General features: G+C 35.3%; 3 protein-coding genes and 1 long non-coding RNA gene across 5 annotated transcripts; all 4 read right to left on the bottom strand.

Annotated features, from left to right (window-relative positions):
* Window positions 1-31,511: 31,511 nt before the first annotated feature.
* On the bottom strand, window positions 31,512-34,626 carry LOC145641873 (uncharacterized). 2 transcript variants are annotated; one of them, XM_081692887.1, is made up of 5 exons: window positions 34,478-34,626; window positions 34,131-34,398; window positions 33,848-34,026; window positions 33,647-33,767; window positions 31,512-32,558 (listed from the first exon to the last, which is right to left on the bottom strand). In XM_081692887.1, exons 4-5 carry the CDS (start codon window positions 33,725-33,727, stop codon window positions 32,097-32,099), a joined length of 543 nt encoding a protein of 180 aa, XP_081549013.1. In that variant the 5' UTR covers window positions 33,728-33,767; window positions 33,848-34,026; window positions 34,131-34,398; window positions 34,478-34,626; the 3' UTR covers window positions 31,512-32,096. The 2 variants fall into 2 exon arrangements, with proteins under 2 accessions (XP_081549013.1, XP_081549014.1); XM_081692888.1 differs by having other exon boundaries at window positions 33,848-33,941.
* A 344-nt stretch (window positions 34,627-34,970) lies between these two features.
* On the bottom strand, window positions 34,971-38,093 carry LOC145641874 (uncharacterized). The gene is made up of 4 exons (XR_014115578.1): window positions 37,690-38,093; window positions 37,242-37,605; window positions 36,136-36,305; window positions 34,971-35,159 (listed from the first exon to the last, which is right to left on the bottom strand). It is a non-coding gene; the product is annotated as an uncharacterized LOC145641874 (long non-coding RNA).
* Window positions 38,094-38,118: 25 nt separating this feature from the next.
* LOC145641872 (1,4-alpha-glucan-branching enzyme-like) lies at window positions 38,119-48,913 on the bottom strand. The gene is made up of 5 exons (XM_081692885.1): window positions 48,526-48,913; window positions 44,539-44,631; window positions 38,624-38,834; window positions 38,316-38,385; window positions 38,119-38,215 (listed from the first exon to the last, which is right to left on the bottom strand). Exons 3-5 carry the CDS (start codon window positions 38,832-38,834, stop codon window positions 38,149-38,151), a joined length of 348 nt encoding a protein of 115 aa, XP_081549011.1. The 5' UTR covers window positions 44,539-44,631; window positions 48,526-48,913; the 3' UTR covers window positions 38,119-38,148.
* LOC145643060 (uncharacterized) lies at window positions 40,408-42,460 on the bottom strand. The gene is made up of 3 exons (XM_081694220.1): window positions 41,764-42,460; window positions 41,308-41,588; window positions 40,408-41,226 (listed from the first exon to the last, which is right to left on the bottom strand). The coding sequence occupies exons 1-3, from the start codon at window positions 42,458-42,460 to the stop codon at window positions 40,408-40,410; spliced, it is 1,797 nt and encodes a 598-aa protein (XP_081550346.1).
* Window positions 48,914-72,089: the final 23,176 nt, after the last annotated feature.

Genomic DNA, 72,089 nt, shown 5'->3' with positions numbered 1-72,089 from the left:
ATAAAACTCCTTTTTTTGAAAATCCTATTTATATCCGAATTGAAAGACGTTCAAAGATAGACAGATATTATTTTCGTGCATCACATTTTTTATCCAAATTTTATATGGTTGGATAGCCCTTGAAATTATCTTTCCAATGATATATTATAATATCAATTCCGAGCTATAACGAAAAATATATGAATTAAATAAAAAACTCTATCCAAAACTGACACCGTCCCACTATTTCGGCCATATCTTTTATTATAAAAAATATTTTAAACTGATTCTAACTGGGTTAGAAAGTATACTTCAAGAGCTTTCCAACGATATCTTATTTATCTTATTCCGATTTCTGGATCAAAAGATATGATAAAAACAAAAACCGTAAAAACTGCTGTCTATCGCAAGAGTTTTATCCGATTCGAATTCTTATCTTGTTTTTTCGACCCTTCTTTTTTCTCTATAAATAGAGGTCATATCTCCCCTTTTTTCAATCATAAACAAGCTTGATCATTAAATAATTCTCTTCTCCCTCTTTAGCCTAAACACTAGCCTCCCCATTCTTTCACTATTCCTTCCTTTAAGCACTCAAAGGAGTCCATACTTAACCCGAGGTTCCGTCCTTAAACCAAGGCGTGAAAGGTATATTTAAGTGAGGGTTTGGACCAAATCAAATCTATATTTATTTAATTTAATGTTCATTTACTTTATATTTTTTATTGAAGTTACTAACAGTTTATTCATGATGTAGCAATTTAAAGGAACGCGCAGAATGTGAGTAATTAATTAATTTAATTACTCTTATTTTATTTTTAATATTGCTAGTATCATGATTAGGGTTGTTATTATTATTATTTTTTGATTTGGCTAACACTATTATTGTTAAATTACTTCCAATATTAATGTTTATTCTATTTTTATTTTTGATCACCATATTGCATGTTAAAGGGAATATGTAATTGAAAATCACGCCTAATAAGATAATTTGGACGACCGGCTTAGGATCCTTTTTAATCTTGTTATTAAATCAAGTGATCACAAATATTTTAGAATAATGTGTTGCATTAATATAAAACCAATTTAGCTTAAAAATAGTTTGGAGCAAATTGAATTTTATTTGTATGCCTTTGAGATCGCATGAATCATTTTTCACTATAAGAATCGAGTAGAGGCCAATACGGGCGAATGTGACTCCATGACTCACTTCGTACCATCATCCCCAATCCTCCTTTCGTGGTTCCGAACCATATGGAGTTAGTAATCTCATGGATTATGAATGGGGTGTAACCTTCACGGGTCAATCGTTGTTGCCTATTGTTGTCCCTTATCGTGGTTGCCTTTTTATGATCCGTGAACGGTTTACAAGTTCCTTAAAAACTTGTTGGCGGCTCCCTACTTTCCTTGTCCCTAATCGTATATGTCAATTCCCACTTCCTATGAGTGCCAAGCATATTCACCACATGCTTTAACGCAGGCTCACTTCGAGCGACGCCTACACTCATCCGGACGAGCTGGCTCTAGAAGGCATCTATGCATCGTGCCATCGTCGAGACCACCTCGCGTGAGAACTGTCAAAGAAGTAAGTCAGTAAACATGCATAACATATATGAAAAAAAAAGTTGCAAATAAACAAGCTTACCCGAGTCTGGTGACGAGGAATCGAACGCTCTACAAAGCGCTTGCCCTCAAGAGCCAGAGGAATCATCTCCTCAATCGGCCCATATGTCCCCTGATAGTGGATGGACATACGGGGTGGCACGAACTCAGCAGGATCACCCTGACAAAGCAAAACAAAATCAGTAAAGCATTACTTGGGGGCTACTTAACCTAAGGTAAAAGCTGAAAATCATACCGCCACATCCTCAGCAGGTACAGGAACTGGAGCTAACAATGGCAGTAGCTCCTCCTCATAGCACCGCCTAGGGATCGTGTAAGATCGCCAAGGGGTACCAGCTCCCTCTAACATGCTCACCAACCTCGCGGCATTAAACATATGACGCGGTGGAGGAGCAGGAACGACAAAGGTATATGTGGAATGATGAATAGCAACACTTTCTCCAAGATACTCAACCGCTCCATAAGTCCCCAACAAATAGCGACGCTCAGTAGAATACTACGCGGCTAGCATAGGGACTTTCAAGTCGACCCACGTTTGGTACAGCACATCAGGCTCCTGCGAAGAACGCCTATCAGACAAGAATCTATCTAAGGCATCACAAAATGTTCAAATATGTAAAGAACCATACCGAGATGATCCAATCTCGGATGTAAGCAGTGGATATCCCCACATGGCGGCTGCCCCAGGAAGCACTAACTGGAAACCTGCACGGTGACGGTCTCGCCGGCGCAGCTGAAGGGAAGTAGTCGTAGAACCAGATCTACAAAAAGCAAAAGTTATCAGCAAGTGCTAACTAAAATGTAGAGCTAAACTTTACAGGAAATAAAGTATACCTCTATGACCCTCCAAAAGCCGAATAGAGCAACGTTCCCCGCGAAGGACCGATGTCGACACGAGTCCCGCAACGCTCGGATGAAATCAACATAGGCCAAGCTGGCTCAGTCGTAAGTCCCGATCCGGTGTAGATCACGGACAACAGGAAGGTAGTAAAGCAACGCCCTACTACCCTTGTCAGGGGAGAACGTCCCTGACAGCAAGATAGGTGCAAAGATGCGCAACCACTGCTCTCGGGTAGTCGCACCATCATCAAAAGCCGCCGCTAGAGCCGAGCGGCGAATCCCCCTAGCATTGTACTGAGTCGACTCTACCTCAGCTCGAGCCCGAACAGCAATTGGACCCAACAACTCCTCGACCTCGGGAGAAAAGACGCTAATCTCGCTGTAGAATGGTAGCGCCACGGAGCTAAACTCCAGTCCCGTAATGAGACTAAAGTCGGTTGGAGTGACCATCATCTCACCCCAAGGGAAGTGGAAAGTGTTGGTGGTGTCCCAAAAGAACTCCACCAGAGCACGGACTACATGGTGACCCCCGCTAGAGGCAATCATGGCCTTTGAGGTCTCAAACAGTGTAGTTAGTCCGCAAGATTCCCATAGAAGTCTCGTCTCGTCGTCTTTGGCGATGTACATCTTGTACGGGTCGCCCAAACCGTCACAATCGGAACCGTGACAACGTGTCCTCCCAACTGTGACGCCCCATCTCACCTTCTCAAAGATATGATGGACGGGAGAGAAGTATAAGGTCCACTCATCCCACTCAGGGAGTCGGCCGAGCGAAGTGGACGGATCAGCGTCGTCCTCTACAGGTTCATGCTCCCGTCAAACGTCTCGGGACCGTGAACCAGAGCCTCGCTGTCTAGCCATGCTACATTATGCAGAATCATTATAAATTAAGGTGCTATGGTATCTAAGGTTCGCCTAGCCGAATGATACTATGTTCGCAAAAAACAGAGTACGTAGTACTAAAACTAAGCACAAATTCGAATTAAGCATACACAACATTTTTCAAGCAACCAAACAATTTCTTGCAATACTATAGTAATTATTGTGACAAATTGGACAAGAATTGCTAGCAAAAAATCAAGAACAAGCCACATTGTCTTCCCGACCTAAAGTGGTTCAACAATGGTGATTTGTTCGTTTTATTCACCAAATTGAGTCAAACAAGTCTCAAATTACTCCCAAGGTAATATATAAATATAATCAAGCAATTTCATGGCATAAAATTTGATAAACAAAGAGAATTAAGCAATTCTAATTTCGAATTTTTAAGAAATTCGTGAAAAAATGCATGCGAAATTCATTGAAACCGGCGTGAGTTTCGAGGAAACTTACATAGATCGGGAAAATGGATGGAATAAGCTTTGATTTGCAACAAATTTGAGTGAATTTGGTTGAGAAACGAGCAAGAACGAGTGAATTGAAGTTCTGAGAATTCTCGAAGCCGAAACGCGAACAACAACAGCAAAAATGAAGAAGAGAAGGGTATTTAAGGAAAACCCGACTCTAGCGCCAAGCGTCAGACCTTGGCGTCAGTCGATAAATCTTAGCGCCTGGCGCTAGTACCAGCGTCTGGCGCTAGCGTTATTTCAGCGACGCTAGACTGTTTAGCCACTCATACGGTTGTTCCAACCTTGTGCAATATATTTTAGGCTCCTTGGTACGCCAGTTAGCCCCTCTAAGCAATTTGACACGGTTTTAGTAATCAGATTGATTACAATTACATAAAGTGATCGACCTGATGAAAGATCGTCTCACTTAGCTTAAAGCGCCTAAGCATTGGCTCATCACAAAAGGCACCGACATACTGGTTCATACAGCAAGGCGCCGACATACTGGTTCATTCAGCGAAAGGCATCGACATACAGGTTCAAAAGCATCCGAATTGCCAACGGGCAGGTGTAGACACCTAAAAATGTCTCCCCAAAACCAAACCCGATGATGAACAACCTTTCACCGCCATTATTGGTCGGGTTGAGTATTTAATCTTGGAGTGCTTAAATCCATATTTTCATTTTATAAACCAACCCAATTCCTAGCCCATTTACCCCAACCATAACTTGTTTTCCTCTTTTCGTGCCTTTAAACCCAAAATAATTCATTTCGTGTCCTTTAAAATCATTCATTTCGTGTCCTTTTTATAAAACATTTAATCCAGTTTATTTTGGTCCATAATCTGGGTCCAATGATTGAATAGTTGTATGGGTCTTGAAAAGAGCTTTCCAACGATATATTATAAGCCCAAATCCGAGTTATAACGAATAAGTTATGGCCAAAATATTAAACCGAGCCCAAACGAGAACCTAAGCCTACCTTACCTACGACCCAATGATCATGTGGAGGGTCCAAATTATTTAATCCAATTCCTAAACCAATTAGGATTAATTAGAAGCTTCTATAAGTTTCTAAAAGATCTTAATTATCCTTTTTGAAAAGATAAGATTAAAGAGTTTGAAATTGAATAAAACTCATTTTTTTGAAAATCCTAATTTTATTCGAATTGAAAGACGTTCAAAGATAGACATATATTATTTTCGTAATTCATAATTTTTATCCAAATTTTATATGGTTGGATATCCCTTGAAATTATATTTCCAATGATATATTATAATATCAATTCCGAGCTATAACGGAAAAGATATGAATAAAATGTCAAACTCTATCCAAAACTGACACCGTCTCACTATTCCGGCCATATCTTTTATTCTACAAAATATTTTAATCTGATTTTGATTGGGTTAGAAAATATACTTCAACAGCTTTCTAACAATATCTTATTCATCTTATTCCGATTTCTGGATCAAAAGATATGATAAAAACAAAAACCGCAAAAACTGTTGTCTATCGCAAGAGTTTTAATCCGATTCGAACTCGATCTTTTCTTGATTCTTCGACCCTGTTTTTTCCCTATAAATAGAGGTCATATCAATCCTTTTTCAAACATCAACAAGCTTTATCACAAAATAATTCTCTTCTCCCTCTTTAGCCTATATACTAGCCACCCTATTCTCTCAAAATACTTCCCCTAATTAAGCACTCATAGGAGTTCAGTTCATACAATACCCAAAGTTCTATACTTAAACCAAGGCGTGAAAGGTATAATTAACTAAGGGATTGGACCAAATTAAATCTACATTTATTTGATTTAATTTTAATTTGATTTATATTTTAATTGAAGTTACTAGCAGTTTATTCATGATGTAGCAATTTAAAGGAAACACGGAAAGTGAGTAATTAATCACTTAATTACTCTTATTTTTATTCTTGTTGCTAGTATCATGATTAGGTTTATTATTATTTGGTTTGACTAACGTTATTATTGTTAAATTTCTTCCAATATTAATGTTTATTCTATTATTGTTATGATCACCATATTGCATGTTTAAAGGGAATATGTAATTGAAAACCACGCCTAATAAGATAATTTGGACAACCGGTTTAGGTTCCTTTTTAATCTTGTTGTTTAATTCAAGTGATCACAAATATTTTAGAATTATATGTTGCATTAATATTCAACCAATTTAGCTTAATAATAGATTGGAGCAAATTGAATATTTTATTTGTATGCCTTTGAGATCGCAAGAATCACTTTTCACTATAAGAATCGAGTAGAGGCCAATACGGGCGAATGTGACTCCATGACTCACTTCGTACCATTATCCCCGATCCTCCTTTCGTGGTTCCGAACCATATGGAGTTAGTAATCTCATGGATTATGAATGGGGTGTAACCTTCACGGGTCAATCGTTGTTGCCTATCGTTGTCCCTTTATCGTGGTTGCCTTTTATGATCCGTGAACGGTTAACAAGTTCCTTAAAAACTTGTTGGTGGCTCCCTACTTTCCTTGTCCCTAATCGTGTCCCTTATCGTATTATGTCAATTCCCACTTCCTATGAGTGCCAAGCATATATCACCACATGCTTTTAACGTAGGCGCACTTCGAGCGACGCCTACAACAGGCATAACGGAAGCAAAGTTCAAGCGAGCTTTTAAAGATCGACAAGCGTAGGTCTTCGGTAATTTTCTTTGGAATAATATCATAACAGAAGAGGATAGCTTCAAGCGAGGATATCTTTGGCAGCATTCCCTAGCTTGCGGAGAGTTGTCACAAACAACTGGAGGTGATTTCAAGCGAAGTTGTCTTCGATCGTGTTCCCTGGCTTGCGGAAGATGGTCACAAAGTGCTGGAGGTCGATTTAAGCAAAGCAATCTTTGATGGGGTTCTCTAGCTTGCAGAAGTCTATCATGGCGGAATTGGAGGCAGTTACAAGCGTAGCAGTCTTCAGGCGGCATTCTCTAGCTTGTAGGAGGTCGTCAAGAGTACAGAAATACAAGGATACAGTAGCAAAGCGGTTACCTTCAGAGACGTGTGCCCGACGGTGCAAGATACGGATTTCTTAACTCTTTTATCTGTTTAACTAACGCTAGTTTGCTGGTATCGGCGTTACAAGAGTGATTTAGGATCGCAGAACGTTCTGAATCATTCTCCGTCCCTATCAGTACTTTGACTTTTTTTTGAAACCTGAGTTTCTCCAAACTCAGTCAAAGTGGGGGCTTCTGTAGACACCCATTCGTTTCTCCCCAAAACAAGCCCGGTGATGAGTACCTTTCACTTCGGATCATAATCGAATGAAGTGAAAGTGTGGAAAGTCTAGTGTTGCGGATAGTTTTAATTTCTTTTCTCTTTTCTCTGTTTTTGAAAATCTATTTTAAGAAAACAGTCAATACAGTTTGGTTGGTCTATGATATGGGTCCAATAGTAGTATAGTTGGATAGGGCTTGAAAAGAGCTTTCCAACGATATATTATAAGCCCAATTCCGATGAATATTGAGGAAGTTATGGCCAAATTACTAAACTGGGCCCGGTTTGAGCCTTATGTGCGGCCCAATGATCTAGAGGAGGGCCTAATATGGATTTATCATTCCTAATGAAATTAGGATTGGTTTTGGTCTTCTAGATTCTTCTAGAAAGTTATTTTCATTCCTAATTCAATTAGCATTGATAAATTGACTTTTGTTGACTTTTTAGAGTTTTAATCAGAATAAAAGAATGTTTTTGAGGAAAATACGATTTTATCCTCTTGTACGGTTAATTTCTATCCGATTTTAGAAAACGCGTCAATAATTTAATTAGTGCCAAACGCCAGCATTAGCGTCTAACGCTAAGCTTGGCGCTTGGCGCTAACCTCGTTTTTGCGCGTCAGAACTCTGGTTCGATTTTTTTATCTTTTTGGCTGATTTTCTCTATAAATAGCCTTCTAAAAACTCCGTTTTCATTCACCAACTCTCATAAAGAAATTCTTGATTCTCTCTCTCTTTCTAAGCCTAGCTTTTTACAAACACAATTCCTCATACACAAGACCAAGATACAGCTAGCATAGTTCGAAGTTGCCTTCGCCCTAGACGTGAAAGGTTTTATTTTCTGAGGGTTTGATCCCAAATCTCTTTTTCAATTATTTGATTTAATTATTTGTTTATTATTTTCCTTTAAGTTACTAACGTGTGCATTTTGTTAATTGAAAGAGATACGAGGCATCCAAGTAAGTACTTTAATGGTTTTTATTGATGTTATTATGTAGAAATCATGCTTAGGTTGTTGTTATGATTCCTAATGTTATGTTAGGGCGTTTTGATCTTCCTAGTATCATGTCTAGGGTAACTTTAATATCAAGTATGATTAAAAGTATGATGCTTCCTCTGTTCTTCCTAATATTTATGATTGTTAGTATCATGTTAGGGTTAAAGCTTTGATCTTTATTGTTTAGTGACATGCTAGGTTTTGTTATTAATCTTGTTAGTATCATGCCTAGGATCTTGCTATTATTATTATTATGCTTTAACATGATTATTGATTATAATAATTTTTGATGATTATTATATTGCTTGATACATTATTTATTGTTATTGCTTTATCACGCCTTTTATGCATGTTTAAAGGGAATTGGTACTTGTAATCACGCTTAATAAGATAATTAATAATCTTTTTTAGGGTTAATTTGATTATAATTCAAGTGATCGCCAATAATAGTTTATTTGTGCATTAATATTCAATCAACATAGATAAACAGGTTTAGGGTTAATCCTATTGATTGCATGTTAGTCAGAAAGCGCACATGAATACGATCAGAATAAAGTAGAGGCCTATTATTAGGGCAGGTTCAATCTCTTTTAGGTTGGATTTGTACCTTCATCCCCGAACTACCAGTCATGGTTCAAGACCTATTGGAGTTAATGATCTCTTGGATCGTTAAGGGGTGTAACCTTCACCCTATGAACGGTTTACAAGTTCCTAAAACTTGTTGGCGACTCTTTTGCTCTATCTTCTTTCCCTTTGGACGCCACCGTACTTTAGTGTATGATCACAGTGGGGTTCAAGCTAGGGGTAACGCTTGAAATATTCCCTACAACAGGCTACTGCTGAATTTGTCTATAGTTAGTGCTTTAATCAGAAACAATTATAATACATTGCTGATGATGTTGCTTTGATATGTCAGTTACTTTTGCAGTGGCTGAATTTATATTGTTTGTAAAAATACAATTGCAAAAATACAATAGCGATCTATGTTATAGTAAAATTGGTTTGGTAACATCAATGTTTGAATTTGACTATTGACCTTGTATTAATTTTGCAGTTTTTACTTTGACAAATTCTAAAGGAGTTCTTGTATTTTGTGTTTTGATTCATAAGCATATAAGCTTGAAATTGACTGAGCAATTATCACAGTGTATACCTTGGTCATGGCATTTTATTCTACTTGGCATTATATTTAGATTTCAACTTAATAGTTAATATATGTTACTTGAATAGTAAAGTTTTCTATTATCTACTTTCAATGCATTCAATTTATAGTCAATATGAAAGTTTTATTCTTGATGTAGTTATACCTGTGATTAATATATAGTTAATAGGCTGTTTTAAATGTGGTCAATATTTATCAATATCATCTTCAAATGGAATTACTGTCAGTGAGATGTTTTCAATACTCAATTTACTGACTGATGTAATATATATGTGCAGAATTATTTACTTTTGTATTAGTTTTTTTTTTTTATACAGTTTGTATTGTAATGTGCAAGTAATTGAAGGAAAGTTCTGTGATAAGGTGTTTCAAAGTGTTGATTATTTGATATTTTTTTTAGTGAGATATTTACAAAATTGAATAATAATTCATTGACATTAAAATTGGTTGAAATTTCCTAGATTTTGTTTCTATAAATGTTAAATAATAGCTTTATTTTATTTGATATATATGCTTGCATTATAATTATGAATTAATTCTTTCATTACATGAATTATGATTCTATACACAAATTTGCCTTCTCATTTGCTGTTTTTCAAAGATGAACATCGTAAAGAGCTAGTATGGAAAAAATGATTTGGTTAAGATGTTTTTGTTTCTTGTTTTTGGATATTTGTCAAGGATAATTTTTGTTTTTGCTAGGTGTTTTTAATTTTTGGATATAGATTTCAATTGAATTTTTTTGATGTACTTTGTAGGAGTTACCGGAGAGCTGGACTTCTATTCTAACTGGTGTATTTAGTCCAGTGGAAGTCATTCGTGGCAGCAATAGTCGTGTATGGATTGTTCAGCATAGTAAGGAGTTTATGTTATTAGACTTTGGCTGGGAAGGATTTATCAATGATAATCGAATTCGTGAAGGTGAAATCCTTATCATATATTATGGTGGGAATAGGAGATTTTATGTAAGAATATTTTCATCGTCGATGGTGGAAAGGTTTGGTTCTCTTGAACCTCTATAGAGGTCTATGTCAAATGGTGGAATTGGTTCTTCTAATGCTGATTTCCTTGCTGACCTAGTGTAGGGAATATTTCAAGCTTTACCCTAGCTTGAACCCCACTGTGATCATACACTAAAGCATGGTGGTGTCCAAACAGAAGGAAGCTAGAGCAAAAGAGTCGCCAACAAGTTTTAGGAACTTGTAAACCGTTCACAGGGTGAAGGTTACACCCCTTAACGATCCAGGAGATCGTCAACTCCAATAGGTCTGGAACCATGACTGGTGGTTCGGGGATGAAGGTACAAATCCAACCTAAAAGAGATTAACCTGCCCTAAAAATAGGCCTCTACTTTATTCTGATCGTATTCATGTGCGCTTTCTGACTAAAACAAGATTATTAATTATCTTATTAAGGATGATTACAAGTACCAATTCCCTTTAAACATGCATAAAAGGTGTGATCCAGCAATAACAATAAATATATATCAAGCAACATAATTATCATAAATAATAGTCAAAATTATAATCATAATTATCATAATCATGTTAAAGCATAATATTAATAGCAAAATCCTAGGCATGATACTCACAAGATTAATAACAAACCCTAGCATGTCACTAAGCAATAAAGATCAAAGCTTTAACCTTAACATAATACTAACATGAATATTAGGTAAGAAAATAAAAGGCATCGCAGGAACCATGATTGATATAAGCAAATCACCCTAAATATCATACTAAAGAAAGCATCCTAACATGATACTAGGAACATCCTAAACATGATACTAGGAATCAATAAAACATACTAACATGATACTAGGAATCAAAATAACAAGCTAAGCATTATTTCTATATCATAAAATCAATAAATCAATTAAAGCACTTACTTGGATACCACGTACCTCTTTCTAATAACAAAATACAAACGTTAGTTACTTCAAGGAAAATAATAATTAAAATAATTAAATTAAATAATTGAAATAGAGATTTAGGACCAAACCCTCAGAAATTAAACCTTTCACGTCTAGGGCGAAGGCAACTTCGAATTTGGCTAGGTGTTTCCAGGTCTTGTGAATGTAGAATTTTGTATAAAAAAAGGGTTGGTTTAGAAAAGAGAGATAGAAATCTTCTAGCTTTAAGAGAGAAAAGAATTAGAAAACTAAGAAATTGATGATTGTAGATGATTGAAAACGGAGTTTTTAAGAGGCTATTTATAGAGAAAATCAGCCAAAAAGATAGAAAATCGAACCAGAGTTATGACGCGAAAAAGAGATAGCGCCAGACGCTAACGCTAACGCCAGGCACCAAGCTTAGCGCCAGGCGCTAATGCTAGCGTTAGACGCTAATCAGGATTTCGACGCGTTTTCTAAAATCAGATAGAATTTAACCGTACAGGAGGATAAAATCGTATTTTCCTCAAAAACACTTTTTTATTTTGATTAAAATTCCAAAAAGTCAACAAAAGTCAACAAAAGTCAATTTATCAATGCTAATTGAATTAGGAATGAAAAGAACATTCTAGAAAAATCTAGATGACTAAAACCATTCCTAATTGCATTATGAATGATAAATCCATATTAGGCCCTCCTCTAGATCATAGGGCCGCATATAAGGTTCAAGCCGGGCCCAGTTTAGTAATTTGGCCATAACTTCCTCATTATTCATCGAAATTGGGCTTATAATATATCGTTGGAAAGCTTTTTTCAAGCCCTATCCAACTACACTATTAATGGACCCATATCATGGACCAATAAAACTGGATTGGCTGTTTACCTAAAAATAGGTTTTCAAAAACAGAGAGAAAAGAAAAGAAATTAAAACTATCCACAACACTAGACTTTCCACACTTTCACTTCATTTGATTATGATTCGACGTGAAAGGTACTCATCACCGGGTTTGGTTTTGGGGAGACACATTTGGGTGTCTACAGAAGCCCCCACTTTGACTGAGTTTGGAGAAACGCAAGTTTCGAAAACAAAAGTCAAAGTATCGATAGGGACGAAGAATGATTCAGAACGTTCTGCGATCCTAAATCACTCTTGTAATGCCGATACCTGCAAAACTAGCATTAGTTAAAATAGATAAGAGAGTTAAGAAACGTGTATCTAGCACCGTCGAGCACACGTCTCTGAAAGTAACTGATTTGTTACTGCATTTGTCGTTGTGACAACCTTCCACAATCTGTGGAACGCCATCTTGCTGTTTTAATGTTCACTCGTCTCTGAACAATGGAGCCTTTTTTATATGTCCACGCGCCTCTGAACAAAGAGCTTCTTTTTAATATGTCCACGCGTCTCTGAACAATGATCTTTGGAATGATATGTCCACGCGTCTCTGAACAAAGAGCTTTTGAATGATATGTCCACGCGTCTCTAAACAAAGAGCTTTTGAATGATATGTCCACGCGTCTCTGAACAAAGAGCTTGATAATAGGATGCCCACGCGTCTCTGAACAAAAGAGCTTGAAAGAAATGTCCACGCGTCTCTGAACAAAAGAGCTTTGATAATATGTCCACGCGTCTCTGAACAAAAGAGCTTTGATGATATATCCACGCGTCTCTGAACAATAGAGCTTTTGATGATATGTCCACGCGTCTCTGAATAATAGAGCTTTAATACTTGAATGTTTGTTAAGATAATATTCCGAAGAAAACTTCCGAAGACAAACGCTTGTCGATCTTTAAAGCTCGCTTGAACTTTGCTTCCGCTATGCTAGTACGTCGGCACTTTTGCTTCTTGTGTACCATCATGTCGGTGTCTCTGCTTTTTATGAACCAGTATGTCGGTGTCTCTGCTGTTTATGAACCAGTACGTCGGTGTCTTGCGATGAGTTAATGTTTTAGGCGCTTTAAGCTAAGTGAGACGATCTTTCGTCAGGTCGATCACTTATTACGATTGTAATCAAGCCGACTACTTAATCATGTCAAATTGCTTATAGGAGCTAACTGGCGTACCAAGGAACCCAAAATTGCTGAAAGAGGTTAAAATAACTGCTCTGAGTGGTTGAGCATTCTGTCACCGCTGCAATGCCTCTAGCGCCGCGATTTGGCTTTGTCGCAAGACGTTGAAATCTAGCACTAGGCGCTGAAATCTGTTGCTAGACGCTAGATGTTGTCGTCTGGCGCTGGAGTAGGGTCTTCCTTATCCTACTCTTGATTCCGCTGGGATACACCTATATTTATCTTTGACTATAGGACTTTGCTAATTTCTTTAATTATTTTAGGGTTGACCTAAGGTTTAATGTCGCTTGACTCATTGACTTGACACGACTTAAGGTATAAACTTGACTCGCTGTGATTGACTCGAGGTTGAATCGATTCGAAGTGAAATGACACGTGTGACTCATGACCCGTGTGTGCATTGTATTATGATTGTGCGACTCGAAAATGCAAAAAAGCAAAAAATTTCTGTCATTTTTGTGGAGGGTACCGACTTTCTCCCGAAAAAGAATGACACGAAAAAAGAAAGAAGGGAAGTTTTTGAAGGTGCATGTTGAATGAGCTTAATCAAATGTTGTTTCTCACAGTACAAGGATTGTAACATCTTAGACTATCCTAGTTGACTCGATAATGAAAGTATTTAGGTAACTTAGGCGCGGAGGCTAGGCACTTCATACTTCGTGATGCGATAACGATTATGATTGATGAGTGATTTTGATATGAAAATACATGATTCAACTTTGTGTTAAGATTTCATGACAAAGGGTTCCTAAGGGAAAGTATATTTGGCCATGTATCTGTGCAGTGTGTAAAAGTGACACTAAAGTTAGGCCGCAAGAGCTAAGTGTGTGGAAATATATTATATTTAGAAGAGTCAAATAATGGTGACTCTTAGGCTAGGTAGGTTAACAATGTAGGGATCAAGCCCCCAAGTCTAGCTCTAAATGAATAGGGATGAGCATTAGAGATCCCTTGATATGATCATGGTGTGAATGTGATTATGAATGCATTTTTATTACGGCCGCACCTCGATGTGAGGTTGCCTACGTATCCGTTAGGAATCAGGCCGAACGTAGCTTTAGCCGAACCTCGCACAAGTGTGTGTATACCTCAAAAAGGTCTTTTTAAGGGTTGTAACGTGGTTAGGATAAAGGTTGGAGAAGAAGGGGATAAAGGCCCAAGACCCTCGATAAGCCCCCAAGGTGTGCAACCTTGCTATTGAGTATTTGTATTTTCATGCTTAAGGTTTTCTACTCCTTTTTAGCTCTTTCTTTTGCTTTAGCATTTATTTCATTTTTATAAGTGTGGGCGATCCCGATCATGTGGTCTATCACTCACTTGGCATTCATGTTTCTCAGGCACGGTACCGAGCACTCGATAAGAGATGCAATCTGAGACGTGTTCATATCAAAGACATTGGAACACTTGCCCTTTTGTACACTTTTATTTATTTATTTTGCTTATTTTTTACTATTTTGATCTTTTGAAGTCACTAAAGCTTTTTATGATATTGAAAATTGCATAAGTTGCACACCATCCCATCCGAAGATTAGGTAGATATGGGTTGAAAAATGAAAGGTCTATCGTTAGACGAGGCTCAAAGTGGTTTATCAAAAAAGGATTGCATATTTGAAGGGTGAAAGGTGATATGATGTGGCTACAAGGGGTGCCTCAAATCATTGGTATACCTTGTGCTTTTTTTTTTTTTTTTTTTTTTTTTTTTTTTTTTTTTGCAATGCGATGCGATGATCATATGCAAGGAAATAAATGCACATTTTATTTAAAAAGTGAAGGGTAAAAATCAAACTCTAAGAAATAAAACCAAGGAGGATGAAGGGTACGGTGCTTATGCTAGACTTATTGGGGAAAGGGTTTGAAAAAAAGAAGAAGAAAACATGAAATCTTGGTGAGAAGCTTGCCTTATGCATTTGTTTCATCATTATTCTCATTTTTTTTTTTTTTTTTTTTGTCAATCACATGACTCAAACTCGATTCAACATGCATGGATGGAAGAAGGTAGGAAGAATGAAGGTTGTGATATGGAGAAAGCATGTAGAGAATGGAAAGATAATGTAGATGGAGAGATATGAAAAAAATTAGGAATAGAATGTACCCCCAACTCAAATGACGGAAAAAAAAAAAACCGACTCATGCATGAACCTAAGACAAGGTCATGGTGTGAAAAGAGTATGTACAAAATGTGTGCTAAGAATAGTGAGTTTAGGTGAAATGTTAAGACCTGTGTCATGGCCATGTGGCTAGACTATGTGACTAGACTCAAACAAAGACTAAGTTAAGACCTCACGTATATGCATGAAACTGGACAGACTGTGGTATTTTAGTCATAACTTTTTATCTGTGACTCTTATTGGGATGAAACCAGCGCCAAATTAAAGATTAAACTCGGGACTACAGATCCATTGTTTGTACGACTTGTAGTTCTTCCTAGAACTCCAGCTATGACCAAAACAAGTTGACGTGTGTGAAGTATACGAGAATAAAAATCCGAGTTGACTTAAAGGAACTATGAATCGATTTTAGGTATATTTCTTAGCTCAAATTAATTAATTAATTAAGAAAAGTCTTTTAGTCATAAATTAATTTATTTGATCTTAGAACAAGTCAAACAAACGGTTAGGAAAAAACACATAGTGTATTGTAGACACCCATTTGTGTCTCCCCAAAACCAAACCCAGTGATGAGTACCTTTCGCATCGAATCATAATCAAATGAAACGAAAGTGTGGAAAGGTCTAGTGTTGCGGAAAGTTTTTATTTCTTTTCTCTTCTCTCTGTTTTTGAAAACTTATTTTAAGAAAACAGCCAATCCAGTTTGGTTGGTACATGATATGGGTCCAATAGTAGAGTAGTTGGATGGGGCTTGCAAAGACCTTTCCAACGATATATTATAAGCCCAATTCCGATGAATATTGAGGAAGTTATGGCCAATTTACTAAACTGGGCCCGGTTTGAGCTTTATGTACGGCCCAATGATCTTGGGGAGGGCCTAATATGATTTATCATTCCTAATGCAATTAGGAATGGTTTTAGTATTCTAGATTCTTCTAGAAGGTTCTTTTCATTCCTAATTCCTAATTCAATTAGCATTGATAAATTGACTATTGTTGACTTTTCAGAGTTTTAATCAAAATCAAATAGCATTTTCGAGGAAATTATATTATTTTATCCTCCAGTACGGTAAACTTATCGGATTTTCGAAAACGCGTTTGAATCAGGCTTGGCGCCTAACCCCAGGCCTTGGCGCCTGGAACCAGGCCTGGCGCCTGGCGCTAGTGTTTGGGCCAGGCGCCTGGCGCTAGTGTTGGTGCCTGGCGCCAGCTAGCCAGGGTTGGCGCCAGCCCTGTTTTCTGAGCGTCAGACTCTGTTTTGTTAAATTGTTTTTTTTGGCTAATTTTCTCTATAAATATCGTATTAAAAACTCCGTTTTCATTCATCAACTAGACCTATTCTTACTGATCATTCACCAATTATCATCATCTATATTCATTTACCGATTGATTTCATTCATCTCTCTTTCTTTCTTTCTTTCTTACTTTGCTTTTCATACAAAATTCCGCATTCGCAAGATCTAGAAACACCTAGCCATATTCGAAGTTGCCTTCGCCCTAGATGTGAAAGGTTTTAATTTCTGAGGGTTTGGTCCCAAATCTCTTTTTCAATTATTTAATTTAATTGTTTTGTTTATTATTTTCCTTGAAGTTACTAACGTGTGTATTTTGTTATTAGAAAGAGGTACGAGGCATCAAAGTAAGTACTTTAATGGTTTTAATTGATTTATGATGTAGACATCATGTTTACATTGTTATTATGATATTCCTAGTATCATGTCTAGGGTATTTTTTAATATTAAATATGATTGTTGCGATGCTTCCTATGTTCTTCCTAATATTTATGATTGTTAGTATCATGTTAGGGTTAAAGCTTTGATTTTTATTGCTTAGTGACATGCTAGGGTTTGTTATTAATCTTGTTAGTTTCATGCCTAGGATCTTGCTATTATTATGCTTTAATAATAATATTAACATGAACATGATTATGATTATAATTGTTATAATTTATGATGATCTTATTATTATTATTATGATTAACATGATTATTATTTTAATATGATTTTTATTATGATTATAATTTTATTGTCATGATATTTATTATTATTTATTATGTTGCTTGATATTTATTGTTATTGCTTGATCACACCTTTTTATTGCATGTTTAAAGGGAATTGGTACTTGTAATCACGCTTAATAAGATAATTAATAATCTTGTTAGGGTTAATTGTGATTATAATTCAAGTGATCGCCAATAATAGTTTATTTGTGCATTAAATTCAACCAACATAGATAAACAGGTTTAGGGTTAATCTATTGATTGCACGTTAATTAAAAAGCGCACATGAATAAGATCAGAATAAAGAAGAGGCCTATTATTAGGGCAGGTTCAATCTCTTTTAGGTTGGATTTGTATCTTCATCCCCGAACCTTTATTTGGCTCATGACCTTATGGAGTTGACGATCTCTTGGATCGTTAAGGGGTGTAACCTTCACCTCGTGAACGGTTTACAAGTTCCTTAAAAACTTGTTGGCGACTCTTTTGCTCTATCTTCTTCCCTTTTGGACGCCTTCGTACTTTAGTGTATGATCACAGTGGGGTTCAAGCTAGTGGGATTTTAAAGGCTTGAAATTATTCCCTACAAGTATGCACAACCAATAATGCACAATTAGTCAAGTAGGCACAATATGATGCAATGAGTTTGCAACCTAACCATGGCTCTAGTTCTCTAAAGTTCAGGATATGGGTTAGTCAATAGAGGGTCCATGGTTAATTATCCGGATGCACCGCGCAGAAGCCTAACCGTGAAGGGTTGGCGCGAGTGGAAGGGACACCACGAATTTAGAAAAACTCGCTTCCATGGTTTGGTGAATTCAACATTCTCGAATGTACCCTTTGTTGCTCAGAGCGTTCAATCAAGTAGATGGAGCATGAATTCCCAGAGGGTTATGTCCATATGTAGAACATATATGGGATTCAGAAAAGTGAGAAAAACTCAATCAGGGAGTAGGATCGAGCAAACAATGCTAAAAACTGGTGAAAATTCGAACGCATATTTCTAGCTCGGTATTGGAAGAACTTGGCGCCAGCAAACAGAGGCCAGCGCCACTTTTTGGCTTTAGCGCCTGGCGACAGAAGCTGTCACCTGGCGCTAACGTCAAAATGTTGGCGCTAATCTTTGTTCGCTGACGCTAGTTCCTGCATGCCTCAGTAGCTTTCTGTGCTCAATAAAATTTTCCAGTTTCGCGCAGCATTTTTTCGATCATAGTTGTGAAAGATATTCCTCAAATCTCCTACGTGTAAAAATCCTATGTCTTTAACTCATTACGGATTATCTTTTCAATGAGATCTTTTTTATGCATATGATAATAATGTTAATCAAAATTACGCACATGAAATACTTAGAACTTTTGAAGTCTCATCCACTCATGCTAAATCATTGCAAAAATAAATTTCAGGAATTAAAATAGAAATCCTTCCCAGTGGAGTCGCCAAAAAACTGTAGGGAATAATTCAAGCATTACCCCTAGCTTGAACCCCACTGTGATCATACACTAAATCATGGTGGCGTCCAAAGGGAAGGCAGCTAGAGCATAAGAGTCGCCAAAAAGTTTTAGGAACTTGTAAACCGTACCGTTCACAGGGTGAAGGTTACACCCCTTAACGATTCAGGAGATCGTCAACTCCAATAGGTCTGGAACCATGAATGGTAGTTCGGGGATGAAGGTACAAATCCAACCTAAAAGAGATTGAACTTGCCCTAATAATAGGCCTCTACTTTATTCTGATCGAATTCATGTGCGCTTTCTGACTAACATGAAATCAATAAGTTTACCCTAAACCTGTTTATCTATGTTGGTTGAATATTAATGCACAAATAAATCTATTATTGGCGATCACTTGAATTATAATCAAATTAACCCTAAACAAGATTATTAATTATCTTATTAAGCATGATTACAAGTACTAATTCCCTTTAAACATGCATAAAAGGTGTGATCAAGCAATAACAATAAATATATATCAAGCAACATAATTATCATAAATAATAGTCAAAATTATAATCATAATTATCATAATCATGTTAAAGCATAATATTAATAGAAAAATCCTAGACGTGATACTACTAAGATTAATAACAAACCCTAGCATGTCACTAAGAAATAAAGATCAAAGATTTAACCCTAACATGATACTAACATGAATATTAGGTAAGAAAATAAAAGGCATCGCAGGAATCATGATTGATATAAGCAAATCACCCTAAATATCATACTAAAGAAAGCATCCTAACATGATACTAGGAACATCCTAAACATGATACTAGGAATCAATAAAACATCCTAACATGATACTAGGAATAAAAATAACAATCTAAGCATGATTTCTATATCATAAATCAATAAATCAATTAAAGCACTTGCTTGGATGCCTCGTACCTCTTTCTAATAATAAAATACAAACGTTAGTAACTTCAAGGAAAATAATAATTAAAAGAATTAAATTAAATAATTGAAATAGAGATTTGGGACCAAACCCTCAGAAATTAAACCTTTCACGTCTAGGGCGAAGGCAACTTCGAATTTGGCTAGGTGTTTCCAGGTCTTGTGAATGCGGTATTTTGTATAAAAAAAAAGGGTTGGTTTAGAAAAGAGAGAGAGAAAGCTTCTAGCTTTAAGAGAGAAAAGAATTAGAAAACTAAGAAATTGATGATTGTAGATGATTGAAAACGGAGTTTTTAAGAGGCTATTTATAGAGAAAATCAGCCAAAAAGATATAAAATCGAACCAGAGTTCTGATGCGAAAAAACAGAGTTAGCGCCAGGCGCTAATGCTGGCGTTAGGCGCTAATCTGGATTTTGACGCGTTTTCTAATATCAGATAGAATTTAACCGTACAGGAGGATAAAATCGTATTTTCCTCAAAAACACTTTTTTATTTTGATTAAAATTCCAAAAAGTCAACAAAAGTCAATTTATCAATGCTAATTGAATTAGGAATGAAAAGAACCTTCTAGAAGAATCTAGAAGACTAAAACAATTCCTAATTGCATTAGGAATGATAAATCCATATTAGGCCCTCCTCTAGATCATTGGGCCGCATATAAGGTTCAAGCCGGGCCCAGTTTAGTAATTTGGCCAAAACTTCCTCATTATTCATCGGAATTGGGCTTATAATATATCGTTGGAAAGCTTTTTTAAAGCCCTATCCAACTACACTATTAATGGACCCATATCATGGACCAACCAACCTGGATTGGCTGTTTTCCTAAAAATAGGTTTTAAAAACAGAGAGAAAAGAAATTAAAATTATCCACAACACTAGACTTTCCACACTTTCACTTCATTCGATTATGATTCGACGCGAAAGGTACTCATCACCGGGTTTGGTTTTGGGGAGACACATTTGGGTGTCTACAGAAGCCCGCACTTTGACTGAGTTTGGAGAAACGCAAGTTTCGAAAACAAAAGTCAAAGTATCGATAGGGACAGAGAATGATTCAGAACGTTCTGCGATCCTAAATCACTCTTGTAACGCCGATACCTGCAAAACTAGCATTAGTTAAAACAGATAAGAGAGTTAAGAAACGCGTATCTTGCACCGTCGAGCACACGTCTTTGAAAGTAACCGATTTGTTGCTGCATTTGTCGGTATGACAACCTTCCACAATCTGTGGAACGCCATCTTGTTGTTTTAATGTTCACTCGTCTCTGAACAATGGAGCTTTTTTGATATGTCCACGCGCCTTTTAACAAAGAGCTTCTTTTTAATATGTCCACGCGTCTCTGAACAAAGAGCTTTTGAATGATATGTCCACGCGTCTCTAAACAAAGAGCTTTGGAATGATATGTCCACGCGTCTCTGAATAAAGAGCTTTTGAATGATATGTCCACGCGTCTTTGAACAAAGAGCTTTTGAATGATATGTCCACTCGTCTCTGAACAAAGAGCTTGATAATAGGATGCCCACGCGTCTCTGAACAAAAGAGCTTTAAAGAAATGTCCACGCGTCTCTGAACAAAAGAGCTTTGATGATATGTCCACGCGTCTCTGAACAAAAGAGCTTTGATGATATATCCACGCGTCTCTGAACAATAGAGCTTTTGATGATATGTCAACGCGTCTCTAAACAATAGAGCTTTAATACTTGAATGTTTTTTGCGATAATATTCCGAATAAAACTTCCGAAGACCAACGCTTGTCGATATTTAAAGCTAGCTTGAACTTTGCTTCCGCTATGCCTGTACGTCGGCGCTTTTGCTTCTTGTGAACCAGTATGTCGGTGTCTTTGCTGTTTATGAACCAGTACGTCGTAGTCTTGTGATGAACCAATGTTTTAGGCGCATTAAGCTAAGTGAGACGATATTTTTTCAGGTCGATCACTTATTACGATTGTAATCAAGCCGACTACTTAATCATGTCAAATTGCTTATAGGGGCTAACTGGCGTACCAAGGAACCCAAAATTGCTAAAAGAGGTTAAAATAACTACTCTGAGTGGTTGAGCGTTCTGTCGCCGCTGCAATGCCTCTGGGGCCGCGATTTGGCTCTGTCGCCAGGCGCTGAAATCTAGTGCCAGGCACTGAAATCTGTTGCTAGACGCTAGACGTTATCGTCTGACGCTGGAGTAGGGTCTTCCTTATCCTGCTCTTGCTTCCGCTGGGATGCACGTGTATTTATCTTTGACTATAGGACTTTGTCAATTTCTTTAATTATTTTAGGGTTGACCTAAGGTTTAATGTCGCTTGACTCATTGACTTGACACGACTTAAGGTATAAACTTGACTCGCTGTGATTGACTCGATTCGAAGTAAAATGACACATGTGACTCATGACCCGTGTGTGCATTATATTATGATTGTGCGACTCGAAAATGCAAAAAAGCAAAAACTTTCCGTCATTTTTGTGGAGGGTACCGACTTTCTCCCGAAAAGAATGACACGAAAAAAGAAAGAAGCGAAGTTTTTGAAGGTGCATGTTGAATGAGCTTAATCAAATGTTGTTTCTCACAGTACAAGGATTGTAATATCTTAGACTATCCTAGTTGACTCGATAATGAAAGTATTTAGGTAATTTAGGCGCGGAGCCTAAGCACTTCATACTTCGTGATGTGATAACGATTATAATTGATGAGTGATTTTGATATGAAAATACATGATTCAACGTTGTGTTAAGATTTCATGACAAAGGGTTCCTAAGGGAAAGTATATTTGGCCATGTATCTATGCAGTGTGTGAAAGTGACACTAAAGTTAGGCCGCAAGAGCTAAGTGTGTGGAAATATATTATATTTAGAAGAGTCAAATAATGGTGACTCTTAGGCTAGGTAGGTCAACAATGTAGGGATCAAGCCCCCAAGTCTAGCTCTAAATGAATAGGGATGAGCATTAGAGATCCCTTGATATGATCATGGTGTGAATGTGATTATGAATGCATTTTTATTACGGCCGCACCTCGATGTGAGGTTGCCTACGTATCCGTTAGGAATCAGGCCGAACGTAGCTTTAGCCGAACCTCGCACAAGTGTGTGTATACCTCAAAAAGGTCTTTTTAAGGGTTGTAACGTGGTTAGGATAAAGGTTGGAGAAGAAGGGGATAAAGGCCCAAGACCCTCGATAAGCCCCCAAGGTGTGCAACCTTGCTATTGAGTATTTGTATTTTCATGCTTAAGGTTTTCTACTCCTTTTTAGCTCTTTCTTTTGCTTTAGCATTTATTTCATTTTTATAAGTGTGGGCGATCCCGATCATGCGGTCTATCACTCACTTGGCATTCATGTTTATCAGGCACGGTACCGAGCACTCGATAAGAGATGCAATCTGAGACGTGTTCATATCAAAGACATTGGAACACTTGCCCTTTTGTACACTTTTATTTATTTTTTTGCTTATTTTTTACTATTTTAATCTTTTGAAGTCACTCAAGCTTTTTATGATATTGAAAATTGCATAAGTTGCACACCATCCCATCTGAAGATTAGGTAGATATGGGTTGAAAAATGAAAGGTCTATCGTTAGACGAGGCTCAAAGTGGTTTATCAAAAAAGGATTGCATATTTGAAGGGTGAAAGGTGATATGATGTGGCTACAAGGGGTGCCTCAAATCATTGGTATACCTTGTGCTTTTTTTTTTTTTTTTTTTTTTTTTTTTTTTTTTTTTTTGCAATGCTATGATCATATGCAAGGAAATAAATGCACATTTTATTTAAAAAGTGAAGGGTAAAAATCAAAATCTAAGAAATAAAACCAAGGAGGATGAAGGGTGCCTATGCTAGACTTATGAGGGAAAGGGTTTGAAAAAAAGAAGAAGAAAACATGAAATCTTGGTGAGAAGCTTGCCTTATGCATTTGTTTCATCATTACTCTCATTTTTTTTTTTTTTTGTCAAGCACATGTCTCAAACTCGATTCAACATGCATGGATGGAAGAAGGTAGGAAGAATGAAGGTTGTGAGATGGAGAGATATGAAAAAATTAGGAATAGAATGTACCCCCAACTCAAATGAAGGAAAAAAACCGACTCATGCATGAACCTAAGACAAGGTCATGGTGTGAAAAGAGTATGTACAAAATGTGTGCTAAGAATAGTGAGTTTAGGTGAAATGTTAAGACTTGTGTCATAGCCATGTGGCTAGACTATGTGACTAGACTCGAACAAAGACTAAGTTAAGACCTCACGTATATGCATGAAACTGGACAGACTGTGGTATTTTAGTCATAACTTTTTATCTGTGACTCTTATTGGGATGAAACCAGCGCCAAATTAAAGATAAAACTCGGGGCTACAGATCTATTGTTTGTACGACTCGTAGGTCTTCCTAGAACTCCGACTATGACTCGATTTTAGATATATTTTTTAGCTCAAATTAATTAATTAATTAAGAAAAGTCTTTCAGTCATAAATGAATTTATTTGATCTTAGAACAAGTCAAACAAACGGTTAGGAAAAAAACACATAGAGTATGCACAACCAATAATGCACAATTAGTCAAGTAGGCACAATATGATGCAATGAGTTTGCAACCTAACCATGGCTCTAGTTCTCTAAAGTTCAGGATATGGGTTAGTCAATAGAGGGTCCATGGTTAATTATCCGGATGCACCGCGCAGAAGCCTAACCGTGAAGGGTTGGCACGAGTGGAAGGGACACCACGAATTTAGAAAAACTCGCTTCCATGGTTTGGTGAATTCAACATTCTCGAATGTACCCTTTGTTGCTCAGAGCGTTCAATCAGGTAGATGGAGCACGAATTCCCAGAGGGTTATGTCCATATGTAGAACATATATGGGGTTCAAAAAAGTGAGAAAAACTCAATCAGGAAGTAGGATCGAGCAAACAGTGCTAAAAACTGGTCAAAATTAGAACGCATATTTCTAGCTCGGTATTGGAAGAACTTGGCGCCAGCAAACAGAGGCCAGCGCCACTTTTTGGCTTTAGCGCCTAGCGACAGAAGCTGTCGCCTGGCGCTAACGTCAAAACGTTGGCGCTAATCTTTGTTCGCTGACGCTAGTTCCTACATGCCTCAGTAGCTTTCTCTGCTCAATAAAATTTTCCAATTTCGCGCAGCATTATTTCGATCCTAGTTGTGAAAGATATTCCTCAAATTTCCTACGTGTAAAAATCCTATGTTTTTAACTCATTACGGATGGTCTTTTCAATGAGATCTTTTTTATGAATATGACAATAATGTTAATCAAAATTACGCACATGAAATACTTTGAACTTTTGGAGTCTCATCCACTCATTCTAAATCATTGCCAAAATAAATTTCAGGAATTAAAATAGAAATCCTCCCCAGTGGAGTCGCCAAAAAACTATAGGGAATATTTCAAGCATTACCCCTAGCTTGAACCCCACGGTGATCATACACTAAATCATGGTGGAGTCCAAAGGGAAGGAAGCTAGAGCAAAAGAGTCGCCAACAAGTTTTAGGAACTTGTAAACCGTTCACAGGGTGAAGGTTACACCCCTTAGCGATCCAGGAGATCGTCAACTCCAATAGGTCTGGAACCATGACTGGTAGTTCGGGGATGAAGGTACAAATCCAACCTAAAAGAGATTGAACCTGCCCTAATAATAGGCCTCTACTTTATTCTGATCGTATTCATGTGCGCTTTCTGACTAACATGCAATCAATAAGTTTACCCTAAACCTGTCTATCTATGTTGGTTGAATATTAATGCACAAATAAATCTATTATTGGCGATCACTTGAATTATAATCAAATTAACCCTAAACAAGATTATTAATTATCTTATTAAGGATTATTACAAGTACCAATTCTCTTTAAACATGCATAAAAGGTGTGATCAAGCAATAACAATAAATATATATCAAGCAACATAATTATCATAAATAATGGTCAAAATTATAATCATAATTATCATAATCATGTTAAAGCATAATATTAATAGCAAAATCCTAGGCATGATACTAACAAGATTAATAACAAACCCTAGCATGTCACTAAGAAATAAAGATCAAAGATTTAACCCTAACATGATACTAACATGAATATTAGGTAAGAAAATAAAAGGCATCACAGGAATCATGATTGATATAAGCAAATCACCCTAAATTTCATACTAAAGAAAGTATCCTAACATGATACTAGGAACATCCTAAACATGATACTAGGAATCAATAAAACATCCTAACATGATACTAGGAATCAAAATAACAATCTAAGCATGATTTCTATATCATAAATCAATTAAAGCACTTACTTGGATGCCTCTTACCTCTTTCTAATAAACAAATACAAACGTTAGTAACTTCAAGGAAAATAATAATTAAAAAAATTAAATTAAATAATTGAAATAGAGATTTAGGACCAAACCCTCAGAAATTAAACCTTTCACGTCTAGGGCAAAGGCAACTTCGAATTTGGCTAGGTGTTTCCAGGTCTTGTGAATGCGGAATTTTGTATAAAAAAAGGGTTGGTTTAGAAAAGAGAGAGAGTAAGCTTCTAGCTTTAAGAGAGAAAAGAATTAGAAAACTAAGAAATTGATTATTGTAGATGATTGAAAACGGAGTTTTTAAGAGGTTATTTATATAGAAAATCAGCCAAAAAGATAGAAAATCGAACCAGAGTTCTGACGCGAAAAAACAGAGTTAGCACCAGACGCTAACGCTAGCGCAGGCGCCAAGCTTAGCGCCAGACGCTAATGCTGGCGTTAGGCGCTAATCAGGATTTTGACGCGTTTTCTAAAATCAGATAAAATTTAACCGTACAGGAGGATAAAATCGTATTTTCCTCAAAAACACTTTTTTATTTTGATTAAAATTCCAAAAAGTCAACAAAAGTCAATTTATCAATGCTAATTGAATTAGGAATGAAAAGAACCTTATAGAAGAATCTAGAAGACTAGAACCATTCCTAATTGCATTAGGAATGATAAATCCATATTAGGCCCTCCTCTAGATCATTGGGCCGCATATAAGGTTCAAACCGGGCACAGTTTAGTAATTTGGTCATAACTTCCTCATTATTCATTGGAATTGGGCTTATAATATATCGTTGGAAAGCTCTTTTCAAACCCTATCCAACTACACTATTAATGGACCCATATCATGGACCAACCAAACTGTATTGGCTATTTTCCTAAAAATAGGTTTTCAAAAACAGAGAGAAAAGTAAAGAAATTAAAACTATCCACAACACTAGACTTTCCACACTTTCACTTCATTCAATTATGATTCGACGTGAAAGGTACTCATCACCGGATTTGGTTTTGGGGAGACACATTTGGGTGTCTACACCTAGGAATTGGGAATAAGCCATGGTTCCCTTGGGTGATTACACCAACATGCTATGAAGAAGATACTTTAATTAGTATCTTTTTGTATTTACTTAAGTTATGAATATAAGATTTTAAATAACTGATCTTATTGTATAGAATGCATTTTATATGTTACTTGTGTAGGAAATTCCAGTAGCCTTTAGCAATCAGGTGTTTGCTAATGTCAATGTGCAGACTGAAATTTAAATGTGATTTGGAGATAGAAGATGGGATTCTACTGTTGAAATTTGTTCCCGGTTAAATGGAAATATTCATAGTAGGATAATGAGTGGAATTTCACAAGTGATTGCAGTTGGTCAGTTAGAATATGGGAAAATCGGAATTGTATTTTTGCAGAATAATGATCCGATTGTGTTTGAGATTGTGTTTCTTTAAATGCCAATTTAGTGATAGGTTATTGTAACGCTTGAGAATTGCAGCTGTAATAATAAAAGAACATTCGAGATCTTCTATAATGGTTGAATTTGAATGTTTAAAGGTGTAGCATACGCATTACTATGTATGCTTTATGTACGAGTGTTGAAATCCAAATTATCAGGTTAATTGAAGTTATCAAACTCAAGGTTAATCTAAAATTTAGTAGGGAAGGGTTGGAGTTTTCTTTGTACGTTGGAGTTTTCCTTGTTCTTTTACTTTATGTTTACTTCCTTTCTTCTTTCCTTCCATCTTATGACCCTGTTGCTTTTCATGCCAAAACTACTCTGATTTAGGATATAATTGGATTCTTTTTTCCAATAAGCGCTAGTGTATCTCATATTATACTCACATTTTGCAGCTGAAGTATGATTTATGATTTCAATGAACAAATGTTTACATTTCTATGGAATACATATACATTTGTAGTATCTAGTACTTGTAGAATGATCTATGCTTGAATTTTTTTGGTGTTCATGAAAGACCTCCCTTCCTGAACTGCAATATAGTGTTTTTTATTTCTTTTTTAAAAAAAAAAGGAAATTCTACATGGTGGCCTCATGGTTTCCATTTTTCTACGTGGAAGACGAAGTTTTTTCCAACTCTCTAAAGTGGCCCCAAGGTTTTGAAGTATTATGCATAGTGCCCATTTTTTGATTTTTTGGCTAACCTTTACAATTAAAATGGTTAGCCTTTGTTTTTTTTTATTAAAAAATAATTAAATTATATTTTAAAATAATAAAAAAGAAAGGAAATTAAAAAAAAAACCCAAACCCACGACCACCCTCCCACCACCACGTCCACCATCCACAACCCCAACCCCCACCCACCTAGCCTCTAGCCAAACCCCACTGCCGGCGCCACCTCGATCACCCTCCCTTCCCCAACCATCGTAACCTAACGACCATAAATAGGCCAAACCCGTAACCCAAAGTCCCAACCTCCACCCTTCGAAAACCCCAAAAATAGGCCGGAAAAGTTCGGCCACCCCTCCCCCACACCTCTAAAAGGTCAACGCTAGGGTTTCGTGTGTGTGAGGAGGGGCAGTCGAACTTTTTCGGCTTCTTTTAGGGGTTTTTTATTGGTGGGGGTTGGGGTTACGAGATTGGTTAGGGGAGGGGAAGGGAGGGAAGTCGGGGTGGCTGGCTGACGCCGAGGGAGTAGGGTTTTCGATTCATGCCGGCGCCGTTGAGGAAGGAGGTTAAGCGCGCCGGCGTTGGGGGGCAGTGGGGAAGGGGGTTAGGCGCGCCGGCTACCGTGGGTGGCTGGCTGGTGGTTGGTGGTTTTCTTTATTTTTTTTCTTTTTAAATATTTTTTTTATTTTATTTTTACTTATGGCTAACCAAAAGCTAAAAAAGTTAGCAAAAAAATCAAAAAATGGGCACTATGCATAATACTTCAAAACCTTGGGGCCACTTTAGAGTGTTAGAAAAAACTTCGTCTTCCACGTAGAAAAATGGAAACCATGAGGCCACCATGTAGAATTTCCCAAAAAAAAACCTATGTCATAATAGTTTTTTCAACTTCTAGTAAGAATAGTAACTCTCAAGCTATTCTAGTTTCACAGTATGATATCCATGAAATTTATTCGATCTAAATTGATTTAAATATTAAGTTAAGGGTTTGAAAAAGCACTCTTCTTGTACATTACTCTCAACTATAGAATGATCCTCTACTCTTATTTGCAGATGTTTTCTGTTATATAAACATAATATATTATTCTGCTTTTTTGTGTTTGAATTAATAAATGGTTGAATTAATTAATTAAAGTGATCGATTATGAGTTTGTCGGTCCATCTTACTGTAACCGATTATTGTTTATTAATGCTACTTAAATAAAAATGCCCAAAGTTTTAAGGTTATTATCAATTTCACAATTTAAGGATATATTGGTTTTAATCTTTTTAGCTCTAATCTATTTAACGTTGTATTGTAAATCAATTTTTTATAACCAATTTCTTTTAGAATAACGATTTCAATTACTTGTTCAATTCTTCATTTATCTTTCCATGAATAAATTATTTGATTTTCAAATGACATTGATCATTGTAGATATTAAAGGTTATTTGTAATGTACTAAATGGTAAGTTCTGATTAAAGTAATATAGCTTATACTTGGTTTTAATCACAAAGCTTGGAAAAATTAATTATATTGAAATTTGGCTTATTTCAGTTTAAGTATTAATTAAACTGAAGCTAGCTTATACTTCGATTTTTTTGATCTTGTATTATGGTAAAGATCGACAAATGTAATTATTTTTAATAAGTTTAAATAGAAATGAGATTGCTGCCAACTTTAAATCTAATGAATGCCAATTTGATATTCTAATTTGCTGCTTTAAACTTTAACTTTTTAGATAGTTATTGCTATGGATTGTTATAGTTCATTATTGAGTGACTTATTTGAGAAGATATATGTATTGGAATTGGTTTTTGAATGTGCACATTTTTAATAAGTTTTCTCAGAGTGGTTTCATTTCATACTGCAAAGCTGAAGTATTTGCAGTCCATGAAGGATGCCTTCCCATATTTTAATTCATATGGCTACAGTTTATAGCTATTCTAACCACATAATGTACAATGTACCCTTTATTTTTAAGCAATTGTAACTATATATAATGTACTATCTATTATGTGATAGAGATCCGATTTTTATTATAGTGTAAAAGATTTGACAGTAACAATGTTATGTTAATTCTTAACATTAGTCTAACTTTTACTATTTTAAATAACAAGAATTTATGTGTTTTCTGTTTATGTGTGAATTTCTGTTTTCTTATTTTTTTTTTTTTTGTTTTATGGTTTTCAAATGAATTCTTAGGCCAGTAATAACGCACTTATGAAATGGATTTTGAAAGTCAATGAAGAACATCGAGATGTTGTTGTATGGTTTGCTAAAAGCTATTTTAAAGTTGAATTTGTTAGATTTTGTCCTTGAATTTGTAGTGAATTTGATTATTTGACTTGATTGTCTTTGCTAGGAAATTCCTATTACCTTTTATCACATTCTAGCTTACCAATGTGGACCTTGTAAGATTTTCCGCGGAAAAGATGGGCTTTCATGGGATTTGGTTATTAGAAAGACTACTATTAGAAAGATGATTAGTGGTATGTATATTGAGGTTGGGTGGAGAGAATTTATGTCTGATAATGATATTGAAGTTGGAGATACTCTAATTATGTATTTCATGGGCAATGGTGTATTTCACACCTATATCTTTAATGTCCATGGTGAGGAAAAAACTTATGTAAATGTACCTACAACAAGAACTGTGCCATTTCGAAGGAGACTTCCGTTGAGCATTTCTGAACTGGATGCTCGTTTAAGTTTAATGTAAGAACAATGCTCTTATCCATCATTTAAGTATACTTTTAATCCTCAATGGATTCACCAAGGAATTATTATAAGTATTGCTTTTGTTACATTGTCATTTTTTTTTTATTTTTTTTTGTCAATTATATTTTTTTTATATAAAAAAATTTTCATTTTTTTTTTGGATATTGGCAGGGTGTTCCATTGTTATTTGCTCGGAATCATTTTCGGAATGCACAACCCATTAATGTTAGTTTTCTTTTCTGCAAAACAAAGCAATGGTGTGTTGAATTACATTTGGTGAAAGAAGGAAGAACAATCATTGATTGTATACTAAAGAATGGTGTTGAGGTGTTTTATGAAGAGCAGGGAATAGTTGATGGTGTTGGAGCTTTGGTGGCTTATCGTCAAGGCTATCCTTTTGTCTTTGAATTAATGCTTGGTCCTGTCTAGGTGCTACAACCTAAGTATCTTTGGTTTGAAGGCTAGTCTATATTATGTTGCTTTAGAATATTCAAATCTAAATAAGCTTTTGTTAGGAGCATTTATGGATGGTTGTGTCGGTTTAATTTTATGTACTGGAATTCGTAGCTTTGTTGAATGTGTTAATGCGGTTAGTGTTATCTTTTTAACAAAGCTAATGTGATTTATCTGTATTAGTGGTTTCTATCTCACTACTAACTTAATGTGAATTTTTATAAGATGATTATGCTCTGTACTTTGTTGACTAACTTCCATAAGTTCAAGGAATTTTTATAAAAATAGCATAGAAATAAATTTCATAAAAGCAGGACATATAAATACCATAATTTTATAAATAGAATTTAACATGCACATTAATGTAGCGTTACATTAGGCAATGATCTTAGTACGGTGTTTGTCAGGAACACTATTCATTGTTAGTGGTCCTTGGAAACCCTAAAAAGATTATCTTCTACAACATCTTACTCTTATATACATGAAACTAAGAAATTAAACTGGAGATTTAGTACTACATGATGCTGGATTCTTATATAAAATACGTAGGCAACTATCTATTATGCTTTGCATTTTGAGTTGTTCTGTGATTCCAACAATTGCAAAGTTCTTATAGTTGCCTATATATTTTTAGTCTAGCAAAATATTTAGAATTTAAAAGATGTTTGGATAGTGCACCTTAAATAGCTGATGTGAAACATTTCATTAGATTACTATATATTTTTTTGCATATCAGGGACTGATCATTTCTGGTGGCAGATTGGATGAAAGATTATTTCAGTTTCTCGGTCTTCACAATTACAGGTTTGGCCTGCTTCTGCCCAGTTACCAATGGTGTTTGGACATCTTCTGCATGATCCTTTTGTGGAGAAATCTCTGGGACTTGGCCTGTGAAGTGCTTCTTTGGGGTCATTCCACCAAAGCAAAGTTTTTTCTTTGCACGGATTTGTTATAGTTCTGCTCGGACTCATTTTCTTTATCCCCCAATTTTGTAGGGCTTTTCTCTAAAGTTTTCTTGCGCTTAAATGATTCAACATCTTGCTGAGGTAACTCAAGTGTTTCAGTGCAAGGGTCTTTCTGTGTTTGCATTTGGGAAGAAGTTTTGATGTTTGGGGTTGGAATGACTGGTTCAGGATTTCCTAATCCCACAGTCTGCTGCGCATCCTTTTCATTTCCATCTTTTCCTTGGTTGGAGCTGCTATCAAATGGTTGCAATGCTTCTTGTGTGTTAGGATCTTCCTTAGGTTCAATGCTCTTGAGAGTCCCCTCTAGGACATAGTTCTGTCCTAAATGCAATGTCGGGCCTACTTTAATGTAGAACGGCATGCTACTGAGCATGTCTTGAATAACCTTGAATGCGTCATGGTTATCCTATATTGAATTGATAACTTGTTAGAGTCATGCCGATATTATGGCAACATTAACACAATAGAGTAACGCATTAACAGTTTAATACATGAACACATTAAGACATGAACATATTAACACATTAAGACAATAGATTAACACATCTTGCTAAGGTGACTAAAGTATCATTAACACTTTAACTCAATAGAGGTGGGACTAATTAGTAGCATTATTCTTCATTTTATGCTTTGCTTGATTTTTTTCCTCCTTTTTTCTTTATATATTTTTGTAAATGGTATTGATTAGCAACATTACCCTAGAGTTTGTGATTTATTAAGGACATGCATTTTTACTCTGCATTTGTGCAAAAGTTTCTTTTTTTTTTGTGTTCTAATTCATTGAAATATAACATATAAACTGCTTTATATGTTCATCTTTACTGGACTTTTTGACATACTATTGTTGATTATTCATTGAAAAAGCTATATGACCTGGCAGATCACAAACTTAAGACAAACACATTCATTTGGTTGAATTTGGAATTATAAGCAGAACATAGATGAAATAAACAATTCAAAAATTTTTGGATAGCATAATTTTGTGGTGCACATGAAGAGCTAGCTGGTTTAATGGAAGGATACAAGAAGCAAAAATAGGTGGAGTTGATCAACTTATTCTAGTATAATTTTTTTTTTTTTTTGTTTTGTTTTTTTTTTGGGGGGAGAATCTTTTTAGTATAGTTACCTGAACCAAGAGTTTTAAGACTATAATGATTTAAACACCTAGGCAAAACTCTATATAATTTCTGAAGTATAAGCTGCTCTAAAATTAGGGTCCTTTTGTATAGTATGAGCTGCGTATGCATCCTCATTAAATGACCCTTATTTTCCATTTTGATATTCATAATAGTCATTGTCTTCAAAAATAGTAGCTGTGAACAGATTCAACTTGAGAGAGATTAAATCTAACTTGAGTAATCACAAGCTCAACTATATTGTTGCTTGTAATAAAAATGCATCAACCAGAGCTTTCATGTATTCTTACATAGTTTACAGAGTATTCATAAACTATTCTAAAAATTAGAATGTTAGTATATAGTAATTGTAACTTACTGCTTCTTTTATGGCATAGATTTCAGCTGCACTGCACCTGAACAATCTTTCTGTGTCATCATTGAATGTGGTGAATGCCATAGTACTTGTGTCATCACTTGCCTCAAATTTAAAAGTAATCCTGGCAGAAAGGTGTGATGATTTTTGTTAGCTACAGTCTTAACAAATAGGTATGGTTTTAAAAATGAGATGGAGTTATACCTCTTAGTGGAAATGCATTCTTTCTTTGAACCAGAAGAGCAAGAATAGCGCTTATGCAATGGAAGATTGGTGTGTTTCCAGCAGTTCGAACAACCTGTATATGCATTCACTTTTTCTAATTCTGCATACTGAATGGTTACTTCTATCCATAGAAGTTCATCCTGTAAAGTGTTTCTTGGCTACGCATATGTTGTAATTTATAAAATAAAAGTTAAATCCTGCGGTGTTAATTACTACTAAGTTGTGAATTTGTTAGGAGAGACTGTAATGAAGTGATGTTCACCTTTCTTGTTTCAGTTCAGCAATTGAAAGTATTTTTTTCTCTTCACTTGGGTACCTGACTTCCAATACTCTAGCTTGCCTATCCACTACCTTTTGATAGAACATGTTAGCCCCGCACATTGATTATTGCAAAGATGATTAGCATACTGGTAAAATAGTTGTTTTTGTTGAGTTAAGTTTTGGAGATTACCAATCAGGCAACGCACGTGCACGATCTCCCTCAGGTTCATAGATAATTTGAGTGGACATACCAGAATTCATAGAAAAGCCTAAATAAAACATATAGTGATTATTTACTTATAGTAATGAATTTATTAATGACTTAAAGAATAACAGCTTTTGTCTTACCACGACGAGTATATGGTTTAAGAGCCCTAAAACCTATAACCTTGAATGCTTCTTCCCAATTAAGCAATTTGTCAAAGTATTTTGGTGTTGTTAGATCATTCCAAAGCGAGATGGTAAGCTGTTGATCACAGCTGTAACATACCATGTTTATTGTTAGCTATTCAATTTGTATTATGTATTAAATAATATTTGTTAGTACAGATGAACATTGAGCTGATTTGATTCTAACCTTTGATCAGTAATGACTATTTCTCGCACCAAGCTTTCTCTCTTTCCATCTCTACCTTCGATTTTCCTTGGCTCTTGTTCCAAAATTACGCCACATCGACGATATCTGTGAAATCAGAGGTGTTTGTTAGTTTTTTTTTTATTATTTTATTTTTATGTGGAATTGTTGAGTAAGTGCAATATACCGTATCTCTCATCGGGATCAACCGCACGAGGTATACTCGCAATTGGTTGATAATTAGGTAGACTTGGTCCAAGCTCTAGATGAACTGGTTGGATCACAGTTCTACTTCCAAAAGTCATTTGTTAAGGAAACTGATCAAGCTCAGTTCTCCATTTTTCGTCATATAAACTTAATAGGTGCAGCAGAAATGTCGTATTCACCTAAGTACTGTAATGCATATTCAAATGCTTCAATTTGATCACTGAATAAAGTTCCACGCATCCTATTACCCTGTAAAACACAATATGATAATGAATCTATATATCCTTTTTTATTAGGTAGAGAGAATAAGTTATCTTTGGTTCGAGATTTAAATCATATATAATGTGTGCTTTGTTCAACATAATTTTTGCTAAATCAAAGTGTTTTTAGTGCCGATGGAATCAATATTTTATAAAAGAATAAGAAAGTCACTCAAAAGATCTAACAATATTAGGCTTTTTAAAGTAGCATATCTACACAATATGATAATTTAATTAAGTGAGCCTAATAATTATGTAATAGGTGTGCTACCAGATTTTTAACCATACACCCTACATTGTTTCTATGCAATTCTTTGTACGTGCTTTCTTCTTTCATTGCTAAATTACTACTCCCTCCATCAAAAATTGTGAGGACACTTTGACAGATAGTTTGGACAGAGGTAGTGCTTTAAAATTTGATTGAAAATCACTTAAAGTGTTTATCTACTCCTTGTTTATCCTACATTCAATTTAAATCACATACAATGGGTGTTTTTTTTTAAATAATTTTTGCCAAATTTAATAGTTTTTAGCGCTGGTTGAATTTATATTTTATAAAAGAATAAGAAAGTTAACTTGAATAATTTGAACAAATGTTAAACATACTTAAAGGATAGCTACTCAAAGTAGCCTATCAAAATAGCATAATTATTCACAGCTACTTAAAGTAGCATACTTAAAATATGTTTTGACTATCTTGTAAGATAAAACTAAATAGCTTAAAATTAATCATGATTATAGTATAAGTAAGAGCATGATTATAGCATAAACAGATTATTATAAGAATAATTAAACTAATGTAATCAGATTTAAGATGCTTTATACTATTTGTATGTGTAGTTAATGTACAGGTTACCATAGTGCTTGACATAGGTTAGACTATAGTTATGTATATTATTTTAGTTACATCACAAATGTAATAGAGCTAACATGATCTTCACATATATAAAGTAATAAATGTATACCTTTTCATCCTTTAGCAGTAAAGTTTGGAATCTAATTGTTTTTTTCGAAGATAGTGTGTCCCTTCCCTTTTCAGCAACAACTACCCTTACTATATAAGATTTGCTTGCTGCATTTAACTGATTCAAGTACATATACTCTTGTTTCTGCCTAGCTGCTTTGTATTTTTTATCTTTGTATAGAAACCTTTCTATATTATTTTGTATAGTAGGAGTGCTACATTGATAATATCAAACATTACAATAATAAATATCTATTTAATCTTAAGTAAACAAGCAGATAATATGGAATTTTTGAAGCAAAAACATTAAGAATAAGTATAGTAAGGGATTATGCAAGTAATATGTAAAAACATAAACCATACCTGCCATGGTTAACTAAGTTAGTGCTCCTTTGTTTGATTTTTCTATGAAAAAATCGAAATTCTAAGGAGCAAATGTTTTTATATAAGTTAGGACAGAATTTAAGAATAGAAAATAGAAGTTTGAAATTGGGAAAGGGTTTGGTAACAGTAGTCAGAATTACCAATGGTAATTTTTTCAACCTTCTTACTGTTTCTATTGTTCAACCATACCTCTGGTAAAAAATTCTAGCTGCCCACTGTACTTTAATATTCATTTTTAAACCTGGGAAAAGTTTATTTTCTTTATTTAAAATAGAATAATAGTAACTTTCTTTTTGTAAAAGATCTGAATTCATGACAGCCACACTTTAGTAAAATATTGTAGTACAATCTTCCTTTTTTAAGGGAATGGCTTCTACAATCTGTCAAAATCATATCAGACCTAAAACTGATAGCATTAGTCCATGTATATATATATATAGAAATTCGAAATCTTAATTTTGCTTGAACACAGATTGTGTACATTTGACCTTAATGGCTGCCATGTAAGCTTATAGGCTTTTAAAACCCACAAGAACAAAAAATTTTGGGCTTTTAAATGTACATTTTATAGCAATCCTAATTTATGGCAAAGAATGAAAAATATTCTATTTTTCCCTTAACACAAGTTTCTTGCATAGTAAATAAAGCTAAGTATTAATCTAAAAACATTTTCAGTCAAAGGCTTAATTAGCTCATCAGATGAGTTAACTGAACTCCTCTTACCCATTACTCTGAAATTCTTAATCTGTCATGAGATTGAGCACTGTGAGGCTGAATATTTGACATTTGCTACGCTTCTAAGTTTGTTGGTGAAGTTGGTTACAAAAGAAGTGTCATTAAGGGCTGGAAGGGTGGGCTTAAAGAGAGGAAGTTTTTTTATTGAGGTTGATGGTTTGGGGTTGTGGTATTCAAGGACTCCGCAACAATAGAATTGTCAAAGGTGCCGCTTCTTGTAACATAAGGCCGAGCCATCATAAGGAAGGTAGCACCAGGGTAATGAGGCTGAAGAAGAGATCATCATTAAGTGCAGCATTAATCAGCCTTAAGAGATAAGTTTTGCCAGGTTTTACAGCCAATTTGAAGGTTTCTACACATAAACTTTTGTGATTATTCACAGTTTATATATTCAGTTGAGTTATTTAAGACAATGTTAAATTTTCCTTGCATATACCTTTAGCTGAGCCAATGTATAATAGTCCAGGAAGGCCATTGATGGTGTAGGCATCTGATACATTTGGACCGCCTCTTGTTTTTGTTGCTTGGTTAATGACTGCCTCAGTGCTTGCATTCCACCATTCTCCTGCAAGTCCTATGATATTATCATTAGAGAACTAAAGATATATTAAAATTATCATTAGGGAGGGAAAGAGATATTAAAATGAGAGGCTCAAAGAGGAAATTTAAAATATTATGTACTGTACATGCAAAGGACATAGTTTAGTGGCATAAGGATCATGGAATGTGTAATTTTGCAACCATAAAGGAAGAACTTGGACGTGATCACGACTTTTAGCATAAGCTACACACTTCTCAGTGTATCTTCTATTAGTCAAGCTTAACATGATTTCATTCATGGACCATTCTTTCTCCTTCTTATTTCAGTCAATCCACTTGTCAAAAATATGCATTATTAGGTGATAGGGTTTCTTGTAGTTGGAACCATCCCACGCATTGAAGACCCTGATAAGTTGAGCCGCCTTAGATCAATTAGAAAAGTTATGATATTTTAGAGATTTAGAAAAATCAGAAATCTCAGCTCAAACAAATTAAAGTCTTTTAGACTTGTAACAAACTTACCGAGCAGCAACAGCCCATTCACGATACACAATGTTCCCTTCTTCATGATTGAAACCAAATTTCAAGTATCCTATAAAATAAACATAATTAATATGAATGTATAACTAATATTCCTACATGCCAAGCTACATGGTGACAAAAGGTGGCATCATAGATAGGCTATAGGCAAGAACCATACATTTTTCACTTAATACAGCATAGAGACATAATTTACAATTGATGCATTACTAGATACTTCAACCTAACTAAAAGATTATTGTTTAAGTGTAAACATTTTAGCGGGATTTTAGTGCAGATAAGAACATCACCTTGAGAAAATTGCTCGAGACCAGCTTCGTAATTTTCATTGAGCTGATTTTGATACACGTATCTCTTCACTCTGTATTCCAAATGATCTATGTAGGGTTCCAAGGAAAGATCCACATCCAAGATTCCCAGATTCCCTGTCTCTACTTCAGCATTTTCCATTGCTTGACTGCTTTCAGTCGCACTTGCTGAGATTGCAGGACAATACTTCATCTGTCAAAGAAAATGGGCATTTTTAAGCTACTGCATCTAGGATTCTAGACAAATTTCCAGTACTGTGAGGGTTTACAGGAAATACTGGACATCAATATATACAATTAAATTTTCAGCAATACTCAGTTATTGCAAGATGTTGATGAGCACTTCAACATTGGAGATTAAAATCTGATGAAAATTATTTCATAACTTTTTAACCATTGAATATACAGATGATTACTTTAAGCATCATAAAAACTCATGGAAACCAAAAAAAAGTTACATTTTAGTAATGAAAACACACACGATGCAGTTCAATGCTGATGTCATAAAGACATTTGAATCAATTTCTCCTCATTCCCGAATAAGATAACATTTTAATACCACCCATCATCTGTCTACTACAAGTCTACAATTAAAGAAAATTGGAAGTATGACTACTTATTGCTTAGAACTTGCAGTTTGTAAGAGCATTGATTAATAGATCATCCCTGGCAATGCATCAAGCTTATAATGCAAGAATTATTCATAATATGAGAGTATGAAGACTCAAGTTTAGCTTACTGAACACACCAGTTGAGATCATAACTACTTTTGTGCCCGTGACATGTAAATATATGCACCACAGCAGAACAAAGAATTGAAAGTGAAACGAAGAATCTGCTGAAAAAAAAAACCATACAGAATAAATAAATGTCATATTTAAGGAAAGCAATGTGAAAAAAACCCCACCAAAAAATAGTTATAACTTTATGCATGAGCTAGTATAGAAACCTCAAATCAAATTAGCTTTCTCTTCAAAATTTTTGCCCTGCAATGCAAAAATGATAAGCTATTTATTGACGGTCATTTAAGTTTTAAACCTGTTGATTAACCTGAACAAAAGTTAAACATAGAATAAATTAGCTTACCGAGCTTAGTTAGTGCATAGCTGCCTAGATTACTCCTGCTATCTTTAGGACCGCATAAGATACAACATTTTTAACAGAGTTCTCTGAATGCTGTAAAGTAGGAGCTACCGATATAACTTTCACTTTATCTGCAGACCGTGCACGTGAAAGAGCCACATATAGCTGTCCATGTGAAAAACACGAGCGAGGGAGATAGATTAACGCTTGATCTAAAGTTTGTCCCTGTAACTTGTTAATAGTCATTGCAAAGCTCAACTTGATAGGAAATTGGCTCCTCTGAAATTGGAAAGGATATTTCTGAGAGCTCGATGGTTGAGTTTAATTCTAGGTATGAAAACATGTTCTCATTGATACTGCCCGACCGAAATCACACACTTAATTAAATTAGGGACAAACCTTTTACATTAGAAGACGTGTTCCATTGCATAAACCAGAAGAGGGAAGGAGGTTTCTAACTAATATTACAGGCAATTTTCTTTGAGCATAAGATTGTGAGGACTCATTCCCCCTGGACATAGTTTATTTAGGAATTCCGTAGGATATACACTGCCACTATCATCTAGAATAGTGTCATAGCTTGTATAAGAGATGGCTTGTCCTGGGAATCTCTCGATCATGAAAGAATTTATAGTATCAACGTCGTCGTTTATAGGTGTTAGAACAGCCCTTCTTGAAAAGATCTAAGGATCTAGAGCACCTGAACCAAGTTCTGGAAAAGAAGACTGAAGTAACTCTTGTATTGGATCAGCATCAGGCTGGAAAGTTTGCACTATATGTGGAGGCAACTGAACAAAATCATTTTCCATGGTTTGCAATTCACCGTTTCCTAGTGAAAGCAAAAACTGACAGAATGAAGGATCCTCCTTGGCTCTAAGATTTTCAGTTAATCTGAATCTTCTCAAATGCTGCCATATATAACTACTCACTACACTTGCTTCGACTACTTCTCTCTGAGTCTTGTTAGGAACAACATGCAACACTTGTCGGAAATCTCCACCAAAGACAATTACTTTCCCACCAAATATAATATCACTATCGCATATGTCTTGCAATAAAAGGTCAAGAGATTCTAGATTTTTCTTGTTTGCCATTGATGCTTCATCCCATATTATAAGCAATGTTTCCTTTATTAATGTTGCTAAGCTACTTTGCTTAGAAACACTGCACGCTAATGAAGCATCACTATCCATTGGAATCTTGAATCTTGAGTGTGCTGTTCTACCTGACGGAATATTTGCCGCGGCTATTCCATATGTAGCAATAGGTAAAACTATCTTATTCATGAGGCGAATCTCAGCATATAATGCATTATATAAGAACGTTTTACCGGTTCCACCAGGACCATCTACAAAAAACGCCCCTGGTTTTCCTTCCACTATATGTTGCCTAATACAAGTAAAAATTTCCTTTTGTGCGGTATTTAGCAAGCCACGGCTCTCGATACAAGCCTGAGGAATCAGAGCATCTAAGGCATCTTGAATGTCTTTTGTTCTATCAATCTAGTTATCATTGTCATCCACTAAAACAGCCAAACCACAGGCAGATAATGACTTTCCCATGGCCTCTAGATGCTGCTCTACTAATCTGGCAGTTAATCTCTTAATTTTGCTTTCTACACCAGGGTATTGGTGTGCAAAATCTTCTGAAAATGCATAATAATATTTATGCCATAATTCTTTAGGGTCACTTGGCTGACAAAATATAAGAACAGTTGCAAATAGTTGGCGTAAAGCCCCAAGGAGCTGAAGTTCAGTTGCTTCAGCCAAACAAATGCTTGCAGCATCATCCTCTTCTAAAATGGCAGCTTTAAGACATGCTTCTTTTAAAGTTGCACACACATAACCTTCAACCGTGCGCAGGTCTGTGAAATATTTTGGACTTTGACATTCAGTAATAGAAAAGGTAAAAGCGTTCACCCTCCGAAGGAACGACAAAAGCTAATCGCCCTATCATCACTTTTTTATTTTGCCGTTTGGACCATGATTTTGCTGAAGCATCCCACTTATAGTGTTCAAGAAATTCTACATATGAAAAACCAAGACCATTATCAGTAGCTGCATTCATACGGAAGAACTCTGTTAATTGAGTCTTAGCATAAACACCGCTTGCAATACCAACATCCATATGTTCATAAGGGCGTACACAAACAGTGTTCATGTCTGGAATATGAACTGACAAAGGTAAGACTGGTGGATGCATCTCAAATAAATCAAATCCAAAAATTTTCCAAGCTGCCTCACATGGTGACACCCACCTCTCTGACTGAAACTGAGCAATTTCATCATTAGACTTTTTATCTTCAGTCAAAATATTGAAGGCCACTCGATCATGTCCCTTGTAAACATACTTATATAAATATTTCACTGCTTTAATAGTTGAACAAACTTCTACGTTCAAATGACAATCAAAGAGTGCTGCGAGGTACGGGTTATAAGGGACAACCCATCGATTATCTAACTGAGCATTTCTGACTTTCACTTGTTCTCCAGTATCAGTTCTTTTATAGTAAGGATAGCCATCTTTATTTGTTGTTGTTTGTGCGGTGAATTGTTTTGGGTACCCATTTTTACAAGAAACAACATTATCCTTCTTTCTCATACAAGGACACTCGGGATTTAAGTGGCCACATGGTCCATGCATCATATGCCTTAACACAATTTTACGCAGCTCAGGCTGAGTAGCAGGAGGTATTTCTGCACAAACATATCTATCATAATCAGCAGGACACTTCATCTTATGTTGTTGCTCCATAATCAAGAGAAAATGAGCATGTGGCAATCCTCTTTTCTGAAATTATATGACATATATCATTGCTTAAAGTCATAGTGACAAAGAGATCAGGTTTCCCGTATTTCTGAACAAGAGCCATTGCATTCAGATATCTCCTTTTCATATCACGAGGGCCTCCTATAAATGATGGTGGCCGGAAAATGAACTTATGACCAACATTAGCTGCACTTGTCTGGCCACTCTCTATCGTGTCTAGAATCCCTTTATAAAGATCCGCTCTTATTGTATCTTGATTTTGCCGAAAAAAATCTAACCTTGTGTTTTCAACTTTGATATACATGTCTGTGATGTACTGCGGAAATGCACGGCCTGCTCTTAAGAGCATGTTTCATTCTCTAATTTGAAGCTTATAACAATAGTTTCCCTTGCAGAGATATTCTTATCAGCTTTAGTATGTCTTCCAGACGCTCCTATAAACATTAAAGTCCAGAGAAAATTCAAATTAAGCATGCGATACGGAAACATAGGCATAGAAACAGTTTTAAAAAGAATACATAGTTCTTTTAAGAACTTACGAGCAGCCTCTGCATCTAGAAAATCTACCGGAGTGTGCACCGCACATGACTGTATCGGATCAGGTTTGGTTGCCATTTATCTGTCTCCACCATAAGAAGTTTTCTTTAAACCCTGATGCCAACCACATTCGCCTCTTAGGAATAGCAGGGGATAATGCAAAGGATCATAACACCCATAAAAATGGGCAATCCGATGGGATTTTGAAGACTTTGCTGTTACAAGAATATGCGGCCATGAACTCTGACTTGACGAAACACTATCAAGCCAGATAACAACAACTTCATCTGAAGTGGGAGCATTATATACCCTTTGATCTGGTACAGTGTTTGAATTTATTATAATGTTAGTACGCTCATCAACATTTACTTCTTTCAAAGAGCGGAAAAATCTTGCATATGGATTATCTTTAGTTATTTGCATTAATTTGTCAATAACATCCTGTCTTAATTCAGGAAAGCAGCTTGTTCTGTGTTTCAATTCATTTTGGCCATCATAGAAATAAAGCTGCAGATACTTTGGACCATTCTCATCTGGTAATAAGTCTTGTACAGAATGATATATTTGGCCATGTAGTTTAAAGACATATATACCTTTGTATGTTTCTCTATTAGTCTTACCTCCAATTGAACTAAAAGAAAATAAGTTATTGTATAATCGAGCATATCTTCTAAAATGCAGAGCATCTTCATCTCTTGAAGTAAAAAGCCTTACTAATTCAGGGGGATATTCATTTTCAGCTACTTTAATATCACCATTGCCACAACAAAAATGTAGAGTTTCAAACTCACACTTCTTAGCTCCACATTTATCACAGTAAGTAGGTGGAGATAATTCTAGGGGATGCGTAGGTAATGGTTTTCCTATAGTAGCCGCAGGGGTTTCTGTAATAGCATTAAAGGATATTTGAGATAATTCGATTGTGCAACAGTGTATATGTGCTAAATGCGTAAACTGAAATCACTACTAAACCTTACTTTTAGCAGCATCCCTTAGATGTTTTGAACTTTGGCCATTTGTTGGTGTAACTCTAAGAGCCAAAGGCCTCTCTGTAGCACGACCAAAAGGAAATTAAGCCAGATCTTATTAAAAAGGACTATATATATATATTCACTTTAGTAACTCAAAGTAAGGCAAAAGACCCACTTTCAAGTACAATATATTTCGAAGGTCTTGATTTAGGCTTTTTTCGACTTTGGTTGTTCTGCTTGACTATACAAAGAATAAAGAACTTATGAATTTGGTTCACAAAAAAAATAATTTTATTATTTTAAATGATCTATTTTACCTAGTAGAATTATGAGTTGATAGCAAAGCACTCATTCACTTTGATTTTCGACCTTGAGATGATGGTCTCTTAAAATTAATAGGTGCATCAGCTATCATATAAACAATTAAAACAATAACTTAGCAATTTGAATATAAAATAAACATCATAAATCCGTATAGCAATGCGCATATAAATAGAAAAATTTATCGTAAGCATTATGCAAATTTTTCAGATATACCCATATTACTTTGCTGCAGACCAAGTCATCTCAACAATTTGCACATCTCAACAATTTGCACAAGTCACTAATGATTCCAGTTTATGTCATTAACTGTAAAAAGAAAACATATAAAAATTCTCAAAAGGTGCTGACGAAGGGAAAACTAGGTCGTTATCTAATCTTCCCTCGGTCAAACTAAATTTATAAACACTTAACAAACCTAAATACGAGTATAGAGGCAAGTCAAGGGTCGAACCCAAAGGAACGGTAATGTTCAAGCACTTTCAATTATGCGCCTAAGCTAGGTCGAAGACGAAGGTAAGAGAGAATACTAACAACTAACAAAACAAGTAACCAAGGAAATAAAACACTAGGAACGGGGATCAACAAGTAATCATGTCAATTGCAACAACTTGGGAAGAGCATGCCAATCAAAGGTTGTGAGGACTAAATGATAAGAGAAATCAATAGGAATCAAAGAGCTATCTCCTAATTGTTAAGCTAGGGTTCACTATGAATAACAAACTAAGAGAATCACAATCAAAACCAATTGATAATTGCAATTCCTAAATCAATTGTTCATGTCATTAGCAATTACAATGCAATCTAGCATAGTTCTCAAGGCCAAATTGAATTACACACATGTAAACCTTAACTAATCACTTTAATCTCAACAATCAATCAACACAATTCCCAAATTAATCACAATTAATCAATCATACAAGTTTCACCCAATTCCTAGCCAAACAACTATTCAAGAATCATCATCTATCAACTAACAACTATTGAAAACAAGAATCAACAAAATATCAAGAGCAATTACTCTAATCAAACATCAAATATCAAAATCAAACCAAACAAACATCAAATTAAACAAAGCAGTTGAATGAGATAGAGTTTAGAAATGCTCATTGATAATTAAGAAGATCTCCAACACAATTGTCACACTTGCATCTTCAATCTCTCAATCACCATTGAAATTCCTCACTTTCTCTCTCTAAAACTACTCCTAAGCTAGCCTAATCTAGAGAGAGAAGCTCTTAACCTAAGAGAGAGAAAACTAAGCTCTAAACTAATTCAGAAAAAATAGAATAAAAGTTGGTTTCAAAAAGGAATTACAATTCTATTTATAGGTAAAGAAGAAACCGGCAAATCCCGCGGTCTCTCTCGATGAATCCGCGGCCGCGGAGAAATGGGTACGGAACCCTCCGCGGGCTTTTTGGGCAGCACCCGCGCCCGCGGCAAGATAGACCCGCGCCCGCGGCTAAAGATGTCACGCCCGCGGCTAATCCCCTGCTCCCAAAACTCAATCAGGGGGTCGCGGTCTCTTTGAGATGGAGCGCCCTCTCCAGATTTTCCGCGCCCACGGAGAGACCGCGGGGCAACCGCGGGAAGTCCCTGGAAAGAAATTCAATTATGCTTGATATGAGGGCCGTGCCCTCTCCAACTCTTCTGAGGCCTCTCCAGAACTTTCCGCGCCCGCGAAGAGACCGCGGGGCAACCGCGGGAAGCTCCTGCCAAAATCTTGCAATTTGCTCTTCTTAAGCCCGCGCCCGCGGCTCCACTGACCCGCGCCCGCGGCCTGCTGGAAATACCTTGGAGACCTCTCCGAGGCCTCTCCAAGGCCTCTCTAAGCCCTCTCTAGCCAAATGCTTCTTCCTTACTTGATCATTAAGGCCCCAACTCGATTCCTTTGCAAAGGTGATTCTCCAAATACCTACACAAGCAAACAAAGAAAGGAAATAAAAGGAAAAAGAGCCAAATAAAAGGAAAACACGACCAAAACACGAGAACCATAAAGAAAAGAGGAGAAAGAGAAACCTAAAGAAAAAGGACCAAAAATAAGAGAAGAAAGCATGAAAAAGGGAAAGAAATAACCCTAAAAGACTACCCTATGAGTGCCATAAATGACACTTATCAGGTGCAGTTAACAAGATGTTTTTTTAATATAAAACAAGGAGCAATTTAAAAGGCTCTGAAATTTAAATTCACACAAATTCGATCAACCTAATACATTAACCTGCACATCTCCTTCAATTCAAGCAAATGTTTACATGTTCTAGTATTTGTTCTGCGTAAACTCCTGTGATTAAAGCAGCATCAATAACAATAATTCTTGAATTTTACACTGATCTCGAGTTGAAATTGCAATATCCCCCTATTTTCACTGCCACAAAACAAAATAAAATGAATTCTACTAATCTACTACGTTATTTTGTACCTTAGTAAGAACATCTGCATATCATTAACAATACTTGCTTTGTAATATTTTATAGAGCCATTGAAACTTGTCATTATCTCATCTTGTTACCTCCTCTAACTTTAATCCTACCTTTGAGATTTCCTTTTCTCCCCTATTCCCTCACATGCTTATATACATACATGAACTAAGTTATACAATCGAAATCTGAATATCAGTATACATACATAGCTACCACTTTAAACTGCGAACAGAAAAGCTAATGCGTAATTAAACTTTTATTTATATTTTCCATGTAGCTTCCAAAAATAAAACACTGAACATATTTAACACCAAACATGAAAGAGAATTGTCAAATTAAGAAGACATGCAATCAACAATAAAATTAATCAAAGAGCAATATTAAATTAAGAAGCCATGCAAACAACAATAAAATTATAAAATTTTCTTGAAGCAACTACAAATCAAAAGTGCATCCATTTATTATTCAAAATACACATTACATTATATTTCAGTTACAGACTTCAAGTCTGTTTTCTAATGAAAAATTTCAGCCATTACTACTCATAGACTTAGGCTCTAAGAAAAAAAGGAAAGATAATAAGCATATGTCAATGATAAACCTAAACACCTGTAGCCAGGCAAACAACTTCCTACCCAAAATACTAAAGTAAGACTCCAAATAGGCTAAAAAAACTTTGCGCGATTCCAAACAGTCTCTAATTCAGGTATGTTAGAAACCAAAGGCTCAGCAACTCTAATAGTAGAAGAAGATGTTGCATCTAATGCTGTAACCAAACGTCTTTTCATTGGAGCAGCTGGAGGCAAACCAATCTTAGGTAGTTGAAACCTCTCAGAAGTAGGAGTCAAGCATTCATCAGTAGCAAAGTTTTCTTCTCTGGCAGCCAAATGCTCCTTTAATAGGTAAAACCTTATTTTTAAAGCACTACAAGCAACATATGCTTCTCTGAAACTGGACCATAATTAGCATCAATGATCTCTAGATTATACTTAGTCACCAAGTAATGAATAGCTCTTTTGGAAGCCTTTTGCCTCGCATCAGTTAACTCAGGACAAGCATCACTATATATGCATTCCATTTCACCTCCATTATGTGGGCAAGACACTGTTAGCCAAGACACAAAACCCAAAATTTCAACCCAAACAGTCTCTAATGGACTTACTTCTGCTCCAGTCCTTGTAACAACAGCTCCTAAAAAGCCTACAAAGTCAATCGTCACATGGACAACATCATCAGATGGTTTTTTGCCCAAATTCCTCTGTGCAGCAGGCATCACTATCCCTTTCTCACTACATAACTCAACCACCTTATGCTTAAAAAGCTTACTGCATAGGTGATACATCCTTGCTCTATCGGATGTAAAATCATTCACCCGCACCCCAAATTAGTTAATCAATTTCTGCACAACTTTTTGAGCTGCCCTCTCTTGGGACTCCTCAACTGTATTATCTTCCCCACCGAAAAATACAAATTCAGACTTCCCACATCCAGTCTTAATACGAACACAAGCATTATTCCTATCCTTATCTATGAAACCATAAACCGGTTTAGGAAAATTTAAACAATCAACTAATTGACCTAAAAGAGGTCGAAATGGAATGGCAATTTTGCTTGACTAAATAGCCATAACCTGTAACCGGCAAAAAAAAAAAAAAAAAAAATTTGAAACATATACATCCTCTAAACTTAAACTACAATCAAAGTACAACAACTAAGGTAACATATGTAAGAAAACTAAGCCACCTTATAAAATTCCAATTTAAATCACCAACAATAAACTTACCAACAGTAGCTGCAAGTAATTTTACCAGCACAACCAGCTCCAAGTGCATAGACCTACAATTATTCTTTTTTTTCCTTTTTTTTATCCAAAAAAAAAAAGAAAAAAACACAAAACACAAGGCCAAAAAAAATTAAGCTATCTAACCAAATTCAAGGTTTCAGAAATAACACAAATGCATAAACAACCAATTTCAAGTAATTGTTCTAATTTATTTATCTATAAAAAATGCATAACTGTAAAATAAAAAATTGTACATCAATGTATGTTCAGGAAATTATGGTATATAAAAGTTCAAGATTCATTAAGTCAATATCCAATGTTGTCTGTACAAATGAGATCCATATGGAATTCAACCCATCATATTACATTTTTATGAAAAACTAACTAACCAATTACCCCAGCAAAGTTTCACATACAAACCTTTTCTTTCAGAAGATAAAGAAGAATTAGCAAGTCAGAAATCTATAATAAATTGAAGCAAACCAAACATGCAGCACATATATATAAATAAAAAAACTGATAGCAAAAAAGGATATATCCCATATATTTTATTAGCCAAAAAAGCCAGACCATATAAATTGTTCTAGTACATCATAAAAAAATATCTCCTCCTCAAAAATTATTAAATAATACACTGCAACTAAAAAAGACATCTTAAATATACTCTAGTTTATTTTTATTATTATTTTAGTAGCTAAAAAGAGAAAAGTAATTTTTATCTCCTCGGAAAAAAAGGAAGTGAGTACACACTAAAACCCCTATATCAATTTTTAAATACACATAGATACACATCACCGTACCAAACAATTTCCTGTATAAATACTATATTTTACTAGTGCACTCTCCAAAAGCAATTTCCGCTATCACTGTAGTCTCTGAAGCTAAGTTTATATTTAAATAATAAATTAATAAGACAAATTTACAAGTGATTATTTTTTGTTCATAATCTTTATAAAATCCTTAACAAATTTATAAGAGAAATTTACAGGACATTAATTTTTATACACAATTCTAATTCTAATTTTATTTAAATTAGCTAACTTATGTTTTTAATTAATAATTTAATTATGAGCACTATAAGTAAATTGATACTATAAGTAAATTTGATTAAATTTGATACTATAAGTAAATTGATACTATGAGTGATTCGGATGCTATTAGTAAATTTGATTAAAAACACTTCTCACGTCTTTATTTTTTAATTGATATTTTGAGTATGCACAAATTTACTTATAGTATCAACATTATGCACAAATTTTCTGCTGACAAATACTCAAGGGGAGAAATTCTGAGTATGAGTAAAAGCACAAATTTTAATCAACATACCTTACAACACGAAACAACCAGATCCAAAACTACACCACCACTTGCTCTTTCAAATTGCGCAACTACACCACCATCAGCTCCTCGAAATCGCGCAACTACACCACCACCAGCTCCTTGAAATTGCACCATCGACTCTGCCGCTGCAACACCCATACACAATCAGAAAACAACAATTAATCTACTATGAAAGAAAAAGGAATTGAAAAACAAAAAGGAAATACTTAAACTTTATAAAAACAAAGGAAAGGAAGGAAGACATAGCTAATCAGGAAAGAAAGCAGGAAAAAAAGAGATAGAGTAAGTGGCAAGAACACCGACAAAGAAAGAGAAATAGCCACGCGTCAGCCCGCTGAGAGCACATGCAATGTAATAGCGAAAAGACAGAAATAGCCCAGTCAACCTGGTCAATCAGGGAAGGGTGCTAAGGGCCAGGGAAGGCAAAACCGTCAATTTCCTATTCATAAGGAACAGTAAAATTGCTACAGCCTTGGTGCTTGGGGCTTTTAGAAGGGTTATAGATTAGAGGCTTAATGGGTATCGTTTTGGGCCTGCGCTTTGGTAAGAAAAGGGTGTCGTTTTGGGCCGGGTGTACCATTCTCATGGTACACCCGGATGTAGGGATTAGGAATTGTGAAAAACAAGTATAACCTTAGTTTTTTACTTGTACTTCTTGCAATTGTGTTTCAGGGAAAAAAAGGAAACATCAAGATTGGAAAAAGTATTAATGAAAGAATGAATTTTTTTTTTTTTTTTTTTGAGGAAATGTGTAGACACCCATTTGTGTCTCCCCAAAACCGAACCCGGTTATGAATACCTTTCACGTCATTTGATTATCGAATAAAGCGAAAGTGTGAAAAGTCTAGTGATGAGGATGTTTTTATTAAAATATCTGTTCTTTCTGTTTTTTAAAATATTTCTTTTCTTACCCTATTTATGAAAAACGTGCATTCTTGTTTAGTTTGGTCCATAATATGGGTCCAATAATGGTGTAGTTGGATGGGTCTTGAAAAGACCTTTCCAACAATATATTATAAGCCCAATTCCGATGAATAATGAAGAATTTATGGCCAAAATACTAAACCAGACTCGAACCGGATCTTACCTACGGCCCAATGATCATGTGGAGGGTCCAAAGGTCTAAACTTATTCCTAAACTAATTAGGATTAATTATAAGCTTCTATAAGTTTCTAAAAGATCTTAATTATCCTTTTTGAAAAGATAAGATTAAAGAATTTGAGTTAAATAAAAACTTTCCTTTTTTAAAACTTTCCTTTTTATTAATCCTAATTCTATTCGAATTTAAAGATGTTCAAAGAAAGTCAGATATTGTTTGTGTACCTAATAATATTTATCCAAATCTTATATGGTTGGATAGATCTTGAAATTATCTTTCCAATGATATATTATAATATTAATTTCGAGCTATAACGAAAAAGATATGAATGAGATATGAAACTCTATCCAAAACTGACACCCTTCCACTATTTCGGCCATATCTTTTTATCTACAAACGATTTTAATCTGATTTTAATGGGGTTGGAAAGTAGAATTCAAGAGCTTTCCAACGAAATATTATATGTTTTATTTTGACTTCTGGATCAAAAGATATGATGGTAAAAAAAAATCCGCAAAAACTGATGTCCATCGAGTTTTATTTCGATTCGAATTCGGATTTAGAATGAGTGGATGAGACTTGAAAAGTTCTAAGTATTTTATGTGCATAATTTTGATTAACATTATTGTCATATGCATGAAAAAGATCTCATTGGAAAGACCATCCGTAATAAGTTAAAAACATAGGATTTTTACACGTAGGAAATTTGAGGAATATCTTTCACAACTAGGATCGAAATAATGCTGCGAAAAACTGGATAATTTTATCAAACACAGAAAGCTGCTGAGGCATGTAGGAACAGGCATCTAGAAAACAGAGTCCGTCGCCGACGATATGACTCTGTCGCTAGGCGACAAAGCCATATTGCGGCGACAACCTCTGTTCGCTGGCGCCAAGTTCTTCCAATACCGAGCCAGAAATATGCGTTCTAATTTCGACCAGTTTTGCACTGTTTGCTCGATTCTACTTCCTGATTGAGTTTTTATGACTTTTATGAAACCCATATTTGTTCTACATATGGACATAACCCTCTGGGAATTCATGCTCCATCTACCTGATTGAACGCTCTGTGCAACAAAGGGTACATCCGAGAATGTTAAATTCACCAAACCATGGAAGCGAGTTTTTAACTCGCGGTGTCCCATCCACTTGCGCCAACCCTTCAAAAGGTAAGGCTTCCGCGCGGTGCATCCAGACAAGTAACCATGGACCCTCTTTGATTAACCCATATCCCGAACTTTATAGAACTAGAGCCATGGTTAGGTTGCAAACTCATTGCATCATATTGTGCCTACTTGACTACTTGTGCATCTCTTACTTGTGCATACTTATTATGTGACTTAACTAACCGTTTTGTTTGACTTTTGTTTGTAAATAAGTCTTAATAAAATAACCAATGACTAAAGGGATTTTCTTAATTAATTAATTAATTAATTTGAGTTAAAAAAAAAAATACCTTAAATCGAGTCATAGTTCCTGTAAGTCAACCCGGAAATTTATTTCCGTATACTGCACAAGCGTCAACTTGTTTTGGTCATAGCCTGAGTTCTATAAAGAACTACGAGTTGTACAGCCTATGGATCTGTAGCCCCGAGTTTTATCTTTGATTTGACTTTGGTTTCATCCCAATCAGAGTCACAGATCAAAAGTTATGACTAAAATACCACAGCCTGTCCAGTTTAATGCATATACGTGAGGTCTTAACTTAGTCTTTGTTTGAGTCTAGTCACATAGTCTAGTCACATGGTCATGACACGAGTCTTAAAATGTCACCTACACTCACTATTCTTAGCACACACTTTGTGTATATATCACAATGACCATGTCTTAGGTTCATGCATGAGTCGGTTTTTTCCGTTATTTGAGCTGAGGGTACATTCTATTCCTAATTTTGTCATATCTCTCCATCTACATCATCTTTCCATTCTCTACATGCTTTCCCCATATCACAATATTCATTATTTCAATCTCCTTCCATCTATCGCATGTTGAATAGAGTTTGAGTCAAATAATTAACAATGAATATCCTTAATTTCCCTTTCCATAATACTTGGTCAAGGAGAGAAGGGCGATTAATCAAAGACAACACCTTCATTCAAGTACAACTTTTTGATAAACCGGTTGGTCAAAAAAGAAAATCTAAGAAGATAATGGCGAGTCAAGAAGAAGTCAATGAACTTAAGAAGCAAATGCTTGACGTGACTGAGGTGTTGAAGGCTTTAACCCTTCAAATCAATGACCCTGTGAAGCAACAACAAATGGAGCTCATGCAAGAGAGCTTGAGCAAGATATCCAATGACTATAAATTCCAGGGCATTAGCTCGCAAGGGGTCTTGGTGGACAAGGAGTGTCTTCCGCAGAAGTTCAATGCCACTGACATCCCTAAGTTCAAGGCAATAGATAATCCTTATTTCCACTTAAGAGCCTTTGAAACTATAATGAACATTAAGGGGATTGATAGGAAAGTATTTCATTCCTTGTTTTCTCTATCTCTTGAAACCGTTTGTCAAAAATGGTTCTTTTCTCTTGATAAAGAGAAAACTTCTACTTGGGATGCTATTATAAACGCTTTCATTCATTGATAGATATAAATGTAATATTCAAGTCGAAACCGATTATAGACAACTTGAGATGCTAAGACAAAAAGAGAATGATGGCTTTACTTCTATCTTTAATAAGTGGAGGGAAACTTCCGCTAAGATGATTGAGGTGCCCTCCAAAAAAGAATCTGTGAGGATGTTTATCAAGAATCTCCAAGAAAATTATTCAAAGCACTTAAAATATCAACATAATTTGAATACTTTCAAGGTCGTCTATGATATCGGTATTGAAATCGAAGATGACCTCACAAAGCAAAAAGCTACTAACAATAGTAACCACAGTGGCTGGAAAGGAAAGAAGAACGACAATCCTTCTTCTTCCGAAAACGTCAACTCTAGTAACAGTGTTAGTACCTTTGACAATAACGGCGTCTTATCTATGGATAATCAAGGATATAAAAAGACTGGGTGATGATGAAGCAAATGACGCAAGACAAGAGGCGAGCTTCAACGACAAGATGTCATGACCTCTTTTTCTATTTCTTTTCCATTTTTTCCTTTCCCCAATAAGTCTAGCATAGGCACCTTTCTTTTCCCTTAGATTTATTTTGTAGGTTTTTTCTTTTTCCCTTTAATAAAAATGAGCATTTATTTCCTTACATATGATTATCGCATTGAAAAAAAAATCAATGTCGAACTAAGCACAAGGTATACCAATGATTTGAGGCACCCCTTATAGCCACATCATATCACCTTTCACCCTTCAAATATGCAATCCTTTTTTGATAAACCACTTTGAGCCTCATCTAAAGATAGACCTTTCTTTCTTCAACCTACATCCACCTAACCTTGGGATGGGATGGTGTGTAACTTGTGCAATTTAAAAAGCTTGAGTGATTTCAAAAAATAAAAAAGCAATAAGCCAAAAACTAAATAAAAATGTACAAAAGGGAAAGTGTTCAAATGTCGTTGACATGAACATGTCTTTGATATGAACACGTCTCAGATTATGTTTCTTATCCAGTGCTCGGTATCATGCCTGAGAAACATGAATGCCAAGTGAGTGATAGACCACATGATCGGGATTGCCCACACTTATAAAAATAAAATAAATGCTAAAGCAAAAGAGAGAGCAAAATATAAAAAAAAAAAAAAAAAAAAAAAGAAAAAAAAAGAGAGCTAAAAAAAAGAGTTAAAAGCCTCAAGCATAAAAATATAGAGATTCAAATGCAAGGTTACACACTTTGGGGGCTTATCGACGGTCTTAAGCCTTTATCCCCTTCTTCTTTAAATTTTTAGCCTAACCACGTTACAACCCTTAAAAGACCTCTTTGAGGTATGCACACACTTGTGCGAGGTTCGGCTAGAGCTACGTTCGGCCTGATTCCTAACGGATACGTAGGCAAGCTCACACCGAGGTGCGACCGTAATAAAAATTCATTCATTTATATCTACTTTCATAAATGATCATATCAAGGGATCCCCTATGCTCATCCCTATCTACTTAGATCTAGACTTGGGGGCTTGATTCCTACATTATTAGCCTACCCAGCCTAAGAGTCACCACCATTTGACTCTTTTCAATATATTTTTCCACACACTTAGCCTTTGCGGCCTAACTTTAGTGTCACTATCACACACATCATAGATCCATGACTAAATATACTTCCCTTAGGAACCCTTTGTCATGAAATCTTAACATAACTTTGAAGCATGCCTTGTCATATCAAGATCAATCATCATTACATCACAAAGTATGACGTACTTAGCCTCCGCGCCTAAGTTACCTAAATAGTTTCATTATTGAGTCAACTAGGATAGTTTAAGATGTTACAATCCTTGTACTGTGAGAGACAACGTTAACAAATTAAGTTCATTCAACATGCACCTTCAAAAACTTCACTTCTTTCTTTTTGTCGCGTCTTTCTTTTTCGGAAGAAAGTTGGTACCCTCCACAAAAATGACGAAAATTTTTTTGCTTTTTGGCATTTTTGAGTCGCACGATCACATTACAATGCATACACGAGTCATGTACACTATGAGTCATGTCGTGTTATCACATTGAGTCAACACTATGAACACACGAGTCACACAAAGTGAGTCATCATTAAGTCAAGTTTATACCTTGAGTCATGTCAAGTCAATGAGTCAAGCAAAACTAGTCTTAGGTCAACCCTAATTACATGAGCAAAGTCCTATAGTTCAAAATGTAAATGCAGGTACACTAAGTCCCAGGCGGACAGGTAAGCTTTACAAAAAGTTTGAAGCAAAAGGACGCAAACAACTTAGCAAATCAACTAGAGTCATCTTGATTTCAATCATATTTGATTGTCGATCGGCCTGACGGCGGTCATATTAATTGATCGGGTTCCTTGGTACGCTAGTTAGCCCCTAGAAGCAAATTGACATGATTAGTAGTCGGCTCGATTACAACCGCAATAAGTGATTGACCTGACGACGATTGTCTCACTTAGCTTAAGTGCCTAAACATTGGCTCATTACAAGCACTAACGCATCGGTTCAAAAGCAAGCACTTATACGACAATTTTTCCAAGATTGGATTGTCTTCTCCAACTGACAATATTTCCAAATATGGATTTTCGCGCATATTCTTCAACGACAATTTTTCCAAGATTGGATTGTCATCTCTAGCAAAGTTTCCAAGCGTGGATTGTCGTGCTCCTTATTTGTTTGCCAAATTTTTCCAAATTCGGTTTGTCAAAATCTCTGGCAAGTTTTTCGAGATTGGATTGTCATACACATGGTTCCCTATGGAAAAATTTTCCAAAGGATTGTCGTAGGTCTCTATTCATCATAAATTTCGGCAAAATTTCCTCAACGTGGATTGTCATTCATTTCAGTAAGTGGCAAATTTTCCCGAAGTGGATTGTCGATCGACTCCTTTTTGAAAATGTTCCAAGACTCGGATTGTCAGTTGTGGCAATATTTTCCTAAAAGGATTGTCTCATAGCATTGGAAAATTTCCGACGTGGATTGCTTTCAAGAGTTATATTCCAAGATGTGGATTGTCAATCGTAGCAAAGTTCTTATGACAGATTGTTACGAAGCATTGGCAACTTTTCCCAAAATTGGATTTTGGCAAATTTTCCGAGATACGGATTGTCGCATCATCGTGGCAACATTTCCAAGGATGGATTGTTACGAAGCATTGACAACTTTCCATAAATCGGATTGTCATACATCATACAAGAGTTGTGTTGGCAACTATTCCCAAATAAAAGAGGATTGTCATCACCTAAAGTATCGCAACAACTGAGGATGGCTTCAGGCGGAGCAATCTTCGATCGTATTCCCTGGTTTGCGGAAGATGGTCACAAGGCGGTAGAAGGTCGTTTCAGGCGAAGCAATCTTTGATAGTATTCTCTGGCTTGCAGAAGACTATCACAGCAGAATTGGAGGCAGTTACATGCGTATCAGTCTTTAGGCGGTATTCCCTAGCTTGAGGAAGATCGTCAAAAGCTCTTTGTTCAGAGACACGTGGACATATCATCAAAGCTCTTTTGCTCAGAGACGCGTGGGCATATCATTCAAAGCTCTTTGTTTAGAGACGCGTGGACATATCAAAAAATCTCTTTGTTCAGAGACGCGTGGACATATCAACATCAAAACAACAGGATGGCGTTCCCTATCTTGTGGAAGGTTGTCAATACAGCAAAAACAGTAACAAAACGGTTACCTCCAGAGACGTGTGCTCGACGGTGCAAGATACGCATTTTTTTTAACTCTCTTATCTATTTTAACTAACGCTAGTTTTGCAGGTATCGGCGTTACAAGAATGATTTAGGATCGCAGAACGTTCTGAATCATTCTCCGTCCCTATCGCTACTTTGATTTTTGTTTTCGAAACTTACGTTTCTCCAAACTTAGTCAAAGTGGGGGCTTCTGTAGACACTCATTTGTGTCTCCCCAAAACCAAACCCGATGATGACCACCTTTCACGTCATTTGATTATCAAATAAAGTGAAAGTGTGAAAAGTCTAGCGATGAGGATGTTTTTATTAAAATATCTGTTCTTTTTGTTTTTGAAAATATTTCTTTTCTTACCCTATTTATGAAAAACATGCATTCAAGTTTAGTTTGGTCCATAATATGGGTCCAATAATTGTGTAGTTGGATGGGGATTGAAAAGAAATTTCCAACGATATATTATAAGCCCAATTCCGATGAATAATAAGGAAGTTATGGCCAAAATACTAAACTAGACTCGAACTGGATCTTACCTACGACCCAATGATCATGTGGAGGATCCAAAGGTCTAATCCTATTCCTAAAATAATTAGGATTAATTGGAAGTTTCTATAAGTTTCTAAAAGATCTTAATTATCCTTTTTGAAAAGATAAGATTAAAGAATTTGAGTTAAATAAAAACTTTCCTTTATTAAAACTTTTCTTTTTTTTTAAATCCTAATTCTATTCGAATTTAAAGATGTTCAAAGAAAGTCATATATTATTTTTGTACCTCATAATATTTATCCAAATATTATATGGTTGGATAGAACTTGAAATTATCTTTCCAATGATATATTATAATATTAATTCCGAGCTATAACGAAAAAGATATGAATGAGATATGAAACTCTATCCAAAACTGACACCCTTCCACTATTTTGGTCATATCTTTTTATCTACAAAATATTTTAATCTGATATTGGGTTGGAAAGTAGACTTAAAGATCTTTCCAAAAACTTATTTTATGCCTTATTTGAACTTCTTGATCGAAAGATATGATAAAAACAAAATTCGCAAAAACTGCTGTCCATCGAGTTTTATTTCGATTCGAATTCGGATTCTTTTCTTATTCTTCGACCCTCTTTTTTCTCTATAAATAGAGGTCATATCTCCCCTTTTTCAATCACCAATTTCTCATTCAGAATTTCTTGATACTCTCTCTCTCTTTCTAAACCAACTTTTTCACAAACAAAATTCCGCGTTCACAAGATCTAGATGACACTAGCCCCATTCGAAGTTGCCTTCTCCCTAGACGTGAAAGGTTTGATATTTCTGAGGGTTTGGTCCCAAATCTAGTCTAAACTTTCTTTCAATTATTTAATTTAATTTTTTTGATTTTATATTTTCTTTGAAGTTACTATTGTGTGTATTTTGTTCTTAGAAAGAAATAAGAGGCATCTAAGTAAGTGCTTTAATTGTTTTATTGATATTATGATATATAAATCATGTCTAGATTCCTATTTTGATTCCTAGTATCATGTTAGGATGTTTGATGTTTTGAACGACAACAATGATTTCTAGTATCATGTTTAGGGTAAATGTTATAATATCAAATATGCTTATCATGATTACTGTGATGCTTCATTTTCTCTTTCCTAATGGCATGTTAGTATCATGTGAGGGCTATATATTTGATCTTTGATGTTTAGTGACATGCTAGGGTTTGTTATTAATCTTGTTAGTATCATGCCTAGAATCTTGCTATAATTCTTATGTTTTAACATGATTATGATTATTATTGTTATTGTTATGATTATGATTGTTATTATTATGTTGCTTGATGCTTATTTATTGTTATTACTTGATCACACCTTTTATGCATGTTTAAAGGGAATTTGTACATGTAATCACGCTTAATAAGATAATTAATCATCTTTTTTAGGGTTAATTTGATTATAATTCAAGTGATCGCCAATAATAGTTTTGTTTGTGCATTAAATATTCAACCAACATATATAAAGCGATTTAGGGTTAACCTATTGATTGCATGTTAGTCAGAAAGCGCACATGAATACGAGAAGAATAAATTAGAGGCCTATTATTAGGGCAGGTTCTTTCTCTTTTAGATTGAATTTGTACCTTCATCCCTGAACTTCCAGTCATGGTTCCAGATCTATTGGAGATAACGATCTCTTGGATCGTTAGGGGTGTAACTTTCACCCTCTGAACGGTTTACAAGTTCCTAAAACTTGTTGGCGACTCTTTTGGTCTAGCTTCCTTCCCTTTGGACGCCACCATGCTTAAGTGTATGATCACAGTGGGGTTCAAGTTTTGGGTAGTGCTTGAAATATTCCCTACAAAATGAAAGTATAATGATATAGCATTCCTAATTTTTAATTTGTTAAAAAGAAAACAACTAAATTTGTGGTGCGGTACTAGTTTATAAAATTGTTGGACACAAATAATTTAATACAGAGTTCAAATTTTCTGGATAATTTAATCTTATTCATATGAATATCGATTTGTAAATTTAGTGGAAAGTTCTATTTTATGAATGTTCGTTTTCAAATTGATAAATGTTCATTTATATATTAGCACGATGTTGTTCACATGTTATTAGCTTATTCATACAAATGTTCATTTATATATTAGTATATGAACATTCACACATTATTGTTCGTTTATTTTCATATTTTGAAGTGGAAAATTCTTTTGATAACTGTTCAATTTTACATTTTTAGATGTTCAATTACATAATAGTATATTGTCATATACATATTAACATACATTAATTACAATTTTGATATGATAAACATATTTTTAAATCTTCTTCAAATATTTTTGTACAGATATAATAAGGAATTTCAATAAGAGTTTCTGATTTCTTATAGTTTTCATGCATGGAAATGATTCTTATAATTATAGTTGGGTTATATGAATTTGTGGTGTGCTCTGATATTATTAAAATGTTCTAGGTTTTGTTATGTTAATTGTAAGTTAGATAAATATTCATTCTTATTTAGATTTATTTTAATTTTGATATATGTTCCGATTGAATTTTACTTTCACATTAAAAATAAATTTTGATTTCAATTTTGAATTTTAATATTTGTCTTTTCTCATATGGATATATGATAAATCACATACAAATAGCTTCAAAAGTATATGAATTATTGTAAATCATAAACCTTCAGTTGTATCAAATCTTAGGGAAAAGATGTCTAACACTCAATTCGTTAATAAAAAAAATGTTCTTTTTTGTATTAATAGCGGCATTTTCACTTAAATACATAAATAAAGATCAAATGATAGTTACATTGAAAAAGGAGGATTGAAAAAAACAAAAGAAACAAAAATTTATTCTTCTAGCTAGCAAGGAAGAGATTATAATTAGACAAAGTAATTGTGTGATAAATTGAAAAGCAAAATGCTATATATATTTTTTTATTTAATTTTCTTTTAGATTAATATATACTACGTATTTGTTTTAATTTATCTATTTTTTCAAAATAAACAAAATCCATATTTTTTTTCCCATGATCATCTATCACTACCCTCACTTTTTTCAATATTAAGCACAAAGATATAAATTCTACGCATTTTCATCTACAATAATCATCATAAATAAACTATTTTAAATAATAAATTAAATGTTCATTTGCAAATCGTTCATATTATACGCATACGAGATGTGTATTACAACACTCCCCGTTGAACGGATTTCTATAAGATGACTCCTACCTAAAAAAATTTATGTTAGGTATTAATATTACCATTATAACTCTATTGCAGTATTTCACCTATGTGTCTATCCGTCTCATTAAAATCTTGCCAATAAAAACTCAGTGGGATAAAAACTTGGACAAAGAAAAAAAAGAGTACAACAGATGTAGAGCTCCCCCTTAATTTAACAATGATCACAAAGGCGGCACATGCGGGTAATATGCACAAGTTTTTGAAATTTGCTAGGTGGTAATGTCTATGTGAACAGATCAGCTAAGTTGTACATGATTGAATCTGCTTGACATTGATCTTTCCTTCTTTTTCAGAATCATGAGTAGAAAAGAATTTAGGGTCAATGTGTTTCGTCCTTTAAGATAGCCTCCTTTGATTTGTGTAATGCAACGGTGTTGCCTTTAAAAATTGTAGTTGGGATTTCTTCGATTATTTTGATGCCGCTCTTTGATAGCATGCTATTTTGTATTATTATGGAGTGGTTTTTAACATTGAATATGTGAGGAATTGATGCCTTAGTTCATTATTCACTCTATTTTTACGCAATTTTTGTGTATCCTATGCTTCACGGGTTGTTAGAGTTTTTTCCTGAGTTTTTAGGCCTAAAAACGACCAATTGAATCCTATGGATGACAAAACAAGGTTGAAAGCAAGAAGATGATGGAAAGAAGGCAAGGCAATGGAGCCAAGTCAAGAAAAAGGAGAGAGATGTAGTGGAGAGGCCTCTCCACAGAGTGGCGCGACCTCTCTTAATGTGCGACCACTCCAGGTCAGTGGAGAGGCGGAGAGGCCTCTCCAACTCGCTGCTGTAGCTACTGCCTCCTTGGAAGAATGTAGGAATTTCGTGGGGAGAGGCCTCTCCAACTAGAGCGGACTATCCACCTATTTGGAAAGCCCTCTCAACCTCAATGCTGAACTTCCTGCCTCCCTTGGTAGATTTAAAAGAAGAAATACGGAGAGGCCTCTCCAACATAGGTGCACGACCTCTCCACCTTTTTGGAGAGCCCTCTCCACCCTGCTACTAAACATTTTGCCCCAATTCTTCCAGTTTGGAGCGGCCTCTCCAAGACATGGAGCAGCCTCTCCAGTCCTTAAGAGTGGCCTTTCCAAGCCTTGGAGAGGTTGTGCTTGATAAGACCTGCGAGCTTTCTATTGCGGAGTTTACTATGTAATTGGGGGTTATAAATAGTTTTTGGGGGGCTCATTTGTACGGATCTTCTTCCCTCTTCTTAGACCCTTAATCTCTTAAAACTCTCATTAATTAGCTTAGATCTTCTCAAACTCAATCATTGTGGTTGATTAATTGAAGATTATTCTCTTGAATTCAACACTTTGTCAACTTTGAAGCTTAATTAGTAATCTCTTTCCTCTATCTCTTATTCTTTATTTTCTGTTTTTATTTACTTTGAATTGCTAATTTCTCCCTTAATCTTGTTTAATTGTTGTTGCATGTTCAATCTACCTTGTTATTATTATTTTTCTCAACTTTTTAATTTAATGCTAGAATTAGAATTTATTGTTATGAGGTTCTTCACCATGTTTAGTGAGTAGTTAATTAGCTAGAGGTTGGGTGAAGACCCAACCAAGCCATGGGTTGATTGATATTTGTGTTTGCATATTCATTTTGGGTTGATGATTTATTGTTAAAGGATTGGTTAATTGCATGTGTAATTGGATGGCCACTTATTGCTCATGTATTCACTTCTATGCTTGCATTGAGAGATGAAGTCTAGTTGTGAGCCTTTTCTTGTATGATTATGCTAAATTCCTCTTGATTACAGTTCCTTGTTTGGATGAAGTAGTAGTTTTAGTTGCAATAATTAGGTGAGAAATCCCAATTACTTGTGCCTTAATGCTTTCTTGGACCGTTCGAAAGACAAATCCGAGTTAGTAGTCTACTTCTCATCGTTAAGACTTGGTTGGCCTATCTTATTAGTTTAGTTTGGTTTAGGAATGCTTAGTGTCGTGGCTTCGAAAGAAGGCAATGTTGAGTGCCCTTTCTATCACCCAATTTGTGTTCATGCTTGCCTATTGTTTTGATCTGTTGGTTTGGTTGGTGTTAATTCCCATTTCACCCTATTGTTTGTCTCCATAGTAGTTGTTTAATCAAAACCCCCAAATTTGTGACCGAGCTAGCTAACAACTGTTTCATACTCTTGGTGTTCTTGACCCATTCCCTATGGATATGATCCTTTATTTACCCTAGACTTGTCTTAGGTTGGTTTAGGTAGAAATATTGTTTGGTTTTAGGGTGATTGTCCAACGACCGATTATTCCTCTACCACTCTCTTTAAGTATATGTTGGGTTAACAATTGTAACTATATGCATTCCCTACAAGCTTCATAAAAGGCAATCAATTCAGCTTAATTAGTTTGATGAAGTCGATGTTAGTGTCTGCTTGGTTGAATTCCAAGAGATCGATGTATTTTCCATAACTAAAAAGATAACCTGCATGTTTGTGATTTTTATTTTACTAAATCTGATAGGTAACATGCATTAGCACACTACTAGAAAATAGCTCATTTTTTACGGAAAAATTCCGTTGAAAACACTTTGAAATCCGTTGTAAAACCCATTTTCGACGGAAATTCCGTCTCAACTGGTTGTCAAAAAAGGTTTGGTAGGAAAAATTATTCCTTCCGACAGAATTCATTTTTCGGAAGAGGTTTTCCGTCACCAGCAAAATCCGTCGGAATTTTTCGAGGAAATTCCGTCGGCCACCAAAATAAAAAAAAAATACGCCGCACCACCATCGGCACGGTGTATCACCATTTCCAACCCCTAACTACCTTTAACCCCACATTAAACCACCACTAGCCCCTAAGGTTTATGAATTGAGTATTACCACCACTTAACGGTTTCCATCCGAAAATTCCGTTAAGTGTGGCCCACAATAACACGTGTCAGCATTTTATTTGTTACAAAAAAAGAGAAATTAAAAAAATAAAAAAAAAGAAAAAAAAATAAAAACCAAATCTACCCAGCCACCACCACAGCACCACCCCCGCGCCACCGCCGCCTTCCCCCCAACTCACCACAGCCCTCCCCTAAACCACCACCCGAGTCGCACCACCACGCCCAACCCACCTAAACCCTCCCCCTCCCTTTCCCGCAACCGTAACGCCCCCAAAACCACCAAACCCAAAACCCTCGTCCCCCCTAAACGGCCACGAATCCGGCTTTAAAAGGCTGAAATCGGCCGGTTTGGGGGATTAGTGACCTTAACCGGCCGATTTCGGCCTTTTAAGGCCGGATTCGTTGCCGTTTAGGGGGGACGAGGGTTTTAGGTTTGGTGGTTTTGGGGGCGTTACGGTGGCGGGAAAGGGAGGGGGAGGGTTCAGGTGGGTTGGGCGTGGTGGTGCGACACGGGTGGTGGTTTCGGGGAGGGCTGTGGTGAGTTGGGGGGAAGGCGGCGGTGGCGTGGGGGTGGTGCTGTGGTGGTGGCTGGGTAGATTTAGGTTTTTCTTTTTTTTTCTTTTTTTTTATAATTTTTTTATTATTTTTTTGGCCAATAATAACATGACACGTGACTTATAGACCCACTTAACGGATTCCTAAACAGAATCAGTTAAGTGGTGGTAATACCAAATTTGTAGAATTTTATCTGGTGTTAAAATCCATTTTTTTTTATGGAGGTGTTAAAATCAATTTTTGTGTTTTTGTGAGGTGTTAAAATCTAAAATTTCCTTAAATTAAATAAAGTAGAGTTGATTTGGGGCCAAACCCTTAAACAGTTCTACCTTTCACGCCTTGGCTTAAGGACAGAACCACGAGTAAAGTATGGACTCCTGGGAGCGTTTGAAGAAGGAATTTTAAAAGAAGAAGGGTAGGCTAGTGTTTAGGCTATAACATAGAAGAGAGAAAAATGGAGAATTAATTGATGCCCCGTACATCAGAAACGAGGGGCTATTTATAGAAAAAATGTGCTGAGGGAACACTCAGAACCCTAAAATGATAAAAAAAAAAAAAACCCTAAAAAAGTATACCGCGACACGGCAAAGTGTGCCGTGACACGGGAAATCCCACCGTCAGACGGGAAACATTCCCGTGTCACGGTGTACTTTTGTGTGACGCGGGAAATATATGCTGAACGGGGAAGAAAGCGCGTTAAGGGTTTACGCGGAAAGGACACGGAAACCCCCGTGTCACGGCAGGTGTCCCGTGTCATGGGGAACCCCACCGTCAGAGAGGGAAAGTTTCCCGTGACACGGTGGACTGTTGTCGTGACGCGGGAGTTTTCAGTCCGCTTTTCCGTCTAAATTCATTTTTAACCCTAATTTCGTTCAGCATTTTAAGTGTCGATTGATAATTTCGGGCCATTTTCTGATTTTATTATTATTTGGGCCAAAATAAGAAAATAAGTAAATAAAAATAAATAAAAAGTTTGGGCCAAAAATAAATAATAAAACAATAAAATAAAAAAAGGTTTGGGCCAAAATTAAATAATAATAAAACAGTAAAATAAGTTTGGGTTGAAATTAAAACTATGTTTTGACCAAACATCAAGACTGATCCATGGACTATTCAAAAATTGAATTTAATTAAATACGATTTTTTAAGCACTCTCGGGATTAAATACTGAACCCGACCAATAGTGGCGGTGAAAGGTTGTTCATCATCGGGTTTGGTTTTGGGGAGACATTTTTAGGTGTCTACAACCCTAGAAATTCCTTTCCTTTAAAATGCCTGTTTTGCCCTGTTTAAATCTTTAAATAGGAATATCTAAGATATTACCGCCATCATGAAAACGACTAATGCAACTATCAAAGACACACAACGGAAGACTAATTTCAAAACCATCCAAAACAAGTCAACTTGAAAAGTCAACCAACGAAAGTAAAGTCAATCCCAATCAGTCAAACAAAGTAAAATAAAATCAACCTAAAACTTGGAACCATTATAGACCCTTATTAAAACCAAATCAACTTTAATACTTTTGTGTTAGTCATGCATAATAATATCATAAATAATTAAAGCATTAAACACTTCATATATTTATGGAAACTAGCATGATTCGCTCTTCACTCATGCCCATTCATGAATATGCTTCATCACCTGAAAAGCTTCTATCTACTTTTTTCCACTACTCTCCATTAAAAATGGGTCATTATAGGGCCAAGATAAAGACAAGGACAACAAACACACAAAACACACAATCATCAAAGCTGAGTACATAGGCATAATTAACACACTAACATGCATTTACCAATCAACACACAACTTACCTCGATGCATCTATTTTTCAAGCATACAACATTTAACAAAACTTCTCCACTAGACAACTACATAATTTATTTAGCTTTGATTACGCATCGAACGGGTTTCCCTACTAACCTCCCCCAATGTATTGAGGCTATTGATACGGGAGCTAACCGTGCCAACATCAAAAACCACTCGTAAGTGGCGAAATTCCTGCGCATAATAAAATGGAAAGTACAGCGTCCTGTACCCCCAGTAGAAGTTATGGTTAAATATAAAACCCAATAACTCCCTCCATACGTTAATACTCAAGGTATATACATTCCAAGAGTTTTGGTGCGTAACCTCTTTCACTTTATGTTATTTAGATATTAATAGACTTGGTGATGACTCTCAACAAATAACACAATCAATCATTATAATTATTCAAACAATCAAACATACCAATTTAATTCTTGAATAATTAGTGACCACAAAATATTTAATGTTAAACCCTTTTTAAATCTACCTCGGTGACAAAGACACCTTAAACACATAATGCGCCACAAATCCTATCCCTCGGTGTTGAAAACACCTTAAGTGCACTAAGGCACCAAAAATATAATTTATTCCTCGTGTACAAAGACACTTAAATAGCTCCTTCCTCATGCTTATAGCATCAATAAAAGTTATATGAACCATAATAAAATTCCTTTTCAACATAACAAACCAAATTAAACATTTAGTTTAATTACACAAGCTCATTATCCTGCCAATAATAAAAGTGAGGTTCATATACAATATGCCAAATGTACTATTTCCAATCATAAATCCAATAAATAATTTATTTCAACCTATCATACTTCACAAATAATTCACCAAAGCCATTCTCAATTCAATCAATCCAATTCATATCACCAAATCTCATTTCAATTCAACCCTTCCAACCAATTCCTAGCATAACACAAACTTGGAATCGCTTAAATAAATTCTAGCAAGTTTCTACACTCTTAATAAACTTCCGAGTACGCGTACGTATCTCGAATAAGCTCTTAAAATAGCCGAGTACACTACAACAATTCTCGAACCAAGTCTCCTACATAAAGGTACAATAACACTATATTACTTCCCCTTGTATACACAATTTCCAGCAACTTAAATTCACTTTAGACTTCTTTAAATAAATCTGAAAATTATTTAAAAATCCCTAATTAAAATCTTCTTTAATGGGTAATGAAACCCTTTTATTAAAATCACAATTCTACTACTTAAAATAAAATTCCAGCAATATAGTTTAATTAAAAACTCATCAAAACTCCATAAAGATTTAATCTTTAACCTATATTAACACTTCCAATAAATGGGTGCATAAAACCCCCAAATTAATTGTAAGTTAGAACCCTAAAAATCAACACTTTAATAATAAAAACCCTAACTTTTAATACTTTATAAAATCTGAAATTAAAACACTTTATTGTTTAAAATTTACAATCTTTAATCATCAAAACATAATTATAAAACATACTAATCGTATTTAACAAAATGAAAACCAAAACCCAAAGTAAAAATTATAGGAACAATAATTAAAACTAGAGGAGAGGGAGAGGTGGCTCATGACCAAGATGGTTGGTCGTCGGCTGGGCGGCGGCAGGTGTGCGGTGGTCGCCGGCGAGGTGAGGTGGACGTGGAAGCAACTTGGGGCATGCATGAAGCCATGCGTGAAGAAGAAACTCACGCATGAAACTTCCCAAAATACCAGGGAAGAAAAGAAGAATAAGAAAAAGAAAGAAAAGAAGTTTATAAAAGAAAAAGAAAGAAAAGAAAAAAATACGGATTATTACAATCTACCCCCCTTAAAAGAAGTTTCGTCCTCAAAACTTAGGTACGAAACTTTAAAAATTCGTTTAAAGGAAAATAAATACTTAAAATCCCAAAAACTTTTCTTAATACTTTTAGTTGTTGTACTTTTGTGATAGATACTTACTTTCTACCTCATCTATTCATTCACACACAAACTAGTGTGTAAAATAACCAACTTACTAACCAACTTACACAAACTAGTGTGTAAGATAACAACTTTACTAACAAACTTACACAAAATAATGTGTAAACTATTAGACTATCTAACAAACTCACACTACAACTAGTGTAAGATTCAACTTTGGTAATAAACTTACACATCCTAGCGCGTAAGACAATCAAACTTAATAACAAAAATCAGTGTAAAACTGATCGAAAAAGCACTTAAAATGCCAAATTAAGGGAAAAGCGTGTAATTCTATCGCACTCTACCCCCCTTAAAGAAAACGAGTTACGCCCCCGTAACTCCACTTAACTCAACTTTAAAGTTATGTTGTTCTCTTTCTCATTCCATCATTGGTAAAATCATGATACTTTTCTATATTCATTCCTTGTTGCAAGTACCAAAATAAACAATTTCCATCTATACCATCTTTTACCAATCCTCTAGTAAAAGTATAAAGAACTTTGTTATTCAAAACCTTGATTTTGTCTAGATTTTTCTTGATCAAATTGGTTTCACCCAATAATTTCCTTTGCAACTCATACCTTTAGTCAATGCTCTTTCATAATGACTTATGAAAAATGTCACATACCTTACCAAGGTCCGATGATAAGGATTTATTCGTCACTTTACCAATGTTACGCAAACTCATATACATTGGCTTATCTTTTTATTCTTACCAATACTTATCCTTTGTTTTATAGGTTACACTTTCAATAACACTTGTCCCTTCTCCCTAGTTTAACTTGCACCACTCAAACCATTCATGGATACTTTTCTTGGTTCTCTATATCCCGTTTAGGGTTCTAAAACAATCTTCTCACTAATGTTCCACGACATAGTGAACTTTTATGGTTCTTTCTATACCAACCTCAAATGTTTCCATGCCAATGTTGGCTTGTATGGTGACTTTGTGTTTGTTTTCACTTAAATGTTTTCTTTACATCCTTTTTGAAATCGAATACACATGCTCTCTACATGACCTTCAAAGTCAAATATTCCTTATATTTGTCCATTTATTACTTGGTGGATGTTGTAATCGTCCTCAATGTATTACCAAAGTTTCCCCTGTATACCTTCCAGGATCTTGAAAGAAACTAGGAATCTCTGTCTAAAATGATATCCTTAGCAACTCCATGTAGTCTCACAACAAATTTGATGTAAGCTTTCGCAAGTTGCTATCCTTAACCATCAATATACCTTTATTAAATCCTTTTACAACTTGTCCTTTCCTATGTGCATTTCAGTTTCCCTTCATCATATTTCTTTTCAACTTCTTACTCTTACAAAGAATATTCAAGCTTTTATCTTCATGGATATTAAAATAAGCCATCCTCTTACAATTTCGACCCAAATTCACATTCTCTTCTTGATTTTCCTTCATTTCCTCGAATATTGTTGGTCTCATACTCTAGTTGCCCCAACATATTATTCTTTACTTGTCCTTTTTTAACAATCTCGAGGATTTTAAACTCCTTATTTCTCATTCACTTTGTCGAACGTCACTAATGTATCTTTTGATTAAATTACCTCCCTTTCAACAATATTGAATGTCTTTTAGTCCTTTATCAACCCCAATAATTTCTTTGTTACTTATTTAAATCCTTATGTGTGAGAGTCTATCTCAAACTTTAAACTTCATTCCAATAATCATGGTTCTATACAAAATTATTTCACACTTATTACTCCCCATGAACTTTCAATTATTCTCCGCCAAGAAATTAAATTGTCAAAATCCTTGAAAATCCATCAAAAACTCTCTACGCCATTGTCCAACTTAAAAACCTCAAACAACAATTTATTTATATCATAGTCCATATTTCATCACTTCTATCGTCGCTGCACCAACAATTACATCTACACCTTATCACAAGGTCTCCTAAAATGGTCCTTTTCTTCTATCACAACTCACTCTTAGGAAAACTTGCCTGCATTCGCTTCTCCCTCAACATCAGCACACTTTATTACAGATGTTCACATCGTCATTTCCTTCTCGTTCTTAGAATTCACTAAAATACCTTCAATGAAGACACTGAATTCTATAAGTCCATAGAAAGTATAGGTGATTCATTATCCTAAAAGGAAAAAATAAACACTCGAATCGTCCAAACCTTGTCATAAGCACCAAATTCGAAATATCCTCTTTCGAATATTTTTACTTAGTAGTTCCTATCCTCAAGTCTAACCTCAAAATTATATTTTCTCCTTTCATTTGATCAAACAAATCGTTGCTTTAAATCAAAAGGTAATTATTCTTTGTTATCACTTTGATCAATCCCTTATAGGCACTTTATAGACACTTTCATCATTCCTCTTTAACAGTTATATGCAGTCCCCAAGGAGATGTAACCTTCTTTTAATAGTATCTTCCAACTCCCTTTAAGCAATACAACATTGATCCTTTCTCCACATTCAAAGATGTTCTTATTATACCTCCAAGTTTACTTAACCTTTATATCCTTTGCTTATATTTTCCTTGCTTACATTTCTCTTCCAATTAATCCATAATCTTTCTTCTAGAATCCCTTGAATAAATCTTGTGACCCCTAAATAATCTCAACTTCAATCACCTTATATACAATCCTTACTCAAATTATATCAACACATCTCAATCAAATTCATAAATCTTGTCATAACCTTGACATATCCATAGTTCAATATTCTCGATACTTTCAAGTATACTGCGTCTTCATAGTTTAAATTTTCTAAATTTTTATGAGTTACTCAAGCCACCTTCGTGCTTCTTCTCATTTCCAAAATATTCCTTTAAAGCTTCTTTAGCCATATCATTAACCTTTTGCCTACCTTCTTTCTTTCTTTGATCCCTTATCTTCATCGTTGGTCGTCTCACCTTCCTTTCAGCAAATACATGAACTAATCACTCTTTATACAAATTGATTTAACTCCCAAAAACCTTATTTCTTGACAAATACCATTAAAACTCATCGTTCACCATCCTGTAACTCGTTCAGCAACACCAATTCCTTGAAAACTTTAAGATCTTAACGACTTGAACTACTACTCGAAAGCAAGCAATCTTTTCATTTCCACTTAATTAAACCTCACTATCTTTTCTTTCTCTCTGCATGAAAAACCGGTAAAACTTATTTCGGGTTTGTTATCTCAAACGTCTCCAAATAAGATCTGATGTACTCACAACTTGTTCGTTCTCATTGACATGGTTAAATCAAATCCCTCCAGTACTTACCATATGTAAGGAGGGTGTTCCCATCGTAGGGGATCTTCTCCTTAGATGCCCATTGGCCCTTTAGAAGCCTAGGAATTTAAACTTGTTAGGGTGTATTAGAATTTTAATTCCTGACTGTTTGGGGGGCCTTGAATTAAAATTGATCTTGTCATCACGTTTTTTATAAGAAACAAGTAGGGAGTCGCCAATGGGTTTTAGGAAAACTCATAAACCTCGTTCATGCCTTTCTTCCATGTGGATTTCATGGAATAATTGGCACGAATCGTAAGTTTACCCATGCCCAAATTGGTCTACATAAACCTGAAATGAGTTCGGGAGCGAAAGGTACTAAAATAACATTCCTTTTAGGGAGGAATCGCTATTCTAGCCCAAGTGCAACCTCTACTAGCTCGTCCTTTTTCACAATTTCATCACCAAACAATATATGCAATGCGATACCTAAAACCAAATTAGTTGATTTTATTTACACGCATTAATCATGTAGGAATTACATTGCAAAAGTCGTTATTCTTATTTAATCAATATTCGTGAAAGAACAATAAATAAACAATATTCGCCTTGTCTTAAGTGATAAAACAACAATTAATTATTCAAATTATACCCTTGATTAACGAAAGAGTACTACGTGAATTAATAAGTTAAAATTTTGTTTAAAGTGATAAAAAAACACTAATTAATCCATTAAAGTTATTTAAAAAATAAAAGAAAAGTGATTTACCTAAGTGCTAAAAAAACTAACCGTTCTTCT

Source organism: Chenopodium album, chromosome 8 (assembly GCF_948465745.1).
Source record: "Chenopodium album chromosome 8, dcCheAlbu1.1, whole genome shotgun sequence".
Classification (NCBI taxonomy): Eukaryota; Viridiplantae; Streptophyta; class Magnoliopsida; order Caryophyllales; family Amaranthaceae; genus Chenopodium; species Chenopodium album.
The sequence above is the reverse complement of the archived record's forward strand: the minus strand, read 5'-3'. Positions and strand labels throughout refer to the sequence as shown.

Coding starts and splice junctions, on each gene's coding strand:
- LOC145641873 (XM_081692887.1), bottom strand. CDS start 33,727: ATGGCATTCACCACATTCAATGATGACACAGAAAGATTGTTCAGGTGC. Junction 32,559..33,646: donor TCTATGCCATAAAAGAAGCA/GTAAGTTACAAT, acceptor AATTCAATATAG/GATAACCATGACGCATTCAA.
- LOC145641872 (XM_081692885.1), bottom strand. CDS start 38,834: ATGAAGTATTGTCCTGCAATCTCAGCAAGTGCGACTGAAAGCAGTCAA. Junction 38,386..38,623: donor TCTCGAGCAATTTTCTCAAG/GTGATGTTCTTA, acceptor TTTATTTTATAG/GATACTTGAAATTTGGTTTC. Junction 38,216..38,315: donor GAATGGGCTGTTGCTGCTCG/GTAAGTTTGTTA, acceptor AATTGATCTAAG/GCGGCTCAACTTATCAGGGT.
- LOC145643060 (XM_081694220.1), bottom strand. CDS start 42,460: ATGAAGTGTCCTGCTGATTATGATAGATATGTTTGTGCAGAAATACCT. Junction 41,589..41,763: donor AGCTACTGATAATGGTCTTG/GTTTTTCATATG, acceptor AATATTTCACAG/ACCTGCGCACGGTTGAAGGT. Junction 41,227..41,307: donor AGAGATTAACTGCCAGATTA/GTAGAGCAGCAT, acceptor AATGATAACTAG/ATTGATAGAACAAAAGACAT.